Here is a 72,089-nt window from a genome sequence, read left to right as displayed (position 1 = left end):
TGGTGGAGGTGTTCCCAGCAGGGTCTAGGGTGGTGTTACCTGGGGAGGGTGTTATGAGGGGGCTGGTTGTGGAGGAGTTCCCAGCAGGGTCTAGGGTGGTGTTACCTGGGGTTGGGTGGGTTGGAAAAGGGCTGGTGGTGGAGGTAATGTTCTTGGGTGGAGAAGTAGAGGGCCCAGTAACGTCTGTGCTGTTTTCTATCGTATTGGTTGTGGGCGGGAAACTTGTCGGACCAGGGGTGGAGGTGTTCCCAGCGGGGTCTAGGGTGGTGTTACTTGGGTTGGATGTTGGGAGAGGGCTGGTTATGGAGTTATTCCCATCGGGGCCTAAGGTGGTGTTACCTAGGGTGGTGTTTCCTGGGGTGGATGTTGGGAGAGGGCTGGTGGTGGAGGTGTTCCCCTCTGGGCCTAGGGTGGTGTTACCTAGGGTGGTGTTTCCTGGGGTGGATGTTGGAAGAGGAATGGTTGTGGCGTTCAAATTCTCGGGTGGAGAAGTAGAGGGCCCAGTAACGTCTGTGCTGTTTTCTATCGTATTGGTTGTGGGCGGGAAACTTGTCGGACCAGGGGTGGAGGTGTTCCCAGCGGGGTCTAGGGTGGTGTTATCTGGGGTGGATGTTGGGAGAGGGCTGGTTGTGGAGGTGTTTCCAACTGGGCCTAGGGTGGTGTTACCTAGGGTGGTGTTTCCTGGGGTGGATGTTGGGAGTGGACTGGTTGTGGAGTCGTTCCCATCGGGGCCTAGGGTGGTGTTATCTGGGGTGGATGTTGGGAGAGGGCTGGTTATGGAGTTGTTCCCATCGGGGCCTAAGGTGGTGTTACCTAGGGTGGTGTTACCTGGGGAGGGTGTTATGAGGGGGCTGGTTGTGGAGGAGTTCCCAGCAGGGTCTAGGGTGGTGTTACCTGGGGTTGGGTGGGTCTGAAAAGAGCTGGTGGTGGAGGTAATGTTCTCGGGTGGAGAAGTAGAGGGCCCAGTAATGTCTGTGCTGTTTTCTATCGTATTGGTTGTGGGCGGGAAACTTGTCGGACCAGGGGTGGAGGTGTTCCCAGCGGGGTCTAGGGTGGTGTTACTTGGGTTGGATGTTGGGAGAGGGCTGGTTATGGAGTTGTTCCCATCGGGGCCTAAGGTGGTGTTACCTAGGGTGGTGTTTCCTGGGGGGGATGTTGGAAGAGGAATGGTTGTGGCGTTCAAATTCTCGGGTGGAGAAGTAGAGGGCCCAGTAACGTCTGTGCTGTTTTCTATCATATTGGTTGTGGGCGGGAAACTTGTCGGACCAGGGGTGGAGGTGTTCCCAGCGGGGTCTAGGGTGGTGTTACCTAGGGTGGTGTTTCCTGGGGTGGATGTTGGGAGAGGGCTGGTGGTGGAGGAGTTCCCAGCTGGGTCTAGGGTGGTGTTATCTGGGGTGGATGTTGGGAGAGGGCTGGTTGTGGAGGTGTTTCCAACTGGGCCTAGGGTGGTGTTACCTAGGGTGGTGTTACCTAGGGTGGTGTTTCCTGGGTTGGATGTTGGGAGTGGACTGGTTGGGGAGTCGTTCCCATCGGGGCCTAGGGTGGTGTTATCTGGGGTGGATGTTGGGAGAGGGCTGGTTGTGGAGGTGTTTCCAACGGGGCCTAAGGTGGTGTTACCTAGGGTGGTGTTACCTGGGGAGGGTGTTATGAGGGGGCTGGTTGTGGAGGAGTTCCCAGCAGGGTCTAGGGTGGTGTTACCTGGGGTTGGGTGGGTTGGAAAAGGGCTGGTGGTGGAGGTAATGTTCTCGGGTGGAGAAGTAGAGGGCCCAGTAACGTCTGTGCTGTTTTCTATCGTATTGGTTGTGGGCGGGAAACTTGTCGGACCAGGGGTGGAGGTGTTCCCAGCGGGGTCTAGGGTGGTGTTACTTGGGTTGGATGTTGGGAGAGGGCTGGTTATGGAGTTGTTCCCATCGGGGCCTAAGGTGGTGTTACCTAGGGTGGTGTTTCCTGGGGTGGATGTTGGGAGAGGGCTGGTTGTGGCGTTCAAATTCTCGGGTGGAGAAGTAGAGGGCCCAGTAACGTCTGTGCTGTTTTCTATCGTATTGGTTGTGGGCGGGAAACTTGTCGGACCAGGGGTGGAGGTGTTCCCAGCGGGGTCTAGGGTGGTGTTATCTGGGGTGGATGTTGGGAGAGGGCTGGTTGTGGAGTCGTTCCCATCGGGGCCTAGGGTGGTGTTACCTAGGGTGGTGTTATCTGGGGTGGATGTTGGGAGAGGGCTGGTTATGGAGTTGTTTCCAACTGGACCTAAGGTGGTGTTACCTAGGGTGGTGTTACCTGGGGAGGGTGTTATGAGGGGGCTGGTTGTGGAGGAGTTCCCAGCAGGGTCTAGGGTGGTGTTACCTGGGGTTGGGTGGGTTGGAAAAGGGCTGGTGGTGGAGGTAATGTTCTCGGGTGGAGAAGTAGAGGGCCCAGTAACGTCTGTGCTGTTTTCTATCGTATTGGTTGTGGGCGGGAAACTTGTCGGACCAGGGGTGGAGGTGTTCCCAGCGGGGTCTAGGGTGGTGTTATCTGGGTTGGATGTTGGGAGAGGGCTGGTTATGGAGTTATTCCCATCGGGGCCTAAGGTGGTGTTACCTAGGGTGGTGTTTCCTGGGGTGGATGTTGGGAGAGGGCTGGTGGTGGAGGTGTTCCCCTCTGGGCCTAGGGTGGTGTTACCTAGGGTGGTGTTACCTAGGGTGGTGTTTCCTGGGGTGGATGTTGGGAGAGGGCTGGTTGTGGAGTCGTTCCCATCGGGGCCTAGGGTGGTGTTACCTGTGGTGGATGTTGGGAGAGGGCTGGTTATGGAGTTGTTCCCATCGGGGCCTAAGGTGGTGTTACCTAGGGTGGTGTTTCCTGGGGTGGATGTTGGGAGAGGGCTGGTTGTGGCGTTCAAATTCTCGGGTGGAGAAGTAGAGGGCCCAGTAACGTCTGTGCTGTTTTCTATCGTATTGGTTGTGGGCGGGAAACTTGTCGGACCAGGGGTGGAGGTGTTCCCAGCGGGGTCTAGGGTGGTGTTATCTGGGGTGGATGTTGGGAGAGGGCTGGTTGTGGAGGTGTTTCCAACTGAGCCTAGGGTGGTGTTACCTGTGGTGGGTGTTGAGAGAGGAAAGGTGGTGGAGGTGTTCACAGCTGGGCCTTGGGTGGTGTTACCTGTGGTGGTGTTTCCTGGGGTGGATGTTGGGAGTGAACTGGTTGTGGAGTCGTTCCCATCGGGGCCTAAGGTGGTGTTATCTGGGGTGGATGTTGGGAGAGGGCTGGTTATGGAGTTGTTTCCAACTGGGCCTAAGGTGGTGTTACCTAGGGTGGTGTTACCTGGGGAGGGTGTTATGAGGGGGCTGGTTGTGGAGGAGTTCCCAGCAGGGTCTAGGGTGGTGTTACCTGGGGTTGGGTGGGTTGGAAAAGGGCTGGTGGTGGAGGTAATGTTCTCGGGTGGAGAAGTAGAGGGCCCAGTAACGTCTGTGCTGTTTTCTATCGTATTGGTTGTGGGCGGGAAACTTGTCGGACCAGGGGTGGAGGTGTTCCCAGCGGGGTCTAGGGTGGTGTTATCTGGGTTGGATGTTGGGAGAGGGCTGGTTATGGAGTTATTCCCATCGGGGCCTAAGGTGGTGTTACCTAGGGTGGTGTTTCCTGGGGTGGATGTTGGGAGAGGGCTGGTGGTGGAGGTGTTCCCCTCTGGGCCTAGGGTGGTGTTACCTAGGGTGGTGTTTCCTGGGGTGGATGTTGGAAGAGGAATGGTTGTGGCGTTCAAATTCTCGGGTGGAGAAGTAGAGGGCCCAGTAACGTCTGTGCTGTTTTCTATCGTATTGGTTGTGGGTGGGAAACTTGTCGGACCAGGGGTGGAGGTGTTCCCAGCGGGGTCTAGGGTGGTGTTATCTGGGGTGGATGTTGGGAGAGGGCTGGTTGTGGAGGTGTTTCCAACTGGGCCTAGGGTGTTGTTACCTAGGGTGGTGTTTCCTGGGGTGGATGTTGGGAGAGGGCTGGTGGTGGAGGAGTTCCCAGCTGGATCTAGGGTGGTGTTTCCTGGGGTGGATGTTGGGAGTGGACTGGTTGTGGAGTCGTTCCCATCGGGGCCTAGGGTGGTGTTATCTGGGGTGGATGTTGGGAGAGGGCTGGTTGTGGAGGTGTTTCCAACTGGGCCTAAGGTGGTGTTACCTGTGGTGGATGTTGGGAGAGGGATGGTTATGGAGGTGTTTCCAACTGGGTCTAGGGTGGTGTTTCCTGGGGTGGATGTTGTGAGAGGGATGATGGTGGAGGAGTTCCCAGCTGGGTCTAGGGTGGTGTTACCTAGGGTGGATGTTGGGAGTGGACTGGTTGTGAAGGTGTTCCCATCGGGACCTAGGGTGGTGTTACCTGGTGTGGATGTTGGAAGAGGGCTGGTTGTGGCGTTCAAATTTTCGGGTGGAGAAGTAGAGGGCCCAGTAACGTCTTCGTTGTTTTCTGTCGTATTGGTTGTGGCCGGTATGGTTGTTGGACCAGAGCTGGAGTGGTTCCCAGTGGGGTCTAAGGTGGTGTTACCTGGGATGGTGGGGGATGTGACAGGGCTGGTCGTCGAGTTAATATCCTCGGGTGGAGAAGGAGACATTGGGCCAGTGGTGTTTACCGTGTTAGACATGGTTGGAGTTGTGCTAGGAGCAAGGGTGGAGAAACCATCATTGGGGCCAGCGGTGCCGTTGGTATCTGGGCTCACTGAGGATGTGGTATTCCCAGGGATAGGTTCCGTTGTATTTGACGGTGTGATGGGTGTGGTGGAGTTCACCATGGAGGGGGTGAGAGGGCCTGGAGCTGTGCTCGTTGTGCCTGATGTGCCGGATGTGGTCAGTGAGCTGGGGAGAGCGGTGGTAGTGGAGCCATCAGTGGGGCTCGTCTCCAGAGAGGACCCTTGGGTAGTGCTGGATCCCGCTGTGATTCCTACAATGACACAAACAAAAACAAACCATGAACACAAACCCTGGAATGCTGTCTCAAAGAAGCCACCAGCGAACAAATGAAGCTAAACTGTGAAGGTAACAAACCCGTTTAATTCAAGCCTGTTTACAACGTCGCTCACATCCACACCATGGCAATAGAGCTAGCTCACTTAATCAACATTAGCATTGGCCAACAAACCTATATTTGAAGGTGTGGTTCTTAAAGGTGCCATGACATGCCACCAGGGGGGTATTCCATCAAAGTCGCTAACGAAAGCGGCGATTAGTTGATTAAGCCTGGTTAGAACTAGCGCCAACTTCCACTTGAGGCTAAAGCCGTTCCCTCAACGCAGTTCAGCCGCGCCTTGCTCAGGTTAGTTCAAACCAGGCTCACGTTATCGTGGATTACGCGCGTTCACGAGATATGTAACCAGCCCAGAACCGTGAATGTCGAATCATGGATCAAATGTCCGAAAAGGACAGAGCGGGATCTTTTCCGGTGGCGAACAGAAGCTGCTTGTGGAGGTCTATGAGGAGTACACGCATATAATAACTCAAAAAGGGAACACCGTAACCATTAATAGAAACAGGGAGGCTGCCTGGCACAAAAATCGGCGATCTGTTGAATGCATAAGTAGTATTAAGCGTAACATATTTTAATTTAATATTGACCATGGATTTAAAAGCAGGGAGATAGTCTCGAGTTAACGTGTCGGACTTGCACCTGGTCGTCCGGGGTTCTATCCCCACGTAAGTAATAGTAATATAGGAAGGATTAGGCTATTAGAGAAATCAAATTACTTTTCATGCCATTTATTTTCCATTTATTTGAATATTCTTAATTAGGGAATTAATAAAATTAATTACAAAATGAAGCCAACGTCAAGAATGAAACGCTTTAGTCTAGACGCGAACTCGGGTCGCACGTATCACAGGGCAAGTGCTAGACCCTTCACCCAGCCGCTGATTACTGATGACGCGATAATACATAGATTTGTGTAAAAATGTGTTGAACAAATAGCCACAGTAATAATACATAGCAATTCATTGAATTATTTCATTTGCGTCATTTAATCTCAGACCCTTAGTGAAAATATACGCTGTTTGTACTTCATATATGTACATTTATGACAAAATTGTGAGGACTAGGCTTGGCGGAACTGATGGTACAATTGTTGCTGACAGATGGATTTCTCTGAAACTCCGCTCAAGTTAGCCTGACAGTTAACCTGCTCCCGACCAGGTTAGTTTGGTCGGATAAATTGCCATGGTTACTTAGCGGAAATTCCCTTAAGTGACGTTCATGGAACGCAACTCTAGCTGAAAGAAGCCCGACTTTACGTTTAGCTTGATGGTTGTTTGGTCGGATAAGTTGCCATGGTTACTTAGCGGAGATTCCCTTAAGCCACATTAATGGAACGCAACTCTAGCTGAAAGAAGCCAGGCTAAGCAAAAAAAGCCCGGCTTTGGGTTTAACTTGGTTGATGGAATACCCCCCAGGTGTGGTGTGACAAGCCGTTTTGGCTTCCTGCCCCATATGACATCATATGGGGCAGGAAGTGGGCGTGTCCACCTAGACGTGTGCTGGATAGATCAATTGGAGTCTCCAATTGTATAAACACTGAAAGGTCATTGCGTTGCGTGACTGGGGAGATGAAATGCGAGCGATAGGGCTGTGAAATTAATCAAATTTTGATCACGATTTAGATTCTTGGGTCAAACGATCTTTAGATTTTGAACTTTTGATTCAATGATTTTTTTTTCTATTCTTTTTTTTTTTTTCAAGAGTTCAAGACAAGTTCATTTCAGTGAGTTCTGAGTATGATGGGCCAGGCCAGTCCTTCCAGCCTTAATCCATTACTGGATCAATTTACAGAATGCAATTTGTTGACATTAGATTAAAAATGTGTCAGTGCACTAAACGAAAGTTAATTTAAGTTAATTTAAGTTGTTCTGTCTTATTTGATTTTCTAGTATATTTATTTTATTCATTGAAAGTTTTATAGAAATTACAGAACAGCTGGATACATATTTATTTGTACATTATTTTCAATTTGAACATTTTGTGTAGTTTAAGAATTTTGAAAACGCTGAAATGCAGAATAAATGCATTTCATTTTCAAACTCTAAAAGAATCGTTTGAAGAATCGTGATTTCAATCTTGACCAAAAAAAATCGTGATTCTTATTTTTTCCAAAATCGAGCAGCCCTAGCGAGCGAGATGTATTTATGACTCAGGGATGGGTCAAGTCTCGGCATCTGTTCAGCATGACCGCCCGACTGTGGCCTGTATGGATTTGTCACTGGAGGCTCCCCTGTGTTGTGGTCACGGTCAAGGCACAGCTACCTCTGTACCGTTTCACGGATGACATTCACTCCCCTTCTTTAGAAATGAAGGGTGGGAAAGTGATATATTGAGCACGCCCTAACACAAACAGGTTCTGTACAATAGGGAGTCTCCAATGAGGAAGCTGTTATCAAATTGAGAAGGTATTTACAGTAAGCCCTATGCAATACGGTGTTGGCTGTGGTGCGTCTTATCGCCTAATTATCCAGATTAATTGGAAAAGCAAGCATTACACAAACACACTATGAAACTATGAACACACACTCATACAAACATACACATAAATACACACACACACACACACAGACACAGATACACACACAACTAGACACGCTCACAGACATACACGCATACACATACGTACATACACACACAAACACACACATACACACACACAAACACTGACACACACACACACACACACACACACACACACACACACACACACATACACGGACACATACACACACGCACACAATCACACATACATTTTAAACACATGCACACACACAGCCACAAACACACAAGGGGGATGCTTTTCAAGGCCATTAGCTGTGCCAGATACATGGAAGATGTTATCCATTTGCTAGGTGCTTACCTGTTAAATCAAAGTTCCTAATAGTTTCTTTTCCAGTATATTTGTCATTGGATCATTATCTCTTTACATGCTTATACACTCAGTTAAATACAATCATTTTATATTTATACATACCCATGTTTTTATTTCTGACTTCTTTGAGTGTCTGCTATAAAATGGCACTTGTATTGCTTCCTTTTTTGTTGTTATTTGTTGTTGCTTTCTCCTATTGTTGTTGTTGTTGATTTATCCTTTGAATGTGTATATTTCTTGGGGAGGTGCTTCTTATAAGCCCATGTAGGGTTTTTTAACCTCTCCTGCACTTACTATTCTTCTTTAATTATTTTTTTGTAATTGTCGTTTTTTTATGGTGCAAATAAATAAATACAAAAATACAAATACAAATATCAGTGTGTGTGTGTGTGTGTGTGTATGTGTGTATGTGTGGGTTTTTGTGTGTGGGTTGTTCTGAAACTGTTTAATTAAGCTCCGCCAATCCGCATCACCCCCGTCAAGGAGCACACTGGCTTTGGGTTTATCAACCTACTGTATAATGATGACCCCCACATACCACTCATTTCCCCCCCCCCCCACACACACACACACACACACACACACACAGAGACACGTACACACACAGAGACACTTACACACACACACATCGGGCATGCGCAAACCCACAGGCATGCATCAACACTCAGATCAACGCATTTATAAAACACACAGACTCACGCATGTCATTGTTCTCGTTATCTCCAGTATAAAAGGTACAAGGAAGCTCTAAACAATATGTCCGCTGTGCACTTGGGTAATAAATGTTAAAAACCACAAGATACATGTGTACACATTGGCCTCACTTTACTTCTTACCCCCCTCTCATTTCCATACTAATCTGTAAACAACACTATGTTGTTCCTTCTCCATTCTCATCACAGGCTGTATGGAAATGTCCCAGTGGTTACTGTAGAAAGGTCATTCTTTCCTCATTTTGAGCTTACACCCACTGGGCTCATTGGGGATAGTTCTGCATTTGAAAAACTTGATCACGAGATCACGAGAAGGGAGCATGGAAGTAAAAAACATGAAGAAAAACAGCAAAAAAGGAACGACAGAGTGAGGAGACTCGATGGAGTCTCTATCGGGACTCTATTGTTCTTCAAGAGAGCCTGGAGGAAGCGATTTGGATTTGGGCCTGCCAAGCGGGTGGGGCTTGAGCCACGATGGAGCGGATTGGTCGGAAGGGCGCGATGGAAGGCTCAATCGACCAATGGCTGGCTGCTGACATGGATCTAATGGCAAACGGAAGTGAGGGAGCTAAACCAGTACAAGCAAAGGCATTGTGGGTGGGACCAGAGAGTGGGGATACAGAGGGCAGGGTGGCCGTGAGGGGGAGCCCACCCTGGTCCGAGGTCTGCTCAGGGGATTAGGGCTACGGGGGGATAATCCCGCCCAGACACAAAGGAGATGACGGGGGGCGCCTGGGGTCACCAAGAGTTGCTAAATTCCCTAACGGACGGAGTGGAGAGAAGGGGAGTTGAGAACCACAAAGGTCCCTTCTCTGTAGCGTCACGCTGGAGGTGGTGGCTGGGAGACCCTGAGCCATCACTACTGATGGGGGGGGGCTTTGTGATAATGTTTAGAAAGCTAATGTTTAGAAACCATACACACCAGCTTTAAGGTCCGGTTTGGCCGGATACAGGCTGCCGCACTTCTCCGGGTTGTGTTTTCTGCCATGGTCTGTCTCTGACTTTACACACACACACACACACACACTCACACACACACACGTACACACTTACACACTTACACACACACACACTGACATACACGCACACACAAGCACAAAGGCTCGCACCCACACATGGGTGCGCACACACATACAACACATACACACATACACGCACACACACACACACACACACACACACACAGCGCAGGAAAGTGCACGGCGTTAAGCACAAGGGTTTCCGCTAACCAGTGCAGAGCTAGCATCAGAGCTAGCAGTAGAGTGGTTAGGAAGAGAGCATCTGTTACCATGGGAGACCCTGGCTACTAATTATCCATCCCCACCCCCGACCCCTCCCCCACTCCCAACACCCAGCCCTCCCCGGACTGGGCTCTAGGCTGGGTCGTTCGGCATTGCCCCCCCCCCCCCCCCCATGCCACCACAGCGGCTCCATCACGCCTGTGGTACAAACGCTCCCACCTCTGGTGCGCCTGCTCGTGCGGTACCCTACTGTCAGCTCCCCACCGCCCCCCCCCCAACCAACACCCTGACCCTCCGCTTCTCCGTAGGCTCGGAACGGAGAGGCGGGCGATCACGCCGTCCGTCCGCGCAACGCCGGCCCACCCGGCAGCACCGCTTACAGGCAGTGCTCCCGTTGAGGCCGAGGCATCCAAGAATTCCCAACAGTCGCCGGGACTGATGCCAGCGGACCCAGCGTTCGGTTTGGCTCCGAGCCGCCGTGGGCTACGTTCACCTTGGCTACGGGTTCGGGGCTGGCGGTGGAGGGGGGGGGGGTAGGCGAGGGAGTTGGCCGTGTTCCTGGCGTGGTTTTTCATGGCGTCCAGCGGCGCCGCGTGTGAGCGCCAGGCGTGATTAGAGCGAGGCGATAAAGGCCGGGTTGTGAACCCGGACCGGTGCGAGGCAGCAGGAAGGGCCCCGGGGGACGCCTGGGGGGGGGTTAATTAAAAGCAGGAGGAGTGGTTTTGTTTTATGGGTGGAGGGAGCTAACCCAAGGGGACGTGCGTCGGGTCGTTGTGTGCAGTGTGTGGCACGGTGCATACGCATGTAATAAGGGGGTTATCCCGTGTGGCCGTGTGGATGGAAGAGGAAAAATGTCCGCTGGTATGAACTCCTGCAGGATCATTCACCGCTCACTCTGCACCCCCTCCCATCTCCGCCTAATGAGACAACAACCCTGCATGGTCTCACGTCCTGATATAGGAGCTCCAGGTATTTAAAGACGGCCATTTGCATGTTACAGCACTCGTGGTATGCATACATTTGATAGTCAAAAGAACTGCTCTCACATGACGTCATATGCACTGATGTATATACACACAAACACAGACACACACACACACACGCACAGATGCACGCACACACACACCAGCCGCGCCCTGGTGTTCAGCCACCCGAGTGATGGTCAGTTCACGTTGATGCCGTCCGATAATCGGCAGCGTAGCATTCGAGCTGCGGACCCCCAAACTCAAAAACAGTGTCCCCCCTCCCAGGCCATAAGGCTCCTCAGCCAGCCACACCAATCCCATGGATCCCACTGATCACATGACCCCCTCTACACGCGTTCCGGTCACTCGTACATCCACATTACACACTGTTATCATCATCATGTGTTATCATGAGCCGACCACGATACCATGCCCACACGCAGCTATCGCGGTAGACCGTAACACGATAACATACACACACACACACACACACACACACACACACAGGCACACATACCAACACCCACCAAAACACACACTGACACACACACACACACACACACACATCATCATAATCAAACACACTCACACTGCTCTCATAAGGCGAATAAATCCTGTGGGCCAGAGGCGGGTCAGTCTGGGTAAACCAGCGCTGCTGTTTAAAGTGGAGCTGACGCCAGCCGACCAGGGGAGCCCCAAACGGGTGGAAATGATTAGCAGCCCCCCCCGCCCACCCACCCACCCCCCCCCCCCCCCCGCCCCTTACTGCTGGAGCCTCCTGCCCGCTCGCTGCTGGGGTCGCGGTGGTGGCAGACCGAGCCGTTTGGCAGCGAGCCGCGATGACTCACTGGCTGAGTTGTGGTTTAGCATTGTTCACGGCGGTGAGAGCCTTGACACCGCATCTGTACTACATCTCCCAGGGTTCCTCCTGTCGCTGGGGATAACGATGGGAATGAGAGAGAGAGGGACTAAGACAAAACAACCGAGGGTTGAGACGATCACAGGGGTCAAAGGTTAAAGTGAAACCAGCTGTTGTAGGTCGTCGGAGCTGTGTTTCACCTTTATGGGGCGTTTGTACTTCCTGTTAACTCTCCTTTTGCTCGAAAGGCAGGTCGATTTCAATCTTAATTTGGGAGACATGTGAGACGGTCATTTTAGTTTTATGGAGGTTTTAAAAACAGCATTGACCACTCCTGGGAGGAGAAGGGACGGATGTGTGTAAATAATGCCAGTGAAGTGGGATTGCAAAGGAAGGATTTGGAGAGTAGTCTGAGTAAAGCAGACAGTTCATTCAATATTTATTTTCCTGTTTGATGGATTACATTGTGTTACGTTTACTCGATAGACGCTTTTATCCAAAGCAAAGTGCATTCAACAATGAGGATTCACCCCAAAAAGTGCAAGAATCATCTAAGTGCAAACAACTTAAAAAGAATAAGCAACACAACTTAGTTAAAGTGCTATGATAGAGAAACGAGTGATAAAGACAGATGGAAAAATAGAGAAAATATTTATTCAATAGGACAATAACATACCTCAACACAAAAACGCAGCGAAACACATAAAGAGAGGCGTCTTTCTTTTGTCATTTTCTGTAACCCTGTCTGCCATCTTTGTCCATAATCTACGGAGATAACGTTATGCAAACAGCAGGTGCCGAAATTCCCTGGGCAATAAACACGTACACAAACATTCACCCATGCACACAGCCACACAGACACAGACACAGACACAGACACAGACACAGACACACACACACACACACACACAAACAAACACAGACACAGACACAGACACACACACACACACACAAACACAGACACACAAACATTCACCCATGCACACAGTCACACAGACACACACACGCACACACACAAACAAACACAGACACAGGCACAGACACACACACACACACACACACACACACACACACACACACACACACACACACACACACGCACGCACGCAGACAGAAACGTCAGCTAATGACAGAGAAGCTGGCCAGTGCTTGCGGCACAGGGAACAAAGTAGGTATCATTTCGTGACAGTTGTTTATTCAAACTTCACCCTGACGGTAATCTTCAAAGTTCCCCTTTCCCAGCTTTCTCTCTCCCGCTCGCTGTAATCTGACAGGGGCGGTAGCCGGGTACATGCGGATACAGAGGCTGCGCTTTATCTGAGCAAACAGAGGCCCCGGTAACTCGCTTGTTTAGCAGATGGCTCTGTCCTGCACAAGCCTGCATGCACACCCACACACACACACACGCACGCACACACACGCGCACACGCACACGCGCACGTAATGCTGCTCCCATAGTATCCTATTAAACGGTGGCCAGCACATGGTTTCCAATTAGAGGCAGATTTACTAGCCTAGAAGCCAGATTTACTAGCCCGGAGAGGAGCTAATCCAGGCAGGATACGACAAGGGGGGAGGGGGAGAGAGACAGAGACAGACAGACAGACAGACAGAATAAGAGCGAGAGAGAGAGAGAGAGAGAGAGAGAGAGAGAGAGAGAGAGAGAGAGAGAGAGAGAGAGAGAGAGAGAGAGAGAGAGAGAGATAGGTAGATAGACACATAGCTATATAGATGGATAGATGGATAAATAGAAGATAGATGGATAGACAGACAGACAGACAGAAAGAGACCAAGCGAGAGAGAGAGAGAAAGAGAGCAGAGGACGAAGTAAGAAAGCTTGTACGAATAAGATAGATACATTTCCCATAACATAATTCCAAAAAGTGCAGCCTTTGTTAATAGCTACAGTAAACAGTAGCTATTTTGTAGCAGCTAATTAGCTAATTTAGGGTGCTTGCAAAACGTCTTCTCTGCTGCTCTATCAAACTAATCTAAAACACCAGCACCGTTAGGACATTCTGATGAATACAAAGACACACAATGAGCTCGATGAGAAGGACAGAAACAGGTTATACTGGTGAGGCTGGGTATGATGCTGGGTATAAAGCAGAACAATAGAAATGGACGAATATGTGCTGTGCACTTTGATTTGATAATTAGCACAGTTGTGTTGTTGTTGGCAAGGGTTATGGCTGCAGCTGACCTTTGATTTAGTTAGTTAAAATGTTTTAAAGTGGTTATGATTAAATGTTACAAAGCAGTTTCAAACTCCATGGAGACCAAGTCATCCGAGACCGACCCAAACCATCCGTCTCGGATGGTTTAAAATTGTAATTCAAAGTCCAATTCAAAGCTACATCTCTGTGACACATGACAGAGCAGGAAATGAGGTTGTTTTGGATGTTAGTCAGATAGTGTTTCGGGGAATGTTACAATTTTTATTACACACTCGTACACCCAAATCTTACTCAAAGCTTTTTTTGACCACACACAAGAGCTGGTGCTAAAGGTTTTGTGTCTCTCTGGGCCTATTGAAGGGTTATAAAAGTATGTGAATAATATATGAAGTTCACAGCTAGAATAAACAACTGAACAGGTCAGACGAGGAAGTCTGAGTGTTTATGGTACTGGACTAGAACTTTACTAGTCTGTTTACTGTTATGAGGATGAGATGAGATGGAACTGATCAAGGATCTGTTACAACTGAAACCCAATCAACCCAGTGTTGGGTAGCACTCACTACTGTCTCATTACTAAAGACCACTGAGAATCGCTGGGCCAGGGTGTGTGTCATAAGCTGGTATTGTAATGTAGTAAAGTATTGAAGTATAGTTAAGTGTGTGTGTGTGTGTGTGTGTGTCTGTGTGCCATGCACGTTTGTATGTGTGTGTGTGTGTGTGTGTGTGTGTGTGTGTGTGTGTGTGTGTGCGTGCGTGTGCATGCTCGCGTGTGTGTGCGGGTGGTCTTTGCATTCCTGTCTGTGCAGGTATGACTATGACCACCAACATATGATTCAGAGGTTAGGAGAGCTCCGGCTCGTTCTCTCTCTCTGGGGGATCATAATACTGAATACAGTAGAGACAGTAGGGACCACCTGGGTCCAGGTAGAGACCACCTGGGTCCTGGTCCAGACCGAGACCTCGGTGAATGGAGGCAAGGCAAGTTGATAGACACAAAATGTCTATTGTTCACATCCACTGCCAAAAATTGAAAAAGGAAGGTTTTTAAAGGCATATTTTAATATGAGCACGTCATAAGGTTTCAATTTGCAATCATTTAACCAGACTTCGTTTAATTGGCAATCTGCAATATTTTAAGAAGCCAACGTAATTTCCAAAGATAGATGCCTATCAGCCTCTCTCAATATTTAAACATTCACAGCTTCTTGGAAGAGATTAAACGATTTAAGTAGTTCAATCAAAATGTTACTATGCAATTCCGAACACAACTTTGGTCTCTTTCCATAACGAGTCCTCCGAGACTAACTCACCCGAGACCGATTGAACACGGTCTTGGATGAATTACAAATTCAAATTTGAACTTTGAATACAATATAAGAATTCAAAGTCAAATTCAAATCAGAGTATAAGACAAGACCAAAACCTTTGAAACTTGGTAAGTGGGCAACGACAGCCCTGCTATACACATCTTCATATGTTTAGTTCAATCCAACACAGCATTGTCAACTCAATGACGAGGTATCTCCCAAAGTGTTCCTTATGTTTACTCTTTATAAAATCTTTAAGGTGCTATTTGGGGAGACAGGGATATAAAGGATGTACGTGCTATAGGGCTACATGTACCTCAGCTATGATTTCACACAGTACTGATTGTGTCATCATATTTAAACTGTGTATTTGAAACCCCATGTTAACTGTGATGGAGGATATCCAAAACATTTACATGCATCATCCCTCATCATTAATGAAAGATGAGAAAACATATCCAACCATATCAGCCATAGATTATTCAATGGTTTGTAAATACGTATTCAAAGAAAAAGAGAAATAGACACAAAACAAAACCAACAAAAACATAAGGCTTTATAAATAATATAGATAATATGTATATTAAGTCTAATGTTTTGCTAGTTTTGATTTATTAATATATGAACAACTTTAAATCCTTTTTTGGTTTGGTTTGTAAAATACATAGCAGACTTATTTTCTTCTACGTGTTTCCATGTGATGTTTTTTTTTTATGGAAAACGAAGGGGGAACATTTATTAACATGAACTCATTATTATTCCAATGAAGTCATTCCTGGCAAGCGATTAAAAAAAGGAGTTTAAAAGATTAATGAACACAACATTTTGTTGTTTACTCACCTTTAGCAGCAATGCCCAGTAGAAGCACAAAATGAAAATAACTAAACACCATCTCAACGCACTTTTATTCTACAACCAATGTATTAGAAAGGACTAGGAGGACTACACTTCCTTTATAACGGTACTGCTCTCAGACGCTTCTCTGTGCCTGCCACAGGTGGCTCAGTCTGCTGCTACTTAAAACCGTCAGCGTGTTAAGGGGCTCAGGCCCTCCCATAAACCGTACTGGCCCCATCTCTCATTGGCCGAGCTTCATGTCAGTCAGTAAGAACTGACACACAGCCCCGCCTCCTCCCGTAGCTACCCGTCATCTCGATGTTTTGACTTTTGTGTCAACAAAAAGTTATTCAATAGTTTACAATTTAAAAAGCATGACGAAATTCAAATAAATGTACTATAGCTATCTGGCTGGCCAGTTAAAATACTTACAAGCCATTTATCTCATGGCAGTTAGGCGTTAGGAAAGTATAAGTTCTTCATTAAACTAAATTAATTTAATTTAATTTAATTAAAAAAATTCTCCTGTACTTTGCAACAAAATGTAAAGACCTTATCATCAGTTCGTTTAACAATAAAGAAAGTAATTCATAATTAATTATGAATTCTCTTGTTGAATACATTTGTTCACTTAGTTAGATATTGAAGTCTTTTAAGACAAACAGAAATAAAACTCATGAATGTTTTACTATACGTGTTGTCCTATTTCTGAATCATATTTCTTGTCCTATTTTCCGATCATCAAGATGATCTGTGTGGGTTTCCTTGAAGGAAATGTTCTTGATTTTATTCATATTCCCCATTCAACCAATAAAAACTGTATTCAAATTATAGTCAGGGCTCCTTATAGAAAGCCACCTCTTTCTGTAAATAATATAAAGATATAAACACACCCAAAGCCAACCTCCTTGGTAAATATTTCAGGGTCAATGATCAATATAAGTCTTTTTAATCACGCAGAAGTCAATGATTTGAGTGCAATGTCGGGGAGGGGTCAAGGTAAGGTATTGTGCAAAAAGTAATTTTCCTTTCTCAAGAGTCATGTGTCAGCTTCGATGTTTCAAGTTCCTCCTCCCATTTTTATGGTGGCTTTATATCATACATACACTTGATGGACGTTTTGGACAGATGGCTGGACTGAGGGTGGGATATATTCTTGCCTTTTGTTTGTATAGCACCGTTGCTATACAACTCATTTTCCTTTTATCACCTCTGTGTACACACACACACACAGCACTCACTGCTTATACCAAACTCTGTTTACGAGTAGGCAAAACACATCTATATAAAGATACACAAATATAGATACATATATATATAGTGATGGGTGTTTACATGAGGGAAGAGTTCATTGTTTTACTAAGGAGAGGGTATAATTTGGAAGCATGTATTCATTAGTCATTTAACCAGTCAGAACTGTACACACATTCAGAGAGAGAGAGAGAGAGAGAGAGAGAAAACAGACTTCTTCTCTGGTTCAGAAGGCCAGCTCTGTCCTAGGATGCCCCCTCAATCTCACAGAGAGAACGAGAGAGAGAAAACAAGAGAAAGATTGAGAAACCGAATGAGAGAGAGAGAATGAGAGCAAAAACAGACGGCCTAGAAACAGACGTAAGGAGAATTATAGGGAAGCCATCATCCCTGCTGGAGAACATGTCCCACCCCATTCAAGAACCTCTGGCATCCCTGAACTGACTTTACAACCAACGCTGCTCCTAACAGAACACACACCAGCGCTGACTAATTCACTATCAAGATCAAGATATACCATTAGGTTCAATATGGTAATGGTTAATAACTAAAGAAAGATTCCCCAGAATGTGAGTGTTAGTCATAAATGGGGTTATTTAAACTGCAACCTTATCTAAGTAGGAAACTTTGGCTATTTGTAGAAGACTATTACACAACGACACTAAGAACATGAACATGCGCTATCAATTCAGGATCACAAGCGATTGGTTCAAGAATAGGCCACCTGTGACCATGTTTGAGTCATTGATGCCGAGCTCCAGATCTCAGAGTCCATTCTATATACGGGACACAATAATCAAACGTCATGTTGGCACACCGTTGATAATAATCCACCCCACCAAATAAGCATTGTCCTGCCAACAGTTTCGCACCCGCTTACTGCATTACGCAACTCACTGAACCATTGTACAAACAACGAGGAGAAACGCTTTGATAAAAGTATTTTTATTTTTTTTTCCCTAATCAATTTGAATTTCATTGGACAAATACAGCCGAGTGAAGCGGTCCACAGGAGCCCGAAAGAACATGGAAGAGGATGATAATATTCGCTACAAAATTGTGGTAAGAGAGGGAAGACAATGGAGGAAAATATTATTCATAATAGGGGTGGGGGGGGGGGGGGGGAAAGAGCATAAAAAATGTGTCCTTTACATTTTATGTCAAAATAAGAAAAAGAAAAATCAACAACCCTACAGCATGGAAACTAGACGGGCAGATGGGGGTAGGCCCGAGACACACAGGAGGGGGACTGAAGCTCCCGCCGCAGGCTTTAAGACATCCACAGAACCCGTTCAGAGGGACACGCCCCCGACCGGACAACATACATGTCATTTACACAAAAGTTTCAAGTAGTCTGTCCGTACAAAAAATCTGACCCTGAAAACCAAAGTATATCGAAGCCGGCGTGCCCCTTTGAGCACGATGCGCTACAGCACGGCCGTGTCCGCTTGACCCGTCCGTCGTCCCTGGGTTACAGTGAGATATGAGGTATATGGTTTGGAAAATAAGTATTTACTGCTCGAATCAAGCGGTCGGTGGCCATTGACAGCCCCCCCCACCCCCACCCCCCTCTGACAGCATCACGGTCTGTATTCAGCCGTGGTTGGGGATCGCTTTAAGTCAATGTGGCGCGACTGGCACATAGAGGACATGGAGATGATATCACCCGGAGTTGGTCCTAGAGAAAGGACGCGTACATTTCCAGACTTTTTTTTTTTTTCGTAAGGATTTGAAAGGTTGGGTTATTGGTTTACAATTCAAAATAGAAAAGAAATGCACGTGTATGTTGGCATTAAAATGACACTTTATACGTGTTTTTGGATGCAGTTCCGCACTGACAGATTGGGCGTTGACTCTGGGCACTAATTGAGTGATGGCAGCATCACGTGGCTTAGAATGAGTACAATTAGGTACATCGCCATTTCTTTCATACATGGCTACTACGAGTAAAAAGGAGAAGAAATAGTCACTATCAATTATCATAAAACGCAATTATAAAGCAAAAATGCTAAACTGGGTAACAATTTTAACTAAAACTATGGGCTGTGAATAACAATTACAATATCCCATTCAATTTTTTTTTAGAAACCCCCCCTCCCACCTTTTCCCCCTCCCCGTGTATAATAGACAATGTTAACCCCCCTCCCACCCCAACCCTGAATAAAACAAAAAACATGCCATCTAACTAGATCCCGACCGATATATCGGCTGGCCGATTTCATCGGTCGATATTGGCCAATCACAGATAGATCGGTATCGGCATATACGTTTGCCGAAATGCTGTTGATGTATGAATGTAATCGCCTCTTTAAAAATCCTCTGTCGTGGCTGAACCTCTAAATGCACATCTTCGTAAACACTCCCAACACTAACAGTTTTACATCCTGTTGTGTGAAGGTTAGTAGCTCCTCCCCATACTACGGCTAATTGGTTCATTTAGCTCATGATTTTATGTTGCTGGGGCCCGAAGCATTTCTGGAGGGAAAGCAGCAAATCCCAAAGGAGCTGCTCCACCCCAAGGATACAACGATATAAATATATTGAATAACGGCTGATAAATCAATATCGGTATTTTTTTTTTTTTTTTTTTTACATCGGTATCGGCCGGGCTCTATGATCCAACCGTAGGCTACTCCCTGCCCGCCCCAAACCGGAGCAGGCATCTCTGTGTAAGCCAGTAGGTAGACGTCTGAGCTCTTCTGATACGACAGGCGAGTTTACTCAATGCAATAAACGGCTCAAAGTGCTGATTGGATTATTTTTTCTAGAGAGATTTTGCGGAGGAAGGTGCGGGAGGGAGAACCATTCTCTTTTGCTGCGCAACGGCGACCCCTAGTGGCACGGAAAGTCACTGCCTTGATTTCGTTCTGCCCGGGGATAAAACACAACTACTACACATGCAAGTTGTCCGTCCTCCTCTCTTCCTCTAGTTCACCTGGCAACCGCCCAGAATGATTAAAACTGTATTTTTTTTTACATCATATATATTTTTTATAAATATATATATTCTATATATGGCCCTTGTGGAAGAGAACATGAGTTTCACATTGACAAGACAGTACCATAATCTCTATTTAGCCAAGTGGAAAGTGTTCTCAGTGTATGCGAGCTGGCAGAAGTCGGTTATTGTTGCACACATTCAAAATAAGGAAAGAAACATACACTGTATAAAACAAACGTCTCTGGAGTTCTGAACGCACACTTGCGTATGGCTGGGTGTCTCGCCCGACCAAACTCACTCATTCCCCACATTTTTTTTCCTGAGTAATACTTTAAAACCGTGTAACAGACAATAACTTTGTTTCTTTTTTGCTTGTTCAGTCCTAGGCTGATCCCTGCCATCGTTATCATTTGCCCTATTCTTTTTAAATCTTACACTTGTGAAGTTGATTGCTCAAATACGTGTTTCATTGCTATTATTTGCTTGTTTTTTATATATATATATATATATATATATATACATATATACATATACATATATACATATACATATACATATATATATATATGAATCATAAATGGATTAAATTAAAATGGAGTGAATAATAAGATTTATTTTCACATGCAAAAATGTGGATCCTACGATGATAATGACATTGCATTTGTAAGAGGCCTTGCAGCCGTGGTGGGGAAGAGGTGCGTTTGTGGCAGTACAAAAAACATAGTGTCTGAATAATTAAAATTACAATAATAATTAGAATAATAAAATAATAAAATAGATGCACGAAAAACGAGAAAAATTGGACATCCTTTTTTTTCTTCTCTCTCTCTCTCTCTCTCTCTCTCTCTCTCTCTCTCTCCTCTAGCTCTCCCTCAAAAACCAACCAAGTATATTGTTCTAAAACAAACAAAAAGCCCCGCCAAACATCTCATCTGTAGCTTTGGCTCGTCTGCGTTTTGGAAGCTGTACTTACTGGCTCATTGACATCGCTTAACAAACTGCTATACCCTGAGAACTCGGACACGGACGCGCTCCGTATCCGGTGGTCCACCTCTGCGCCCGAGTCCCCGCCGTACGACACCAGCCCGCAGCCGTCCGCCTTGTACTGGGCGCCGAACGCCTGGGCGAAGTTCTCCATGTGGTACGAGGAGGACGACGACTTGGCCTCCAGGGACTCCAGGTCCTGGGACGACGAGAGCCGGTAGGCGCCCTTGGTCGCCCGTGCCTCCTTCTGGCTGCTGCTGAGGTCCGAGGGGCTGATCTGGTAGGAGGAGGGCGGCGGCGGCGAGGACGACGAGGAGGAGCCGGCGTGCTGCTTGTCCGTCTGCTCGGTGAGCTCCTGAGAGGGGGTGAGCTGCTGGTGCGCCGAGGGCTCCAGGCCGCTCAGCTGGAAGCCGTGCTGCGGCGACGAGCCCGCCAGCATCGCAAAGTGAGACTTTGGCACGGAGGAGGAGGAGGTGGAGGAGGGCGAGGAGGAGGCCGGCATGGAGGGCGAGCCCACCGACTGGCCGAAGCCGCACTCCAGCGGGGACGTCGTAGTGTATATGTTCTTGTCGGCGTAGAGCGGGTTCCCCGGGATGGAGGCGGAGAAGGGGCCGGGGCTGTGGTGGAAGCCGGCGTAGTGGCTGGTGCGCTCCAGCGCCTGCAGCAGGAAGCGCGAGTACTCGTGCATGAGCACCGCCTTCTCCCCGGTGGGACTGGGGGCGTCGTGGGAGGGGTCCGCCGGGTCCGTGGGGATGGGGTGCAGCTGCCCCACGTGGTGGTCGCCCAGGTCAAAGTGCAGGTCGTGGGGCGAGCCGTCGGGCTTCTGGGTGTAGTGGTCCAGCAGGCTCTGCAGCACCTCGTCCGGGATGCCCGACCGGTCCAGCTTGTCCAGCCCCATGTGGGACGCGTCCAACAGGGCCAGGGGCGCCTCGCCGTCCATCGCCCCGGACACCAGGCCCTGGATGACCGAGGGCTGGGACGCCAGGTGCCCCGGGCCCATGTCGTACTCGTTGCCCGTCCCCCCCGGGGGCGGAGGCGGCGGCTGCGGCGGCGCGTTGTTGTTGTTGTTGTTCCCCGCGTTGAGGTAGCGGCGCTTCTTCAGGAACTGCATGGCGTCGTCGTAGGTGCTGCTGTTGCCGCACGCCTTGGTGCCGTTGCTCTGCATCATGGGGAAGCCCTCCATGCTGGCACTGGGCTCCAGGTGGCCCTGCTTGGCCTGCTCCTGGGCCTTGCGGTTGGCCTTCTTCAGGGCCATCTTCGGGGCCCCGCCCGGGTGGCCCTGGGGGTTCTGGTGCGAGGCGCTGGGGCCGTGGTTATCCAGCGGGTAGTGCTGGACGCCGTAGCCGGCCTGCTCCTGGACCGAGCCCAGTGCCAGACCCGCCCCCTTCTTCCTCTTACGCTCCCCGCCCTCCCCGTTGTTTTTTGATCGCCCCTTCTTGCGGCCGGTGGGCGCGGGGCCCCCCTGGGAGACCCCTCCGTAGGCCTGGTCCGGGTGTCCGCAGCCCAGGTCCAGCAGGTCAGAGTCCCTCCTCATCCCCCCTTCCCCGCAGGTGCGCTTGTGCTTCAGCAAACGGTCCGTCCGTGAAAAATACTGCGAGACAAGAGAAACCATGCCAACGGTGACGCCTACAAGCCAGGTAAATCACATGCAGGTACAACGACATGTGGTCTTGGGCCGTGCTAATGGCTGGAGGACAATATCAATACTGCAATAATTGGACCGTTACAGATTTAACCAGCTTAGCTCCCGATGTGTGTGTGTGCGCGTTTCAATTCATGTATGTGCGATTTACTATTTTGCAACTTAGCCGATGCTTTAAAAAGGTACACGTGTCTACTTTATAGATTATCTTAATGAGTAGGAATGGGTTAGCAGTCTTGTTCAAGAATGACTACAAGAAGACTTTGGGTCCAAACTCTGAACCTGAGATGGAAGTTGAACACCCTAACCCCTAGACTTCGAGTTTGCATGTGTATATGCATGTGTATTTTCTGTGTGGTGTATACCTGTTGGCAGGTCTCGCATCTGTAAGGCTTCTCTCCGCTGTGAGTCCTCTTGTGCCGCTCCATGTGGTACTTCTGGATAAATCGCATGTTGCACTGGTCACAACTGAATGGCTTCTCTCCTGGACATCAGGAGAAAGAAAAACACAATTCAGATCGATGCAGAAATGCCCTCCGTTGAACCAAAGAACATTCAACCTTTGCTGCATTCAACTGTATTCTCCCAATGAGGCATTGCATCATGGTGGCAGAATTCCACTTTTTCACAGGAGAAACATTTCATAGAATTAAAACACAGCACGTGTTTGAGAGAAAATCTCACTTTTATAATCCTTAAAATTGCTGCAATTCCTCTGAAATTATGCTGAAGGCTCTAACCTTTGAGATCAGAACGAGGATATAAACAACACACTGGTCCTCAAAAGGTGACCCCCCCCCACGCCCTGGAGACCGGGAAGGACTTACCACTGTGGATCTTCTCGTGCCGCTGGAGAAGGTACTTCTGTATGAAACTCATGTTACATTGACTGCATCTGAACGGCCTTTCACCTGCAAAGAGACCACAAGCAGAATGCATGTGCCATCAAAACCACACCTTTTTGATTAGTTCCAAATGTCCTGCCCAAAAAAGAAAGCAATATTGACAGACAGGTGCCATTCTTCAAGGAGGTGGGTCTGCACACAGAGTGCAGACTATGGTGTATTCTAAAATGGACTGCAGCAGTGGCCACTCAAAACACTTTACAATATTGCCTAACATTCACCCATTCATGCACACATTCACACACCGACGGCGGAATCAACCATGCAAGGTGACAGCCACCTCGTCGGGAGCAGTCAGGGTGAGGTGCCTTGCTCAGGGACACCTCAACACTCAGCCAGGAGGAGCTGGGGATCGGACTAGCAACCTTCCGGTAACCAGCCAACCTGCTCTAACTCCTGAGTCACATGCCGCCCTACACAGCAAAGAACAATTAAAAAAAAAAAAAAAAGAAAATCAGTGTCAGTGGAAATGGGGCGGTGCCGGTACCGGTGTGGATGAGGACGTGACGGCGCAGGTGATAGGAGCTCCGGAAGGATGCGCTGCAGTGCTCGCAGATGTGGGGCTTGGTGCCCGGCGACAGGCTGCAGCCATCTGCGTCCAGCATCATCGATTGCTGAGCAGGGGAACAAAACGAGGGAGAATAAAGCTATTAGGATGAGGTTACCATCGGACATACTGCATAGTACTGGGCCGGAAACAATGGCCAACTGTGTGGATCAATTCCACTGACGAGGATGCATATCAATTGTGTAATTATAATAAATGTGTCTTATTGCATTTTAATTACTTACAATGAAATACATTTACAAACAGACTATATTCTACACAGAGACTCATCCATTATTTAAGCACAGTTTAACTTAAGTATTTAACAATGACTATTGTTAAATAGTATTGATCAATGAAATCCAAGGACAGCATCTAACGGACATGGCGAGAACCACATGATGACCAACCTTGGCTTCGCCTCGCCTCTTCTTGGGCTTCCCCTCCTGTCCGTCACCATTTGACCTCCGACCTTTCCTCCCAGTGGCCTCCTTTCCTAACCGAACGGGCAGCTGTGAGGATGACAAAGGAGGGGGGAGCAGTGAGCCGGCTGGGCAGAGAAACTCAGTCTTGACGTCTTCGGCACCACTAGCATACATGTAGCATACTAGCCCCTTAGCATCTTAGGGTTGACACATGAGCCAGGACGTTAATATTGGACCAGGCCAACCAAAAAGTAATAGAAATTGTTAAATTTGTATACAATTCAAAATAATTCAGTAGACGTGAGAGCCCCATTTGAATGATCAGAAATACACACATTTGAGGACATAGTTCTGGTAGACTATGGCTTAGAGTCAATTTGTTACATTTTCTGAACAAAAATAATATTTATGTTTTTTTTGTTTACAAAATCCTGACAACAGCGAAGGCGGCATCATGTCTTGTGCAACGAGAGGCACCAGAACACAGCTACACTGGGCCATGTATGCTCCCTGGTCGCTGTTCCTTTTGTTTAGCCTCCCTGGAACATAAATTACACTTTATTACCGGACAGCCCCTCTCGGCCATGGGGAGCCGGACTGGGAGTGAATGAATCAGAGCCCATGACACAGTCAAGTGGGCAGATCCATCTAGCCAAAACAGACCTGATTTCCGCCGTTTAAGTGGAGCGATGCCAATGGCCGTGAAATGTATGTATTAGGATTCACTCAGTGTGCCTCCATGTGTGTGTGTGTTTAGATGAGGAGAACCCTTTTGCCAACCCAATACTGTGGGCTCAGATGAGCCATAGCCTTATGCTAATCGATCGACAAGAAATGTGTCTAATTAAATTTTGATAATCGATATAATCGTTGGTCGTTAAGTACAGATAACAAACAGTTGCTGCTTAATGTGATGACATTACAAAAGCCGCCTGCTTGTCAGATCAAGCACATTTAATCCCTTGGATGGAATTTGCTATAATTATTGATAATTTATAGACTTAATTGCACTATTAAAACATGCGTCCTTGGGTGCAGCCCTATCTTAATCAAAGTCTCACCTTGCTGTTCCACTTCCACACACGCACACACACACACAACAACTTTAAAAACACAGCCATTGTGCTAGAAAGGTGTGAAGGTGCGTGTGCCTGCGTGTGTGTACCCTCCAGAAGAACAAAAGCTGCGCTGCGTGCTCCAACAAGACAGCGATGACGTCACCATCACATTAGCATTCATGCTTTTGAAGCGGGCCAGATGACATCAGCCTCCTTATGGGGAGGACTGGGGGGGGGGGGGGGACGTGAGTAATCCTTTTGTTTAGCTCTCATCCCGAAGCCTTCAGAGCTTTGACTCATTTTAACTTGGAAAAACTGAATCCTGGTGCAGATTTTCCCCCTTTTCTCTTTTTCCATTGCAGATATTATCAAAATCAGATTTCCCATTATTAACCGTCTAAAAATGAGGCAAAGAGAGGACATTGAGCCAAGCGATATACAATATCCCGTAGCTTATGAGATCCTCTACGACGCTATTTCAACATTGCGACACTGAACGTTCTTATGTGTAAAATATTTTGTTATGTTTGTTGATGTTACATTACCACAAGTTAACTACATTGTTTCAAACATGTCAATAACCCACTGGTTATTGGTTCAATGCTAAATATTGACCAATACCTAACTAACTCATACATAAGAGACATTTATTCCAATCATCAAAGACATGTATTTAGACGGATGTCTAAATACATGTCATACATCTAAATACATTTAGACGGATGTCTAAATACATGATGAAGGCTTCTGCTCGGCTGGGTAGTAATTTGGTTTGATGTTGGTTGCACTGGCTGAGAATAGCCCCAGAGAAACGCACACTCTGCAATCATTAACACTAGATGTTTCGTAAGTGCTTCATAACTTTGTCTGGAACTACTCCAAAAACGGGATGCATTTTATATTAACTGCTCTGACCTCTGAGTGGCTTTGCGTTTAAAATTAAATCCCAAAACCATCCATTGTGCATTAATTAGTCGACAACGCAAGCATAGCATTAGGACAGAGAGGGAGAGAATTGGTCTGCGTTTGCTGGCGGCTGTGATGGGTCACGTGTTGTCATGATTAACCAGAGCCGCTGAATGAGAAACTAAAATGACATTTACGTCCAGATAAGAATCTCAGCTGATCCTGTCCGTTACACGTTCAACACAACACGAGTGACTCCTCCCTCAATGCTCGTCTTGAGTAACGTGGATGGATGGCTGAGCCAGTGTGAGATGCATGTGACCACAGGCCTTTCCAGACAGGAATTTCATGGAGGCCTTGTTACTAGTGAAAACCACAAGTAAACACCAAAATCACTTTTTCAGTTTAACACAGTTCGGTTCAGGTCTCACAAAGTGCAATCGCCATTTCTGTGTTATTTAGGACAAAAATGTATCACGTTCCCAAACGGGAGGATGTTCTCTGTACATTAAGAGGGGTCTGCCACTTCTAGCAACTCTTTTCCCAGAGTGGACGTTTTCTATTGGCGAGCGTGTGACGGGTTTTCGCCAACGCCCCTCACACCTGTTCCTACGAAACCCAATCTGTCCCGTTTTTTAATAAAACCTTTCCGACTGTTTTTTCCCTCGCATCGCATTTTTTAATCGTCTGGGCGGAGGTTCTTCTGCTAAAACGTGGTTTACTCCCTTTAAGGATTTGCAGATTTGCCTACAAAAAAGCAAGTCAACACTCCTGCTCATAAGCAAGGCGAGGGTGGTGCAACACCTGGGGTTTGTGGCCGGGCCGGCCCTATGAGGCAGGCAGCCCACCGCTCCACTGCTCAGCATTCGATGGGTAAAAGAGAATGAATTTCTCCATGTGGATTAATAAAATCACATAAATATCATTATTGCTTGGCAGCAGACGCAAACAAGCATCACTTTATCCCAGACCTGTAGTTCTATTTCTCCTACACTCCGCATTATTCCTCAAACAACGCGTTCATTGCGTTTCATTTTATCGACGCCATGTAGAACTGCCCAACCAGGGAGGGCCGTAGCGACCAGCTGTACTTTAAGTTGTGTAACGTCTCGAAATGAGGCCTCAGATCACATGCCCACGCCTCTCTAGTCATCCACTGGACAAGGTGAGGGTGACTCACCTGGTTGGCCATGCTGAGGTCCTGCACCTGGAGACTCTGGTGGTGGTTGCCCAGGGTCACCTCCAGCAGCTCCGTGCTCCTGCCCTGGCCCCCAGGGTACAGCGGCAGGCGGTAGTCGTGCTCCGTCAGCTTCTCCTGCTTGATGCCCATGGTGTGCACATAGTCCCCCACCTGGCCACAGACCAGACTCCCGCCGCCGCCGCCGCCACCGCCACCGCCCAGGCCCTCTCCACCGCCACCGCCACCACTGGGCGAGTCCCGCTCCTTCTTGAAGATCATCTCCTGTGGCGGGAGGTCCTGCATGACGGACTGGGCGGCCAGGCGGGTGAAGGTGGTCACCGGCGGCAGGTGGCTGAACATGATCATGCCCGAGCCGAAGCCGGAGTCCATGCCACCGTTGGTGCGTAGGAATTCGTTCCCTAGTTTGTCTTGGATGATGTTCATGGTGAGTGTGGGCTGGCCGGGGTAGGAGAGCTACACGGTGCCAATCCGATTCATCCTGAGAGAAAGAGAGAGAAACCGATGATTGTTTGAAGGCTGATGAGACTACAATAAGCAGGGGACTACTATACACAATGATTATCCATCTTTCAGCATATGGTTAAAATCTGTTTTTTTGTTTTTCCTTTGAATAATGTTATAAACCCCTAAAACCATTAATATACAATATTATTGTACATAGGTTCTGCTCAAATATTTTTTAGCGCTACAGCACAGGACACAAACTGATTCTGGGAGATTGAAAATCTCTACGGTTTAGTATTCAGGTGGATGAGCCTTGGTCTGAATGGGCTACAGTTATAGAAATACATCAAGAAAAAGTGCTCTATAGATCTAAATGTGCTTGTCCACAATTTATCCCGCATTATTACCAAATTGGCTAAAAGACCAGAGTTCAATTCCGGGGGTGAAAAGAACAAGGTCGTAGCAGTGCACATATTTGAACAAATGTGTAATAAAAACTCATTATTCTATTCGTATCTAAAATGAACTTTAAGGGTTTTCAATGTTTCCTTCAATTAAAGCTCATCGACACATTACAACTCACATCACACTGCATATGCTTAATATGAACGGCCATGCCATCATCATTTGATCTCGCTAATGCGTATAATGTGATGCCAAATACCGACAGTGCGCTCGCAAAGGGTTAAGCAAACTTTTACAGATATGAAGACGAAAGGTCGGCTCCGACACCTCTCTGGCTCTGCTCCCAACACACGTTAACCCACTCTGCGAACTCGCAAAATTAAAAATGATAAACAATAGTGCTCGGAAAAGCTAAGACATTAGCCGTGCAATTAGCTTGCCTAGCGAGCTCCTCGGCTAACCCAGTGTTGCGGGGGCCTTCTTTGTGATGCAGGATCATGCAATTATTAATACGGCCATGCATCGGGACGGGTCCCCGCACCGGGGAAAACAGACGTTAACCTCCACGTTCAAGCTCCAAAGTCCCCCTCAGGAAGAAACCCCGACATACCTTCACAGGGGGGCGACCGAGCTGATCGTTAAAGGCCAAGTTTACCAATTCAGATTGAGTTATAAAAGTGCAAAACAGCACTGCAACGCGAACGTTACACAAGCGCAAGGCGAGCAGTGCGCATCGTCCCGGAGGGATACACATGAACTCTGGAGGTGTATCTCCATGTGTCGGGTTTCTGCAGGACAGATTGTGTACAATGTATTTCAATATTTATCATTTTAAATGCATTTGTCTGTACAGGACGGTTAACCGTGAGTGCGACAACACACGCAGCGCTATGTTGACCCTCATCACAGAATGCCCATGCAACCCGGGCGAACAATGATGCTCGTCTGCTGGGCTAGCCGAGACGGCTAGCTAGCGAGCTAACTAGCGGCAGTGGCGCTGCACGGCCGCTAGTTAGCCTGCTAGCAGAGACGGCTAGGTGGCTAGTGGCGCTGTGCAGTGGCGCTGCACCGCCGCTAGTTAGCCAGCTAGCAGAGACGGCTAGGTGGCTAGTGGCGCTGTGCAGTGGCGCTGCACCGCCGCTAGTTAGCCAGCTAGCAGAGACGGCTAGGTGGCTAGCGGCGCTGTGCAGTGGCGCTGCACCGCCGCTAGTTAGCAGGCTAGCAGAGAAGGCTAGGTGGCTATGGCGCTGCACCGCCGCTAGTTAGCAGGCTAGCCAGCTCCCTGCTAGCTGGCTAACTAGCGGCGGTGCATCGCCACTGCGCAGCGCTTTGTTGTCTGTCCCACGCGTGTATGCGTAACAATGTCGCCATAAGTCTCGCAAAAAACGCTTTTCGTCCTTTCTCCTTACCAGTGCATGACCCCGACTTGCTGATTCGGCGTATCTAATTCACACTTAGGTTCCCGTTTCGATTTTTTAGAACCAAAATATTGTTCTTCTCCCGCTGCTGCCGCAGCTGCCGTGTTCTTCCATCTTGCCCGAGCGCAGAGCATTGTGGGCTTTAATCTGGCGGCTCGGGAGCGGAGCTGCAGCCGGGCTGTTTGATGTGCCTCCACGGGACGGGCTGCTTGATGTGCCTCCACGGGCCGTGGGGAGCAGCGCAACAACAAGGAGTGCATGCATGGGGATGCAGGGGTGGACGACTGGTTTCTGTCAGTCACAATTATAGGGTGCTCTTTTTGCGATAAAATATTAAAATAATGAACATGTGAAAAATGCGAACGTTTCAACAAGGAGTAGCCTAAATGCATGGTGATGCAGCCGGGGTGGACGACTGGTTTGTAACACAGTTATAATCCTCATAGCTTTGTTTATGTTATTTATTGTGTTCTATAGGGTGCTCTTGTTGCTCTAAAACATTAACAGATTGTGAATGTGAATGTAAACGTTTCTGACAGTTATAATCCTCACAGCTTTATGTGTATTTTTTATTTTTGTTTTATCGGGTGATCTTGTTGCAATAAATATTAAAATAATGAAAATGGGAATGTGAATTTTACAACAAAGAGTACATGCATGGTGATGCAGGGGTGAACGACTCTCACAGTTATAATCCTCAGCTTTGTTAATATTATTTATTGTGTTTTATAGGGTGTTCTTGTTGCTACTGATAAAACATTTTAATAATGACCTTGTGAATTTCAATGTTGAGAAAGCATCCCTTAAAATGACCTGCGAGTTGAATATTAATTAATAACAACAATAATAGGCATTTGTGTCTATCAATGTATCCTTATGGATTGTGTATCTGTGTGTGTTTATGGATACTCGGCACATGATGCAACAGCACAATAATACATGTTTCTTTACTCAGTGGGAAACACTCCATGGTCGCAGTTGTTTGATCTCTTTAGACATTCCCACAAGAGCAGTGGTCTGGAGAATGCTCAGACAAAGAAGATTATCAGCCTCTGATTCCCTGAGAGCAGATGTAGAGGCCTGTATATTATATGTAACACTTGATCTGGTGGCTGAGCAGGGGCGTATAATTGTAAATGCACATTATAATGAGTCTGGACCGTTTGGACCGTGCCCATCACGCTGCATGTGCTAATGACCTAATTAATTCGGAGCGAGCGGCGTAGGCTCCTGTTTGAAATGCAGCCATCGGTTACTTTCAAGAAGGTCAGTGGATTGCATCTTTCATGAGGTTCGTCCCCTCAACACTTGATGGAAAGTGATGACATAGTGTTTAAACACATTTAAGCTACACAACACTGGTCAAACTGTGTGACATTGCATATGTGGTAAAATACTAATTTGAAAACGGAATTATTAAAATATACATTTTTACTCAGTCAGTTTTGAGTTTTTCGCTGGCTTACACATATTTTTAAATGTATTCCCTTTAATTATCCGCTGAAATTAAAACCATATCCTTGACCATTCAGGTCAACATACTGCATCCTTTGTTGTAGAATCTCCACCAACATGGGCGACTGGTCTTAAAATGTATCATTTGTGTATGTGTATGCATATTGCATATTCATTATTTTGTTAATATCTGTGGGGTGGGAGGTTGAGGTAGAGTGTGTGCTCTATCCTGCAATAAAGTTTTAGAAGGAAATTTCTAGAGGTCAAATTCATAAAAAATACAACATTGTTAAGAGTTAAAGAGCCTTATCAGTCAAATCATATATCCTACGTTCACTTCGTTACGGTATGCTCTGAATATTTTTCTAATCAAAATAACTCAAAACTTAATTAATTATAAATTAATGCAATTAAACAATTAAAATATCATACCCAATGTAGAATTTTCTGTGTACAAATAGAATGGTGATACACAAATAGGAATAAAATATGGAAAATGATAATGACCATTTCAAGGACATATAAAGCTTTGGTAAATGTGTTTTTTGAATAATTGGATCCAAAATAATAAGCAACACTGACGTTATCAGACCACTGATCCATTCTGTGATCGCTATCACTCAATTTCAGGGTCTGCTTAACATTTTAATATATTCTGAAAACAATTATTCAGGTCAGTTTGCCGAGTCGTTCAGGCAGTGATTCATTTTTAAGCATATAGTAGAGCACCTTATTGAAGAGATTTTATATCAAATCCAATCTTAATATATTCTAAGGGGATTTGTATACAGTAATAAATACTAAATTATACAAGACTGATTTCAGATTAACTTTTTTCAACCTCAAGTCGAAAAATTTAAATGGTCTTAATGTTTTAGTTATGTTGGTGTGTGACTATATTACCAAGTCAACGTTGAAACTATGTTAGCAAATGGAAGGCTCTATAAAAACGATGCTACACAGGGGAAAACATATAACACATCCAAGGGATTGTGTGTTACACATACTGTTGGACTCAACAGAATGATTTTTTTCCTAAAAGATTTTCCTAAAATTAGCTAAAATCACAACCCAGTACCTCCCTCAAAGTACACGCTGATCCTAGCCTGACAGAGCCAGACTAATTGCAAATGTGTATAAGTCTGAAACCTCCTAATGTTTTTAGAATCTCCAAGGGTAGTCATCAACAGACCAAAATGCCCCTGGACCCAATTGGATACAACCAACAACCAATCAGATCAACGAAACGTGTGACACATCAGAGGCAGCCATCTTTGTAGTTTATGACAATGCTTTAACTCTTCCTCTATAGTCATCGTATTAAACCTGTCCAATAATAGATAAATGGATGTGATTGGCCCTATACCGAGGCCCTGTCTGCTGGAAATCTGACTGAACGACAGGGGGGCGAGATGCTAAAGCCAGAGCAAATAAAACATAAGCTTGCAGATTCGTCAGGTCCCCAGGCTAGACTGATCCTCTCTATGCACATTGCCTGAGGTTTAGTTGTGTTGTTGTATTTTGTTTACAAATTGCCTGGAACGATCTGCCCCATATAATTATTTTTCATTCTCTCTCACTCTAATTTATGCTTTTCTCTCTATATATCTCTCTTCACACACACACACACACACACACACACACACACACACACACACACACACACACACACACACACACACACACACACACACACACACACACAGTTGTATCCCGACGCAAGTCCTCTTTTCATCCGGTAGATGGTACTGTTGCTCAAAATTAAACTGCCGTTTTGTCCTCTCCATCTCTATTTATTTATCCTTCCACGGCTGTGATTTACCCATCCGAGCATGGTAGGCTTCAGATTAGAAATCAAAATATACAACGATTTTTTTTTTCTGACTTACTAATTAAAACATCTATCGAATAATTACCAAGTTAAACAAAAACAAACATATTTTTGTGAGTTAACATTATTTAACTCATACCAGATACTCTCTCTCGCCCTGTCTTTCTCCCCCTCTTCCTCTCTACCTCCTCATCCTCCCCTTACACACTCTCTCTCTCTCTCTCTCTCTCTCTCTCTCTCTCTCTCTCTCTCTCTCTCTCTCTCTCTCTCTCTCTCTCTCTCTCTCTCTCTGAAAGGTGCACAACTCCTCGTGTTTTCCTTATCCACTCTCTTAGTGAGAGCGCAGCGTCATCAATTCGGCAACAACTGATTTTTTTTATTTTCTTTCTTTTCCCCCAAGACACGTCACTGTAATACCTGAACATGTCGGGAGGGCTGAATACATTGACCTAGGGGCACCTGACCGCACATTTCGATGAAGAGAATGTACATCCATGCGCGCTGATGTGCCATATGGCACGCTTTACGCACGGCAGATAACCAACATTGTGGACTAAAAATCCAACAGAAGATGGATTAAACAAGGACGTTTATTTTTCTTTTATCTTCATTTTGGGAGGATTCGGCGATGGCTGCACTACGGAGGAAATTCGGCGAGGACTACCAGGTGGTGAACACGAGTCAGGCGACCACTTTCACAGCCCCGGTCAAAAAGAAGCGCCAGCGCTTCGTGGAGAAGAACGGCCGATGCAACGTCCAGCATGGGAACCTAGGCGGGGAGAGCAGCCGGTACCTCACAGACCTCTTCACCACTCTGGTCGACCTGAAATGGCGATGGAACATGCTGATCTTCATCCTGACCTACACCATCGCGTGGCTGGTGATGGCGTCCATGTGGTGGATAATCGCCTACATCAGGGGAGACCTGAACCACGGCCACGACGCGTCGTACACTCCGTGCGTGGCCAACGTGTACAACTTTCCCTCCGCTTTTCTGTTCTTCATCGAGACCGAGGCCACCATCGGGTACGGCTACCGGTACATCACGGAGAAGTGCCCAGAAGGGATCATCCTGTTCTTGTTTCAATCGCTGTTGGGTTCCATCGTGGACGCCTTTCTCATCGGCTGCATGTTCATCAAGATGTCCCAGCCCAAGAAGCGCGCCGAGACGCTGATGTTCAGCCAGGAGGCGGTCATCTCCCAGCGCGACGGGAGGCTGTGCCTCATGTTCCGCGTGGGCAACCTGCGAAACAGCCATATGGTGTCCGCGCAGATCAGGTGCAAAGTCATCAAGGTAAGAGGAATGCGCTCCTCCCGGCCACGGAAGCGTTGCATTGACCTCCACGACCCCTCTCCCGACTCACTCGAAGTGTTTAAAGTGGAATTAAACATACATAACAAAGATATATGATGTGTAACTTTCGCGGGTGGACTCATATCGTTTAAATGAAACAAAACATGAAAAGAAAAGTGAGGGATTGGTAACCTGCGTAACGATACAACTATGTTTTAAAGGCATGTGTCTCATATGTTGAAATGTCTGGATTATTTTTAAATTGAATTAATTTAATACCTCTGTATTCTGTTTTGGAGTGACGGATCATATGGTATGGTGATCATTTGTGTTCCCCTGTTCTATAATCTGAGATCATAAGAACAGAACAGGTGTTGATCTCAAACGGAATTAATCTTCTTTCCGACCCAAAGACAAACTGTAAGCAGTCTTGCCTTCAAAGGCATTGTGTGGAGGACAGAGGAACCAAAGCCTTCAAAATAAAAGCCTTGTCATAACGTTACCATGAACTGGCCGGCTGGTGCAGGTGACATAGTAAGGGAGAGTCTTGTGTATTGGGATAATAATTGGGTAAATTCTTAGGATTTTTACTTATGGCATAATAACAGCCACCTCTGAAAGAGATGTTCATTTAGCTGAATATGAAATAAAAAGGCGCTATAATGTGATCGATCAATGGCCAGAACAGCGTTATGGTGAGTGTCAATACTCCCGGATGGAAGGTTCCTGGTTTGATTTCTGCAAGGTCCTTGAGCCAAGACACCCAAGCCCTCTGCCTCTCCTCCCTGCGTCTCCTCCCTGCCTCTCCTCCCTGAATCTCCTCCCTGCCTCTCCTCTCTGCGTCTCCTCCTTGCCTCTCCTCCCTACCTCTCCTCCTTGCCTCTCCTCCCTGCCTCTCCTCCCTACGCCTCCTACCTGCCTCTCCTCCCTGCCTCTCCTCCTTGCCTCTCCTCCTTGCCCGTCCTCTCTGCTCTCTCATGCTGCTTCGGCTAAAAGCGTTTCCTAAACAGCTGAGCTGAAATGGACCTCAGTCCTCCATCTCACTATAGAGACATCCCCCTTCTCTCTGGTTGTCCCCTCCACAGTGAGAGGGGAGGGAGGGGGAGGGGTGGGAGGGGTCAGGGGGGGACACCAAAATGGTTTACAAGCATCATAAAGGAGGGTCCCTGCTTCCCTTCATTTGCAAGGGTTATGTAACCCTGCCACCGGGGTCTCTCCCCTTAGGCCTCCACAACGAAGCATTAAGCTTTCTAATGTCGGATGGGCTGCGTTAATCACGTACCCACACACACACACAGATTTAAAACAGAACAAATGACCATTTGGTTGTAACTGGCTGGAACACTGCTTCACAAGGCTGTGTCCCACCCCCGTGAGAATAGATACCTCTCCATTAGTTTCAAAAGCAAACCGTTACACGCTTCGTGATACTGGCCGATAGATAGAAGAGAATCACATGTACGAAAAGGTAGAGCTTTGCGGAATAACACACTTATGTGGAACATGACACACTCAGTGACACGTTCACACTGATGTGCGTTATTAAATAGATTCATCGCCAGCAGCAGTTGCTCCTGCACCCCGGGCTGTGATCTGCGAGGAAAGGCTGTGGTGGAGAAGCTTTTTGTGTTGTTTTGTGTTTATTGCCTGTGTTCTCCTGAGCGTCCATGTTAGCAGTCCATTAGTGGCACTGTGCCACGGAACTGCAGGACAGTTTAATGACCCGTACAGAGGAGAGGAGAGGAGAGGAGAGGAGAGGAGAGGAGAGGAGAGGAGAGTTGAGTTCTGCAGTCCGGAGGAAGATGGGGAGAGCACAGCCTTTTGGGCATGAGGCACAAACATATGAGGCACGCACATGATGCACATATGCACAAACACACACATGCACACACACATGCATATGCCTGCACACACACAAAAAAAACATACAAACATACACACACACACGGACGAACAAACATGCACACACAAATATTCACACACGGACAGACGTACACAAACACACAAACAAACATGGACACATACAAAAATGCCACACACACACACACACACACACACACACACACACACACACACACACACACATACACACACACACACACACACGTGTACAGGTACATGTAAAGGCTATTCTAATCACACTAATCTCCGTAGTGTAACCAGGTAGGAAACCGGAGCCTCTTTAAGATTCTGTCCCTCAACAAGCAGCAGCAGTCCTCTCCTTTTATATTACACACATTTCCATACATGTACAGCCTTTTACAGATCACACACTGACGTGCTTTGATGTGAAGGACGAGCAGCCCAGGTTTGACAGGCAGCTCAGGAGACACTCTGACGTCCTTTCTCCCCCGCGCTTCTTATGACTTCCAAAGAGAGAAAGATAAACACGTCGTATGAATGGATGCGAAGGAATTCCTGACAACCTCATTAGAGAGGAACCACACAGACAGGCACAGGCACAGGCACACACACACACACACACACACACACACACAAACATGGGAACAAACACACACACACACACACAAACAGGTACAGGCACACACACACAAACATGCACACACACACATGGACACACACACGATGACACATACATCCAAACACATATATGCACATATGGACACACGCACACACACCAGTGCACACACACACACACACACACAGCTCCGAGGATCGCGGGTTCCTCCCTGCTCTTCCCTTGATGTGTTACATCATCGTGTTTCAAAAGGCCGTGACATCATGCACTGGAGCAGAGGAAATTTGATAAAAAACACATCATTCAGAGAAATGTTGGCGGTACGCCAAATTGGCAACGCTAGACGCAGACCTTTAGTGCTGGCTTGCGATGGTTAGCCTTTCCACAAGGAAAACGCACAATATTGACTCACTTCAAAACCCAAGATGAGATGCAGGAGTGTTTCAGGGTTGAATTCTGCGCTTTCATCTATTTGTAATTACGTGCCCTTCCTGGAGTCTGATGGCTGTCAAAAACATTTTTTTATTTTTTTTTTCCCATTTTCGACCTTTCATTTCCATCCATGTCTTTTAATCAGACAGACATATTCTGATGGGTCTGAGCACACCAAACTGAGACAGAAACAAGATGTGTCACTGAGTGGTGAACTGACATATACAAATGAGGACGTCTGTCGATGGAACGTTTATAAACCTGTCTAGACTTTACTCGCTGGCTAGACATGTCATGGTTTACTGAAAACAGTCCCAGGTTCTTTAAAAAAACAGCCACAGCTACACACACACTATAAATACTGGTTGTATTGTTTAAATATTGATTGTCGCTCATCAATAAAGTTAAACCTTTAAACGTGTCCTGTCATTGGCTAAACCACCTGTCACACACGGTGTGACCTGCCACCCAGTGAGGGGGGCAGCCCCCATTGGAGGAATAGCTTCTGTTATTTAATGTCCCGGTTTTATTTTGTAGCACATGGTTCCATCACTTCCTAAATGTATTGGGAGACGCACATAATATTAGGATTGATTTCAACATTTGCCTCACAGCCAACATATCTCTCCTATCAGCTGAGCTCGAACTGTCAGGGAGAGAGAGAGAGAGAGAGAGAGAGAGAGAGAGAGAGAGAGAGAGAGAGAGACGGAGAGGCAGAGATATGGATAGACTGAGAGAGAGAAACTGAGAGACTGAGATATTGAGAGACTGTAATACAGAGAGACAGAGAGACAGAGGAACAGAAAGATGGAGAGACAGTACAGAGAGACAGAGAGATGAAAAAACCAGAAAGAGAAATTGAGAGGCCGTACAGAGATGGAGAGACCAGAAAGACAGGTTCATGGAAAGACCAGACAGAGAAATGAAGGAGAGAGAGAGATGGAGAGACTATACAGAGAGACAAAGAGAGCTACATGGAGAGAAGGAGTGACAGAGAGAGAGGGACCACCACCACCACCAGCATCCAGACACCACCAGGGGGGACTTCATCTCTCGGCAGACTTCATGGATCCATCGTTGGCATGAAAATTTTAGTTTGATGGTGTCTTATCCCTAAATGTGTTGGGGTAGTGGTTATTTTTAATACAAGTCTCTCCTCATTAAAATACAATTCCAAACACCAAACGGGTTTGATAAAAACAGACCAAACACCTCAGGGGGAAAAGCTCCCTAAGTGTGCACTTGTGTGTGTGTACGCGTGTGTGGGCGTGTGTGGGCGTGTGTGTGTGTGCTTGATGTAGGTACAAAGACCTGAGGGAATTTCTAAAAATTTGCCTAGTCTCCTTGTTTAGGGTAACAGATGTGTTGCATTGTAATATGACACACACATACGCATACAAAGACAATCACACACACTCACACTCACAGACACGCATACGCATACACACATACACACACACACACACACACACACACACACACACACAAACTCACAGAAGCACACACGTATACATACGAACACAAACACATTTGCATGCAAACACACACTGACACACACGCAAACACATACAAGCACACACGCATTCAAGCACACACGCACACAAACAAACACACATACACACACACAGACGGCCCTTTTATCTCCTCATCTGTGTGCGTGGGGAGTGCAGGAAGCAGCGCTGCGGGGGGGCCGGTGTGTGAGGAGCTTTGCCTGATGACGCGTGGACACACTCATTCCTCTCTTTAATCCCGGCCGACAATGAGAGAGAGAGGGAGAGGCACCGAATCTCCAGGCGCTAGTGGGGCGGTACGGCGGAAAAAAACACTCCTCAGAACACCTCACACACACACACACACCCCCGCCCGCCCGCCACATCTCCTTAAACACACACACGACACACTCAGAAGGACGTACACACCACCGCACACAATGACTTGTTTACATGAGTCCCGTCCCGTTCCTCTCGGCGGTCGGGATGTAAACACATGGTTTTGTGATTAGCCGGGACCCCCGTGGAGATCTGGCGTTAGTTACCGGGACTGCAGCCGGGCGCCACGGGGCGGTCGCCGTAGGGGGGCTACGAGCAGTCGAGCAGTGGCGGTTTTAGGTACGGGCGATGTGGGCAGTACAGGGGGGGGGGGGGGGGGGGGCGGCACGAGCACACAAAGAAAAAAATTATCGATCATACCCCCCCCCCTCCCCCCCCCATGAACAATTCCGCCAGACCGCAATCCCCCCCCCCCCCCCCCGTCAACAACTCCGCCAGACCAGGGGGGGGGGGGGGCGCACGGAGGGGGTCTCCCTACGAGTGCTGGGGGTCAGGAGGGAGGAGGAGGAGGAGGAGGAGATGGAGATGGAGGAGGTAGTGGAGTAAGAGGAGAAGGAGGAGGATATGGATGAGGAGGAGGAGCAGGAGGAGATGAATGAGATGGAGGAGGAGATGGATGAGGAGGAAGAGGGGGAGGAGGAGGAAGAGGAGGAGGAGGAGGAAGAAGAGGTGGCCCTCTGGGCGCTCGTTTGGGTTGAATGGTGTCCAGACTCATTTTGGAGTGGTGTGAGTGTGGGGTCAGAGTGGGCAGTGCAGGGCCGTGATGGAAGAGACTGGTGTGAGATTGCTGGTGAGTGCCGTGCTCAAATTGGTCCACTGGTTCCCTGTACAGCCTATTTCAGGGGGGTCACCATTTTGCCGTGCAATCTAAAATGTGAGTGTATAAATGTGGTTCCCTATACTACTTCAAAGTCCCACAAGGCACCGCAAAAGAAGCGCTGAACTGATGTGCACTTATTTCCGGAACAAGGGAGCTAAATTGAATACTGGCAATGAATGAAGGTGAAGGTGAAGGTGAAGGTGGTTATGGGTAGGGGAGGTCGTAGTCTTGGGAAAAAAGATAGGTTTTTAGACTGGATTTGAATGTGGGAAGTGAGGGAGAGTCGCGGACAGGTTGGGGAAGAGAGTTCCATAGTCGAGGGGCTGTTCTGGAGAAGGCTCTGTCACCGAATGTTTTTAGTTTGGAGGGTGGTGCGGTTAAAGTGAGAGTGGAGGAGGATATATCCAACCTATCGTGCGCCAATGAGCAAGTTGAGACAGGTAGAGCCGTGGAAAGTTTTCAAGGGATGAACAAGATGGCGGGAGGCGAGGAAGTTGGCATCCAGACATCCCACTCCCCCACCTCGCCGTGCGGTCATCTGGCCAATTAAAATCTTCCACGCCAGTGAGCTCTCGGTAGGCAGCGGCAGAACCTGTGCAGACACGATTCGCACACCGGTGCCTCACGGCAAACCCACCACGGAGCGACCCACACCGGCAGCTACACCACATGTCGGGGGGGGGGGGGGGGGGTCTGTACCTCAAGCCACAACATCCTAGATCAACCAAATTGGTTCTCAAACTGTGTAGTAACTGTTGGTACCTGTGTGCTATTTAATGGTACGCAGAGTAATCTCCAAAGAAATGAAAAGTAATAGAATGAATTTTAAAACATAATATCAAAATACTAGTACGAATGGATGTACATTAACCATGAGATCATTAAAACAGTGTTTAAAATAAGCTTTGCCTTTCCTGTAATATGTTTGTGTACAAAGCAAACACACCAAATGGTGGTAGGAGAGGAACTTCCAGGACTACACCAAGAACATTGTATTTTGTTATACTTCATACCGTCGGTCACAATGGTGGTACTTGGGGTGATAAATATTTTCTGAGGTGGTACGCGATATAAAAGGTTTGAGAACCTAGAGTCCTAGATAGTTCCAGGGCAGCTCCTTCCACTTCTTTCCATCATACGAGCCGGTTATTATAGAGGATGCCACGCCAATGACAGAGTAAGCGTTGGTTTTGCTCTTTTCTTTGTTGTTCTTCAAGATTCCTCAGTTCTCTGATTCCTTTTTAATTGTTTCCCCGTCGGGGATTAGTAAAGCAATATTACAGGCGATGGTGTGCTTTAGCGGCACAACGGTGATTTGGCTGTGAACGAGTCTGAAGGCGAGCATCCACCCGCACACAAGCTCACCCTCAAGTGTAATACTGAGATTATACAGCTACCTACAAAGAAATATAGAGTCATATTGCTGGGCACCTCGCTCTCAAGATGAATCACTTTTTATTTGTTTCTATGTTAGTGTCCCTGGGAATACGTCTGACTAATACCTGAAAAAACAATCAGTGACGTCCCTGTCTCCTACGCAATGCACGTCCTGTTCACAATCATATGTCAAAGAATCCTGACTTGCTGTCTGTTTTAGTACCTGCTGTACTTGGTTATATTGGATAGCAATAGACTGTGTTAAAATAAAGTCAAAATGAATGACAGAAGCTATAAAGATGGAACGGTAACTCTCTCCTCTCGCACTGCTCTGTCCAATGATATGTCTCGTACATCTCAAGACAATAAGTCACTTTCTGATAGGATGACCTTTGGTTCATCACCAATCTACACTTTCACACCTCCATGTTGGACCTGAATGTCTTTTGCGACTGGATGACAGGGTGAGGGGGCGGTGTGGAAAGGAAAATTAATTCTGGGGTTCTATACTGGCCCTCTATGGCCTCTCTCTCGTGTCTTTGTATTTCTGCAGTCTCTCTCTTGTCTATCGTTCTCTCTCTCTCTATCTCTGATCCACTCCAAGATGTAATCTACTGTAGCAAATGCTTCCCTTTCGTTACACTTCTGATCACTGTCAATACTAACAAAGTCTCTCTCTCTCTCTCTCGCCCTGTCTTTCTCCCCCTCTTCCTCTCTACCTCCTCATCCTCCTCTTACACTCTCTCCCCCCACACTCTCCCCCACCTCTCTCTCTCTCTCTCTCTCTCTCTCTCTCTCTCTCTCTCTCTCTCTCTCTCTCTCCTCTCTCTCTCTCTCTCTCTCCCACACCCTCCCTATCCCTCTCTTCCCCACACTCTCTCCCCACACACACACTCTCTCTCTCTCTCCCTCTCTCCCCCTCTCCCCCCCTACTCTCTCCCTCCCTCCCCCCACACCCTCCCTCTTCCTCTCTTCCCCACACTCTCTCACCCCCACACCCTCCCCCTCTCTCTCTCTCCCTCGCCCCCAGTCTCGTCAGACCCCCGAGGGGGAGTTCCTGCCCCTGGACCAGTGTGAGCTGGACGTGGGCTTCGGGACGGGGGCCGACCAGCTCTTCCTGGTGTCCCCGCTCACCATCTGCCACGAGATCAACCCAAAGAGCCCCTTCTTCGACCTGTCCCAGCGCTCGCTGAAGAACGACCAGTTTGAGATCGTGGTGATCCTGGAGGGCATCGTGGAGACCACAGGTGAGGACCACGGAGACCCCGTCCCCCCCCTTAGCTCCCCCTCACCGCCGCCTTCTCATCCCTTACTCTCCTAAAAACACCCCTCATATGCACCTGTTGTATGTTTGTACGTCCTGGCACTTAATGTAGGCACTTATTGTATGTTGTGCGTCCTTGCACTAGTATTTAGCGTTGTGTAGTGTCCTATCCTAGCTGTCTTTGTTGTGTACGGGGAATGGGTTAAGTGATTGTTAGTGCTCGGCACTTACCTTTACTTACTGTACTGACAGCGATATATTGTTGTTTCTCTTTCTTCTGACAAATGTACTTATTGTAAGTTGCGTTGGATGAAAGCGTCTGCTAGAGGCCCTAAGGGTAAAAGCGTTGTTTTTCATGAACTGTGGCGGAGACAGTTCAGTCAAGCCATGAAGGCGTAAGACGTCTCAAGAGACTTTGAATACTGTTGGCATAAAATGTTTAATAAAAAAAACCACTGGAAAGACAAAGAAATGCTTTTAAACGGTAATAGACGATTCGATCGAGCACAAACGCATTGTCTTCCTATCCAACGGACACAGCCAGTCTCGACCCCTTAAAACACACAGGACCCCCCCGCCCACCCTCTTTGCTCTGGTAATCCTGCCTTTGAGCTGGAGGTGACAACCCCTCCTCCGTACACCCCTGCGTCTCCCCGTGGGGGTTGGATTCAGTGATAACGACGGCCTCCCTGTGCATTATCCCTCACGTATGCGAAGGCACGCGCCGGGCTTCCGACCGAATGAGCCGAGAGTCTCTGTGGCGGTTCCACTCCGTTTGTCTCGCTGTGAGACGGCGGGAGTGCTACCGTCGCTAAGGAAGAGAGCCAGACGGCAGACACGCCGGCTCTCCACCGCTGCCCCTCGGTCAAACGACACAAAGCTGGACTCCATCGTGCTTTATCATTCCCTCGCACTCAAGTGTTCCAGTTCTTTTGTAATTTTTGATCCAAAACCCCGTCTCCCTTTCCCCCCATTGTCCCAGCGGCACCAATGCGTCGAGTGGATCCGAGTAGCCAAAATGGAAAGCGGGGGGGGGGTGAGGGCGGGGTGGTGGGAGTTGGGGCAGGTTGAGGAATTGCAGCGTTTGCTCATTGGCGCTGGCAGCCGTATATATACGGATGGTCCCGGCCGCCGTCTGTGTGTAGTTGATAACGTTATTAAATCCTGGCGGTTGCCGTCGGAGACCGTTGTTGGAGCGCTGTGGCTGTCGTCGGCGGTTGGAGCAACAGGAAGTGATGGCGGTGTCCCCCTCAGCCAACGGAAATCATTCACAGTCAAACACTCCTTACAGCAACACCCAGCCCATTAACCCAAACTCATTAAAGCGGGAGGAGAGGGAAGGGATTTCTGGAAAAATCTGTCAAACACCTTTTGACAGACAAATTGTAGGGCGAGGTCGGGGCAATTATGTTGCTGAGTGATGGACGGTGGTCGACCTAGCCAGCAAAGAGGTAGAACGTAGCCCCCAGAACCGAACCGAACCGAGTCCCACGTCTGCCCACTATTCACCAGCTCACACCTTTGGTGTTTCCTAGAAATAGAAATCCCTCAAGTTTGCTGTGTGCTTAATACCTACTGGCACAATGAAGATAAACTGCCATGTGTATTTTACTGCAATAATTAATCGATTTCCCTTATTTTCATCTATTTATAAACAACACGTATGAATTCATCACACAGGAGCTCTGTGGCTCGGCCTACATTTCAAACTGGTATCTTGAGATGGATGGGTGTTTGTATTTTGATGAACTAAACCGATTAGCATCTGTTTTACACAGCATGCATCATACGTTGAAACCTAATAATGTAATGCTATCGAACCACTGAACTGCCATCCATCAACATGACGATGGCTCGCATAGCAACAGTTGCATTGTATGCAAAATAAGTAGATTAGCAAGGCAGAGGACAGATTACATCTTGATTTATGCTGATTTCAAGAATGCGCACACACACACACACACACACACACACACACACACACACACACACACACTAAGAACACCTCCACATCCACACAGAATCCCCTTGAAAAAGAAAATGGATGACAGGGGTTCTGAAAAATATAAATATAGAAATATTTGCGTAAATTCCCTTGCGCATCAAGGTGTGCTTGACATGAGCAGAACACATCAACGCAAGCCGTATTTTACAGTGTTATTCTCCTCCTAGTGTATATATATAACAGTACACATTATGGATATATTGTTACCAAGCTTTATCACCTGCCATTTCATCTGGCTCCACCATTGTAATAGGTACTAAAGAAATCACCATGCATATTGTTATAACATATACAACCAGGACATGCTCAGGTTCTGCAGTGATGTAAAATGATAGTTTCTTCACTGCCAGAATGGAAAAGACCTGCTTTCAGTAACCTACTTACAGCACCATCAGAGGCATTTCTTATTATTTCTTATTATTATATAACAAGCTTGTCTGGTTGGATGCTATTTCTTTTTTAAGACAAATTAGGTTAAAGAAGTTCCCAGGTTGATACTTTACAACTTTAGAAAAGCTGAAAAGATCCTTATAATCTGGTTTTTGTGTGTGTGTGTGTGTGTGTGTGTGTGTGTGTGTGTGTGTGTGTGTGTGTGGGTGTGTGTGTGTGTGTGTGTGTGTGTGTGTGTGTGTGGGTAAAGATGGGTCAGAGTGTTCGAGATTAAGTGTGTGAGTGTGTGCATGTGCATGGTGTTAGCCTGCTTGCAAGTGTGTGTGTGTGTGTGTGTGTGTGTGTGTGTGTGTGTGTGTGTGTGTGTGTGTGTGTGCGTGTGTGTGCGTGCCGTGCCTGCGTGTGTGTTCATGCAAGTTTGTGCGCATGTGTGTGCATGCATTCACATGTGTGTGCGTGCACGCGTGTGCATCCGTGTAATTCTGCATTTTCCATTAAAACTCCTTCCCCTTTCCCTTGCTCTGCATGAGGCTGGTATTTGTGTCACTCTCCCAGAGCCTGATGGACTCAGAAGGACCAGACATTAGCTGCCTCCTGGAAAGACTCATAAGATGGCTGCCTGAGATGATGATGAGCCACACGGGGATCACCATGTCCTCGTGGAGCTCTGTTACCAGGTTACCGTACTCTGGGAGGGAACAGCCAATATGGGCCGACCTGGTGGATATTACTGTGGCTTACGTCTCGGCAGACACATCAAAATGAAAAATACTGTACATATTCTCATGATTTTGTACTCCAGTGTTCGCAAAGTTATGATGGATTCACACCGATGTTGTTCCAAGTGCGCAGTAGAAGAATATGAGAAAAAATAAACGGCACACATAACGTGGGAAAATGACAGGAGCGAAATGAACAGGTTCCTTCCTGGAAACTATAATTAAGTAAATCCATAATCCTTCCAGATGTTGAACAACCACACAAAACATCCTAACGTCAAACGAGTTAATTGCGACCTTTCGTTTCCGTAAGAGCGGCAGTTTTGTGACTCATTCTCAGCAGAGGAACAGTTGAAAGGTTTCCTGAGAGAGGATTGGCTGCCTGCTGATCATGTGACCCGTGGAGCAGCCCAGCCTCAAACAGAGGCCAGAGGGTTCGACACAAACTCTGCAGTGCGGTCTCCCAGAGGGCGCTGAGATGCAGACGTAAATGCCACAGTATTGTTTTGTTGTTGTTGTCGTTTATAAAAGGGCCGGGGTCAACCCTCAAAGGCGAGCCCCCATTGGCCGGACCGCGGGTGGAGCTCCGCCTCGGTTAGGCTGTCCGTCAGCTCTTGACGGACATGTCTATCCACGCCCGATAACTAGCATCCACCACCTAAACTGTCTCAGACGGTACAGCCGGCAGAGGAACGATTACACACTGACCAGCAACATGCTGAGTGAGATTTGAGCTCTAAACAAGAATTACAATGGCAGTCGCACACACACACACACACACACACACACACACACACACACACACACACACACACACACACACACACAGGGGCCATGACGAAACAAAGATTAACAGCCTTGGCGTATGTTATTGATGAAGGAACAGAGCAGCAGCAGGAACCATTAATGAGATTGATCAGATATGAATCGATTGGCACCGCAGTCATCCATCGAAAGGCCCTGCTCACCTCTAGAAGACAGCTTTAATGAGCTCGCCCCCACTTCCTCTGTGTGTGTGTGTGTGTGTGTTTCGTGTGTTGGCTGATTCCTTCTTTGTTGCCAATGTTTCTTTTTGCTTGTCTTCAGTTCTTCCCTTTTTTTTGAGTAATTTCAAGACATTGCATCTCTCTCTCTCTCTCTCTCTCTCTCTCTCTCTCTCTCGCTCTCTCTCTCTCATTGATTCACACAACCTTATTAGCCTCTGCTAACCAGCCTTAGGGGAGCCTCATTGTTGAGAAATGCTAGCAGTTGCTTTCATGTACCATTTAATTAATTAGCTACGCTTTCGACCCCACTCATCCGCTCTTTTTCTCCATACATTTTCCATCTGTTCAGCATTCATTCAATTTATTTGTCTTCCCCGTAAATCTTACGAGAGCCGCTTCACTTCCCTGTCCCTGCTTTTTGCCACTTCATTTCTGACTTTTTATTAATGCTTGTTTGGTTAGAACTCCTGTATTTTATGCCTCTGCAAAGTGTCTTTTAGAGTCTGGAAAAGTGCAGCATAAACAAAATGTATGATGATCATTATTGTTGTGATGAACAGCAATTCTGTCTCTTGCCCTGCCTCTCTCACTCCCTCTTTGGCTCTTTTTCTCTCCATTACTTACTCCCTCTTTGGCTCTCTCTTTCTCTCTCACTCTGTCTTTGGCTCTATCACTCCCTCGCCAGGGACCACAATGGAAATAAGCCTGCGGGCTTCATAGTGTCATCCCTGAATATTTATGTGTATTAATGTATGACACAGAGTGCTGTTTCATATTTTATGTAAGAAAATTGTCAAATAAAATACTTTGGCTCTCTCTCCCCACATCTCTCTCTCTCTCTCTCTCTCTCTCTCTCTCTCTCTCTCTCTCTCTCTCTCAGGCATGACGTGCCAGGCCCGCACGTCCTACACGGAGGACGAGGTGCTGTGGGGCCACCGCTTCCTGCCCGTCATGTCCCTGGAGGAGGGCTTCTTCCGCGTCGACTACTCCCAGTTCCACAGCAACTTCGAGGTGCCCACGCCGCCCTTCAGCGTCAAGGAGCACGAGGAGCGCAGCGCCCTGCCCTCGCCGCTCTCCGTGGACACGCCCCCGCCCAGCCGGGGCCAGCGCCGCGAGCGCGTCTTCTCCGTCGACTGCATCCGCAGCGTGGAGGAAGGGGTGGGCCCCCGGGGGGGCCCGCTGGGGGGCCGGCTGCCCAGCAAGCTGCACCGCATGAGCTCGTCGGGCCGCGAGGACCTCCAGAGGAAGGTGCTGCTGCTGAGCTCGCAGCACGCCGAGAAGGCCTGCAGCACGGGGGACCTCCCGCTCAAGCTGCAGCGCCTCAGCGCCGGCTCCTCCACGCCGCCCAGCCCCGAGGCGCCGCGCCTGCAGCTCAGCGCCGGGCTCAAGGTGGGCTTCGAACCCATGACCCAGTCCACGGTGGAGCTGTACCGGCCGGGCACCACGGCGGCAGTGGCGGCGACGGCGGCGGCGGCTGCGGCGGCGTTGGCGCCCGGGGGGTCCCCGCGCGCCTGCAGCCCCGTGCTGAACTCCGCCTCGGGGAGGACAGCAGAGGACAATCTGCCCCTGAAGCTGCGCAGGATGAACGCCGATCGCTGACACTGATACAACAACCCCCCCACCCCACCCCCCCGAGCCCCTGCCCCTGCCCTCGTCTTCACCCCACCAGCCCCGGCCCGCCCGCCCGCCCGCCCGCCCACCCTCCCCTCTCTCCCCCCCCCCGCCCCGAACCAGACCAGACACTGCCTGCAGACATTCACTGCCCCCCCCGACAGAAGGCTCCCCCAGGCCTGGTTCAGAGTCTCTCTGCTTCAGCACGGGTCTCTGAAGGGGATAAATATGAAAAAAGGGATGGATTATAGATTATTTTCTTGATTAGGAGCGACCTACTGGAATGACTGTGATATATTTAATGTTTTTAATGGCAAAATGCATTCATTCTGTTTCATTCGGTCGGGCACAAAGTGCTGAGGTACATTCATACATGCATGCATGCATGCAGACAAGTATGCACACACACACACACACACAGGTACACACACACACTGACAGGTACACACACACCTACATTAGAAGATGACTTGTGCATGTATACACTTAATCATTATGTGAGCACCACTGCACTGGTTAGTTAATCTCTTTGTTTCAAGTCGATATAAATTCAATTAAGAAGATGAAAATAAATGATTGTCAAGCTTTTCACTTTTCTTGTCTTTATTATTTTCATTACTCCGCCAACTGCCTCCAGAGAAATACATCTCCATGATTAATTTCTCTTGAGACAAACTGCGATTGGAAGGCGATGGTTTTTCATGTTTTTCATTTGAGCTTTCGGCAAGTAGTGCTATTCACAAGAACCATTACGTTCCGAAAACCCATCAACGCCGCGGAGACCATGTCTGAAAGAAGTGTTCGATTAAAGACGCTGAAGACAATCGAGAGCAAAGAACAGACAAATGGAGAGAGGCAGAGTGAAAGCAAGCAAGTATCGCCCCGTCAATATTAATCCTGTAGCCTGTAGCAACTGTCACCGCCACACCTGGTTCTACAAGCCTGCATGGTTTGGCAGTCTTGTAGAAGTTAGTAGTTCCTATTGGTAGCTTTCAACTTTTAAAACTGTAGCACAAAATGCTACATGTCATAATTAACTATAATTATTAGTAACACATGGGCAGAACTGGACCTAAGCATACTCTCTCTCTCTCTCTCTATATATATATATCTATGGTTTTATTTCAGGAAATAAAGGGTTTTCAGGATGTTGGTTTAATGTTGCATCGGTCAAAGAGGTACAACAAAGTTGTTATTGAGATGTTTTAACTGTCCCACGTTAAACTAAGTAGTTATATTTAAGTAAATTCATAGTTATGGAACCAGCAACGAAAGAAAATGCCAAGTCATGGCAACTACGATTTTTGAATCTTATTTGGAAAGAGTTGAGGTCTGCTTTTTGAGAATTAGACGTGAATAATATTTTATTCAGTAGTTATGGTACTTATTTCAATGTTAATGTGATGTCACATAATGTATTACATTACCATATGCAGTGCTGGTCTATGTTACCTTGTTCTAATTCATATTCATCACATAGTGCATGAGCACAGAGCATCCAAGACTGGAAAATCAATTACTGGAGAGCTTTTTCTCCCAACTTCATTGACCCACTTGATTGGAGACATCCTGCATCTCATTAACAAGGCCTTGCTTTGATCGTCCAATCCGGTCAAGAGTGTGTGTGTGTGTGTGTGTGTGAGTGTGTGTGTGTGTGTGTGTGTGTAAAGATGGGTTTGAGATTAAGTGTGTGAGTGTGTGTGTGTGTGTGTGTCGATGCATCTATTCATGCACTGTACTGTACACAGAAAGGTTCAAACAACCATTTGAGCAGATCAAACAAAACACCCAATTATCGGACTTCCAAAATCCAAAATCCCTGTCTGTGAAAACGATAATCCTAAATAAATAGCCTGTCTGCCATTAGATGTGTGTGTGTGTGTGTGTGTGTGTGTGTGTGTGTGTGTGTGTGTGTGTGTGTGTGTGTGTGTGTAAAGATGGGTTTGAGATTAAGTGTGTGTGTGTGTGTGTGTGTGTGTGTGTGTGTGTAAAGATGGGTTTGAGATTAAGTGTGTGAGTGTGTGTGTGTGTGTGTGTCGATGCATCTATTCATGCACTGTACTGTACACAGAAAGGTTCAAACAACCATTTGAGCAGATCAAACAAAACACCCAATTATCGGACTTCCAAAATCCAAAATCCCTGTCTGTGAAAACGATAATCCTAAAGAAATAGCCTGTCTGCCATTAGATGCAGAAGCACCTTACAAAGTCCTTAACTTGTCACGCAAACGAGTCGTAAGACTTTGAAACTTTGAAACTTCTCCAAAAAAAAAATTTCTTCAATCACAGAAAAATTAATCCCGATGGCTGTCGTCCGTCTGTCTGAGGGGGATTGGATTCTGTGAAGCCGGTGTGACCCTGATGGCCCGCTGGTAAAAATACCGGCGACATGAATAGTTGATGAGCCGTCTCTTCAGAGAGAGGTGTGCCTGTCCTCATTAACCACCCCGTCCCCCCTCGTCTCCTCTCCCCTTCCCCCTCGTCTCCTCTCCCTGTCCCCACCAGTCAGGAGTCAGACTGGGTCACGACCGGTGTCAGGTGGAAGAGTCTGGACGGAGATCAATGACGTTTGTGGATATTATGGGATAGGTTACAGGTCACATCACTGTCACACGCCGACGGATAAGCATGCCTATGGATATTATACGCGCGCGCGCACGCGCACAAGCACACACACGCGCACATGCACGCACACTCATGCACACTATGTACATCGAAAGAAAGTTTTACGGTTTTAGTCCTATTAAACAAGAAGGAAGTAAAAAAGGAAATTACAAAAAGGAAATCTGCACGAGTTAAAACCACGCGATAATATAAAATATAATGTATATATTAATATTATTATTCTTTCTTAATTCGTCAATAAGGAATGGCTGAATCATGGGAAAGATTGTCGGATTACGTGGGCTGCTTGTTTATCTCCCATCTGTATCAAACAACCAACAACATCAACCCACAATGTCAAAGCTTTATCGACAGGAGCCTCAGATACAGAGCGTAACCTAGCAGCTGGCTCTTTGTTTACAGTGCTGCCGCTCACACAATCTGACCTCGCACTGACCTGCGCTATAAAAGGTATCGAATTGTTTCGTTTTCATTGATTGAACGTCCTTAAAGCAGCATCCACCATGTGATGCTATCCTGTGGAGACCAGGACATTTATCAATACTTTGAACTGATACTCATGGCACGCGTTTTTGCATTCAAAACTGCAGCCAAACACATGTGTGTGGATGTATGTGACGCATGTATGTGTGGATGCGTGAGAGAGCGAGAGACAGAGAGACAGAGAGAAAGACAGAGACAGATAAAGAGAGAGAGAGCAAGAGCAAGAGACAGAGACAGACAAAGAGAGAGAGAGAAAGAGAGAGAGAGAGAGAGAGAGACAGCATGATTTCATCTGGAAATGTGTATAAAGGACCTCATAAAAAGAGTGTAAAAAGACAAGACCGCAGTAGAATAAGAACCAGATCTGGATCCCGATCCCTACAAAGAAAGGCCGGCTGGATTCATTCCACAATGAAGCCCCTATCAGAATAACACAGTTTATGAAACGGCTCTTCTCAATGCTGTGGAACGCGACGTTCACTCGCATGGGCCTTCCCGACTTCTGGTGGTGAATTATTTTTCAATAATGACCGTTGCTTAGCATATAATGACCGCTGTCAAGGAAAGTGGGTTCTTTCACGTCTTTCGTATCACTCCGCAAGTAGTCCGGTAACTTATCAACCCCAGCGTACTCGGTTGCTAAGCGACGTCAACGTCTTTGGCGGACTATTTCTCTGCTGATCAACACTACGAATTCTGTCAACAAATAAATAGCAAAAAGACACAGTTATGTTTTTTTTATTTTTTTTTTATCGTTTTGGCAACGCCCCTGAAGGATAATGTATAGAACGCCGGTCATTATCGGGGCTTATTTCCCCGATAATGACCGGCGTTCTATACATTATCCTTTACTTAACACGCATCAACCTTTGTTCATCATGGGTACAGAACGGCTGTTAGCGATTGGCCGATGATAGGGTCCATCATCAACACCAACGAATCACACACTGCGTCGCCCGGCAAATCTATAGCTGTCTCGCTGCGCACACCTCTTTCCCCTTCCCCCCCCTCCCCCTCGTGACCTCAAACACGATCTCCCGAGACATCCGGGTCGAATCCCGAATGAATCCCAAACCGTCTCTCTCCCGTAGCGCGCCCTTCTGTCGACCTTTGAACCCGCCCCTTTGTCAGAGGGGTCGATGAGCTGGGGTCTCCAGCACCTCATCGTGGCCCCTGACACTCTGGAGGAAGACCAGGCCTTTGCTTTCGGACGTGTTTGCGAGGTCGCAAAGCGGGATTAATATTCATTACTACTATCTGACCTCTGACCCCTGTCACTAGAAATCCATGGATGGGAAATATGACACTTCATAGTCCAACACTGACACACACACACAGCAAGGTGAATTCAACCCTTTTATAACGTTCTAGACGCTCTGTTCTTGGGTGTCAGTGTATAGGAATAGCGTGTGTGCACACAAGCGGTGCATTCAATGCATTCAGGCTGTAGAATCTCAACCAATATGATGAACAAAATGCTTCTAAAATAAATGGCCTGTCCTGGTTTTAAACCCTGATACGAGGAAACTAAGAAGAGTGACGAGGAGTAATGGCCCCGCGTTACGCTGCGTTTATCTCCTCACAGCTCCTCGTTCCCTGATCTATTCCCCCCTCTGACTTCGGATCCCGTCCCCGGCCTCGGATGTTGTGAGCAGCGTTTTGCTCGATAAGCATTTTCCCCTCCGCCGTCAAATCGTCCGTCACAGACTCCCGGGTGAAAATTGTGCTGATCCCACCCACGCGGTTGACAAGAACGCCGTGATGTAGTGTGTGTATGTGTGTGTGTGTGTGTGTGTGTGTGTGTGTGTGTGTGTGTGTGTGTGTGTGTGTGTATGTATAAATTAGTGTGCACGTGTCACACACACACACACACACAGACACACACACACACACACACACACACAATAATTGTGTCTCCTTTCTTTGTGTGAATAAGGCACAAAAAAATTGAAAAGAAAAACAAATACAAAAAATGTTGGCTTTGGTTTTCTTATTAACCTGAAAGCAAAGCCTTAGTCTGGCGCGAGTATCCCCACAACTCATAGTGACTGGGGAAGTCCTGATATATGAGTAGGCAGGCTGCGTAAACACCGATAAGACCACAGCCAGCAGGGTGAGTTAGCCTTTATTCATTTTCCACCTCAGTCTACTCATATTTCATATCATTCTATCCATTTCTGTATTTAGTGTCTAGTCTCAGCTCCTTCTTACTCCCCCTCCTTCTTATTCCCCATTTCTCTTAGTTCCCTTTTTCCTTGTTCCTATTCCCTTGTCTTATTCTTTAGCCTCTAGTCCTAAGCCACTATGCTCTACTCCCTAGCCCCTAGCCTCTAGTCTTTAGCCTCTAGTCCTTATCCCCTACCCTCTAGTCCCTAGCCTCTAGTCCCTACCCTCTAGTCCTTATCCCCTACCCTCTAGTCTTTAGCCTCTAGTCCTTATCCCCTACCCTCTAGTCCCTAGCCTCTAGTCCCTAGCCTCTAGTCCTTATCCCCTACCCTCTAGTCCTTAGCCCCTACCCTCTAGTCTTTAGCCTCTAGTCCTACGTGAATAGGTCTGCTCTGTCCTCTTCTCTAGCCGGTAATACAGTAATAAGGACCGCAGTCTGTATACTGATGTACTTGTCCCTCCCCCTACCCCCTGGGCTTTGATATGTTAAATATGTTCCTGCCCGGCCGGCCCTCGTGACACACCACACACGCTTCTAATCTCCATGCCGCCATATTTGCTTTGTGGAAAGCAGGCAAACACTTCAGACCGGGCCTCCAAATGAGACAGCAGAGTGGCACTGTTTGAACATCTGTCTGGCTGTCAGCAGGCCAACACGCCCGTCAAAAGAGAGCACACACACACACATGCAGAGACACACACACAGACACACGCAGAGAGAGACACACACACACACACACACACATACACATAAACACACACACACACCACCCTAGAGCGCTTCACGTGATTGGATTAGACCTATGATGAAGGAGGAGCTGCTGCCTGCGGGGGCGGAGCTCCACAGCTGGTGGACGCGTGTCAGTAAACACACGGCACATGCCACATGCCACACCCCCCAGGGGGGATACAGCCCCACCCCCGCACCACCCACCTACTTCTTACACAGCTCATTCCATCATTGATCTACAATGGCCTGTCAATCATTGACCTAACACTCATGTCACAACATTTTTATTTTTAGTTGAGTTTGTTAAAGACTGACAGACTGTGGTGCTGTATAACATTCAGGGCATTTATCAGACGCTTTTATCCTAAGCGACTTACAATAAGTACATTTGTCAGAAGAAGGTGAAACAATACATCGCTGTCGGTACAGTAAGGATGCTCATGGAACCAAGTGCCAAGCACTAACAATTGCTAGGTTAACCCATTCCTGTATACAACAAAGATAGCTAGGAGTCTAGGTGAACAAATGAGTCATGAGTCTTTTGCGAAAGCGTATCTGACTGTCTCTTTAAGGCTGTGTTTCACAGACCGGTAGTACGGTACACTGAGCATATCCGCTGACTCCTGTGTCAAACGCAGCCTAGTAATACCAGGCTTAGAAACAGAGATGTACGTTAAATCATTCAAGTTTTACACACCCAAAAAAGCCAGCAACAACAACAAATGCTGTGCTATTCCTGTTGTAATTGCCATGCTCAGCCTATGCTAATTATTCCATCAGTGGCAGGAGCACAACAGAGACAGCGAGTTCTAACAACAAACCCTTTTCATCTCACTACACCGAATCCCTTTTCAATGTGTCGAGTGTGTCTGAATGGAGTTCCCTTTTGAAGTCGTGGTAGAATCACACAGGGGAAAAAATATTTGTGAGTGTATGTCATACCAGTTCTCAGTATTGCCCGTGCACGCACACACATGCACACCCGCATGCATCCAACGCACGCACACGCTACACACGCACACACACAAATGCACGCACCACACACACACACAAATGCACGCACCCCACACACACACATGCAAGCCTGCACTCTACACACCCCACACACACACACACACACACACTAAATCACTTCACATGTGACAGCCTTTTTTTGCCTTCAACACAAGTATGTTTCCTCCACATAGATTATATATAATCCTCCATCTTGGGCACTGACCCCTGGTCTTTGGGTCAGTCTGGCGCCGGTACGGTCCAGCGTCTCCGCCCCTCCGCCGCGGCTCAGCTGAGGCCACGCAGCAGCACTCTGGGCTGATTGGAGAGCGGCTCTCATGGGGCTGAAGGGGTCTTGACAGAAGGGCTCCTGTGGTTAACGGCAGCTCACAGCACTACCCTCAGCACCACCACCACCTCAGCGCCTCCGTCAGTCCGGAGCCGTCCACAGCTCCTTGAGGTGGGGTCGGTAATCAGCCGAGTGCGATTTGCATTTGATTCAAAATAGGCGGATGAGCTGCGTTCTTCTGATAGTGTGGATTTGATTTGTCTTTTGTTTTTCTTTTCCTTTGAGTAAGTCTGATTAAAAAAAAGCTTCAAATATTTTTTAAGCTTTGAACAGTGAGATTTTTTATTTTTTTTTGTTGTTGATTTGTGAATTATTAATGTATTTAAATAATGATTCACTCTGTGAAAGGGCAGTTTCCCCATCAGCTAGCACAGCTCAATGTCTTAAAACTCCTCACTGAAATACAATGCAAATCAATTAATTGATTACTCAATTAATCATTCAAGTGGCAGCAAATCTGGACTATTTCATTATTTTAAAAGCCTCAGAGTGGAACACTCCTCACTAAACAGATTGATTTAATTAAAAGACTCAACTTGGACGTTTCTTCCACCAGTCTTAAATGTACTAGGTAGGCCTACTCAATTATTTCCCCTGTTCATTCCTGTAGACCCCAATTGTAGCCAGGACTCAGTTCACGTACTGCTTGCCTTTAGAAAACATTTGTAACCCGTTCCTTGGGGAGTTTAAGCCAAACACAGCCGTCTGAGTTGCTGACCACCGTCTTTACAGTGCAGAGCTAGACATTGGCTTCCTAAAGCCTCTTGACAGCTCTATGTGGAGCGAGGCAAAGCCCTTATCGGCTGTGCTGCTGAGTGTTGCAGAAAGCAGCCCCCTCGTCACAAGAGCCCACCACTATGTTGTTTATCAGGGGGTCGATGTCGGCTGGCGACCGGCAGCAGGAGTTCCAATTACAGACGAACACAACGCAGAATAAACAACGACAGCGCTGTTTATTCAGTTCGTTATTTTTTTTGAGGTATCCTTCAATAGTGTTTATAGAAGCATTCAGCGGATCTGTGAACGAGGCCCTGGGGGCGCCGACTAATGGAAACTCTGATAACGGCGATAACCCGTGGCCTCTTTGTGTAGGCTGGTGTTGTGAGGAAGGTGTTTGGATGTCGTGTCGGCTGAGCGTACGTGTCAGACGACAGGAGAGCACCGCGGGGCAGCAGGGATACAGAGAGGGCGGTCAGAGGAGGGGAGAGGAGGAGATGGGAGAGGAAATCATAAATATCCTTCATATGCAAGTTATCTGTGTCACTTCAAATGTTTTATTATAGACTAAAGCATCCCTATCACATTCCCCACTCCACTAAAGTGGAGCACGCACGCACGCACACACACACACACACACACACACACGCACACACACACACACACACACACATACACACACACACACACACACACACACACACACACACAGCTGTTACCATGTCAACCCCTGAGGTCTGGACTCAATACTGGCCCAAAAATCTCAGAATTGCTGTTGATTCATTTGAACGCTTTTATCCAAAATGACCTACAGTGAGTCACATAGGCAGGTAGGACAGTCTTGGCCTACCTGGGTTAAGTGCAGAGTAAGGGGGAACATGATAGGGCTAAAGAGTGGCAGAGGCAGCTGACACAGGTAAGTGTTTTTGCTGAACTAACTACATGGAATTAACCCGCAGTTCGTAACGCCATTATCTTGTCAAATAAAACACTTCTAAGGAGTTAGTAATTAGCACTCTCCCAAGTTCTTCCGATGCTAGGCTGCATTGTAGCGAGCGGTTAGCTTTGACGATTGATCGAGCAACAGGGCTGTTGTATTTGTCAGGAAGGCCTGGTAGAGTTGGACGTTTGGAGGATTCATTCGAGGTGTGGAGTGCGAGAGTCTCAAAGCCCCCCGTGTCTTTAAGTATTTGTCAACTGCGCTGTTATTTTGACACTTCTGGCTCCTCTGAGACCTGTCCAACCAACTGTCGTCCGAGCAACAGACCGCTGTTGAAACTCACACATTTCAACCATGTTTCTGGACGCTTTTAATGGTTGAACTTCGCAGGTTCCCTCCTATTTCATGTTCTATCTAGAGTACTTGGAACCACTGCTGCGAATTCACCAAATGAAAAAATAAAAACCATCGCCAAAATAAAATTGGGGATGCAACAGTTTTTAGAAAATGATGAAATTTTCTAAAATGATGAAACACCAACTGTTAGAGCAAACTGTTAGAGAAGCAGAATATATTAAGCCTGTCTGGAAAACACTTCTTTTATTTTGGCATTTACTAAGCCTCCAACTAATAATTAATGGATCTGTTTTTTCATTTTATGATTTAGTTTTGTCTGATGTTATTTTTTCTACTGATCTCCAACCATTATTGATGAACATTGTTCTCCATTTGTACTTTCTTGATCAAGGAGTGTAGTTGGAAGGCATGTTGAAGGGCATTTCTGAAGCTTCCAGACTTTTTCCTTTATTTACTTACTTGATGTAGATGCTTTTTTCTTCTGCTGACAGAACACTTGAAATTGTCACGACTACAAGTTCTAAAAATTGTGTTCCCTGCCTTCAAATCATGAATACATGAATCCAGAACACTTTTAATATTGCCATCCTCAGCGCTAAATATTTTTGCATAGTTAACAACCAGATATAAATCATAGAATAGAAGGAAGACTAGCACAAACAAATACCTTAAAATAAATCATTAGCAAAGCAATAAAGGCTTTTAGTATTCAATACAGGCGTCGTAATTGCATTCAGTATACATGGTTAGTTGTGGCCTGGAAAAACAAAAGACTTAATAACCATTAATGAAAACAAATAGTTTCAGTGCCCCCAGAAGCCATTTAAGAGTCCCTTCCTGTTGCACAAAGAAATGACCAGGTTTATTCTTTTACCAGCGAGCTCGGTTCACATGCAGAGGAACAGACACTACATCCTGAGTGCATCCATCTTTCTTGGTTCTCACTGATGAATAGGACAGTGGTGGTGGAGAAATATTCAGCGCAGTACTAAAGTAGCGGTTTGGTTGAGTGTGTGGTCCCCATTAGTAGGTGTTTTTGAAGCGTTGTTTGTGCGTTTTGGAGTGTATACAGGGGCTGTTTACAGGGACTCTAGAGTCGGCTGGTCGGCTTTTCAATTCACAACTCGGAATGAAGTGAAAAAAACCGTTAATGGGAAGACTTCGCTTCAATGACACCTGGGTGCCCGAGAGGGAGAGAGGGAGGGAGGGAGGGGGCGGTGTGTGTGTGTGTGTGAGAAAGTGATAGAGTGAGTGAGTCTGTCTCCTGTCACTTTGTCGGACACCCGTAGAGGGTCTCCCGAGTGGTTAGCACCCTTGGGTGTGAGTGTACCCCCACCCCCTCTCTCCCACACAGCCTCATGCCTCACAGCTAAAGGTCCTGTGCTGAATCAAGGTCATAATGGTGAAGCAGGGAGAGAGAGAGAGAGAGAGAGAGGGAGAGAGAGAGAGAGAGAGAGAGAGAGAGAGGTGCTCTCCTCACCCATCAGTGGGGGGGCCTGAGAACGCTACAATCCAAGCTCTCTCTCTCTCTCTCTCTCTCTCTCTCTCTCTCTCTCTCTCTCTCTCTCTCCTCCCCCCCCCCCCCCCCCCCCCTCCCTCCCTCCTCCGGGCAGTGGGCCGAGGAGCACATCTGGCAGCGGCCGCGCACAAGAAGGTCAGGGCGAGCACATCGTGGTGTGTCAGCGCGGCGGGGGGGCGGGGCCACGCGGCCGTGGTATTAACGGGCTGCCAGGCGCCGTGTGAGAGCGGGGCCAGAGAGCCTCAGGGTGCCGTGGCGGCGAAAGGTTAGCGGCCGTGAGGGTTGGTGGGGGGGGTGGGGTGGGGGGGGGGGGGGGGGTGTGGGGTGGGGGGGGGGGGGTGGGCGTGGGGAACGGCGGGGAAATATAAAGTAGCCGGGAGGACGGCTCACCTCTAGGGTGGAGGGTGGGGGGGGGCTGACGGAGGCACCGGGAGTTGTGTAGTGAGTATTCGGTGTGACAAGGGTGGTTGTGTTTTTTTTTGCGGCCAGTGCACCGGGGGGGGGGTTTCCACCACCTCCTGGTTACCACAGCAACGCCGTGGACTCCGTTAAGGCAGAGACGTCATTTTCCACTGGCCAGCTTTTTTTCTACTGGTTCTGGTTTTCTACTCCAGTCCAGTGGTTTGCTTTCTGCTCTCGTCCCGGCTCGTTCTGCCTCGCCTCCTTCTCCTCTCTCTCTCTCTTTGTTGTTGTTGTTTTTCTTTCCTCCGCCCGTATACGCCGTCCTTCTCTTACTCCATCTCCCTCTCTCCGGCAGCTCTGTCCCTGGCTGGTTCTTTTTCTTTGTGTGTGCGTCTGTGTCTCCATCTCCCTGTCACACTCCCATTCTCTCAGTCTCAGTCTCTCATTCCCACGATCCCTCTCTCTCTCTCTCCCCCCATCTCTCCCACACTCTCTTCCAGTCCCTCTCCCCAATCTCCCTCTCTCTCCCCATCTCTCTCCCTCCCTTCCTCCCTCTCTCTCTATTCCTGTCTCTCCCCCAATCTCCCCATCTCTCCCACTCTCTCTACCATCTCATCGCCTCACCACAGGCCCCGGTGGGAGGAATCTGGGCCACAAAATCAATTTTCTCTGTCGGCTGTCCAGTTCCGCGGGCCCCCCACCGCCGTCCTCCACCCCCGTTATTCCATCCCTCCATGCCCCCCCCCCCCCCCCCCCCCCCTCCCTCGATTAGGGAGAGCACCCCTCCCTCCTCCCCAATATGACTCTCGTCACCCTGCCCTCCCCCCTCCCAGGAGATCATTAGTCACGGAAATGACTTCTTTCACCAATCACAAAAAACAGAGGAGGGAGAGGAATCAAACGTCACCCACACACAGTGATACCGTCCATCCACATGTGAGCTGTGAGGACCGGTGCAACATAGAGGTGAACTGTGCTTAATACAATTTAACAATATTAATAAGAAGTGGTTGCTGGTACTTTATGTCAAATATTTTGTTTTGAAAACCCACGTCCTCTCATAAGCAAACTAAAGTGTGTTTAGTCACGACAGCCAGGGCTGCCCACTCCTCATTAAAAAGGTTTTGTGGTGTTTGTTTTTGATTCGCTAAATATTGCATTTTAGTTTATAATGAAAAAACACGCCCTTGGGAATATTTACATGCAAATATCGGACAACGCCGGGCAGAGATGATGAAACAAAAAACAAATGCAAAAAGACCCACAGAGAAAAACAAGCATCCTGTCAAACACGTTTAATTCCGTACTACACCAGATGAAAAAAAAACGTTTTAAAAAACCAGCGCTGGTCCAAGCGGCAGCGCGTTTCCCCGGGCTAACACAACACAGCTGATGAGCAGGGTGCTGAGGTTACACAGAGATGCTAGCAGTGAAGCAGTATAACGGCATATCTAACACCCAGAGCATGGCATGACTGTTGGTTGACCCTTGACGACAGCTGAACCCGGGTACGGCCGACCCCGCTATGGCATCGGGGGGGGGTATCGTAGCAACGCCTTATTTACCGAGCAAAGGAGGGAAATGATTGAAGGTTATATGTGAGAAGTGGAAGGAAAGCTGTCATTACGGGTGAGTAATGAACGGGTGAGGCGCCGAAAAGCGAAGAGAAATCACGACACAGCATTATCCTCCAGACCACCACTACACTATGAATGTATTAGGTGTGTGTTATTAGGTGTGTGTGTTTTTTTACGTGTGTGTTATTCTGCGTCTGACTGGCTTTGCTTCAACATCCACAGCTGGGGAAACCAAGACTTTTTCGGAATTGCTCAAACCCAAAATTCCCCCGGACCTCCAAAGTCACGACATGACGGTGGTTTTCCTTCTAAGACCTGATTCATCATCCACCAACGGGATCCAGTGTTCGGACTCCCGCTGAACCGGAGCTCTGGGGGCCCCAGGAGCTGTGTGGGGCCCCGCCGCCCCCCTTCTCGAACCCCACACACATCCTGCTGTTCAAACAGCCTCCCCACCCTCCCCACCCTCCTCCCCCCCCCCCCCCCCGACCGCCTCTGCTAAATGTTGCCATTAGCATTTTGGCATTTCCACTGTTTGTTCTTTTTTGTGTTCGATCCGTTGTAAGACCCAGCCAGGGGGAGAAGGAGGGGAGGGTTTTTTCAGAACTGTAAAACTTTGAGTTTGTCATTTCTCCCCCAGAAATAGTACCTGGGCAAAGACGGAGGAGAATAGAGGAGCTGATCCGATAGCACACGATGCAGAATGTTACAGTTCAGCCAAACACCGTCACGGCATTCTCTCAACACACGGCTCATCCTGGTGCTTACAGGAGGAGGAGGAGGAGGAGGAGGAGGAGGAGGAGGGGCAGGAGGGGGAGGAGGAAGAGGAGGAGGAGGGGGAGGAAGAGGAAGTGGCGGAAGAAGAGGAAGTCGAGGAGGAGGGGGAAGAGGAAGAGGAGAAAGTGGAGGAGTGGCAGGAAGATGGGGAAGAGGAGGAGAAGGAAGAGGAGGAGGTGGAAGGGTAAGAAGAAGGGTAGGAGGACGAGGAGTAGAAAGAGGAGGAGGAGGAGAGGGAGGAGGGGTCAGAACCTCACTTTTCACTGATCTCATTACAGGCTGTGGCATTTCATTAAACAAGGGCCGTCCTCTGCATCATTATCTCCCCCCTCCCTCCTCCCCCCACCCTTCACCAGGAGCGCAGCCTCCCCGGCCGGCTATAAAGGAGAGCTAATCTAATCCTGCCCCGCCGAGAGTCCCGGGAGTGTGTGTGTGTGTGTGTGTGTGTGTGTGTGTGTGTGTGTGTGTGTGTGTGTGTATATGCGCGTGTGTGTGTGCGTGTGTGTGTGTGTGTGTGTGTGTGTGAGAGAGAGCGCTTGTGAAAAGAGTTTACAGTCTTCCAGGAATTTTGCGCATACATATTGCCCAGCGTCTTAATTGGCTTTAAAATTCCCAGACTTGTCCAATCAGGTTAAAGGAGCCCTTTTTCAGCAGCGAGTGTGAGTCTGCGTGTGATCCGCCATTACAAGCCCTGTGACCCGGTGACATCACAAAGTGGGCGTGTCCACCTAAATGTATGGATGGAATGGAAAAGCTGAACAGTTGCTACAGTTGGTGGACAGATCAATCTCTCAAACTGTGTCCATTAGTGGTGGATTTCATGATTCGTTTGAATGAATCAGTTTGCGTCGGTCAGTTCGCCAAGAAGAGTCGTTCGTTCGTTCGCATTTCCGGTAGCGGTGAATCATGATTCTCAGTCACTGAGTCGGTCAGACTCGGCTCCTCCCTCATTCTCGTTCAAACGAATCGCGAATGCACGTTCGCGAATGCCAAGTAGGTCAGACTCGGCTCCTCCCTCGTTCTCGTTCAAACGAATCGCGAATGCACGTTCTCAGCCGAGTCGGTCAGACTCAGCTCCTCCCTCGTTCTCATTCTCAAACGAATCACGATCGTGCAATGGTGCAAACGGTCATCAATCAACACAACATTAACATTAAGTTCCTTTTAGCTGAGGAGTGCTTCATGTTCGGAATCGGGATGTTGTTGCCCGGCTGACTCTCGTGACTTCTCAGTCCTCGAGTCTTCACCGCTAAACACAGTCAGTGAATGAACGGCGACTCGCGAGTCAGCGCGACTCGGCGACTAGTGGGTGGAGCTGGGAGTCGAGTCTCGGAGAATGAACGAGACGAACAACGACGAACAAGAGCGGCGAATCAGGTCGGTTCGTTCGTTTTAAAGAGTCGTTCGTTCAAACTGATTCGTTCGCGAACGAGCCACCACTAGTGTCCATCGGGGTGGACACTCCCACTTGTGATGTCACCATGTCACAGGGCGGGGCGCATTTTTTGAAACTCCTCGTAATGGCTGATCGCACTCACTCCCGGTGGTGAAAATAGGGCCCATTCACTGTGATTTGTGTGTTAAATATGCTGCTGCACGGAAGCCAGGCTCAGAATGGAGGATTCACTCCCACGGGGGGGGGGGGGGGGGGGGGCTGAGTGTATGCGGTACGAAGGAAGGAAAAACCACTCAAACCACTCCTCCGACCCGGATCCCCACTTCTGTCCTGTGCTAAAAGCACTCCTGACTGGGAGCGAAGAACCGTGTCCCACGCAGGTGAATCAGCCATACCCACTCCAGAGAGAGAGAGAGAGAGAGAGAGATAGAGAGAGAGAGAGAAAGAAAGAAAGAAAGAAAGAAAAAAGAAAGAAAGAAAGAAAGAAAGAAAGAAAAAGAGAGAGAGAGAGGAGAGGGTGAGGGAGACAGAGAGAGAGAACGAGAAAGAGAACGAGAGAGAGTACGAGACAGAACGAGAGTGAGAGAGCGAGACAGAGAGAACGAGAGAACTAGAGAGAGCGACAGAGAGAGATCCATGTTGTGGAGTGTGTGTGATCAGAGCGTGGGCGGTGGGGGGGGGGAGGGGTTCAGTTATAATTAACTCAATTACACCGCGTTGCGTGGCGTTAATGAGGGGCTCAAAGATGAGCCCCGAGTGTTCTCAAAGAGAACGAGGAGAGGACCCCTCACATAACGTAACCATAAACCCCTGCGTCACAGCACGTACCCGCACTAAACACCGGGTCACCTCTATGAATACGGGGGAACACGCCAAATGTCACCTGGCAGATTGCTCGTTTCAAGTCAAAGTGCCGGGACGTGTTTTCTGCCCCGATCAGCGGGCTAACCTTGGCTCCGTGCTATCACGAACTGAGGTTAATTATTATTATAATTATTCTCCCGCGGAGAATAATGAGCGCTGCGTTCCACCGGTGGCTTTGATGTTCACGCTCCCCCGGTCGGCTCCCATCACGCCGTCGCTCTGCGCTCGGCTCCGCTCCCTGCTCGCTTTGGGAGACGGATAGCATGTTTTCAATGTGGAGGGGGCTGTCTGTCTATCACTGTGTGTGTGTGTGTGTGTGTGTGTGTGTGTGTGTGTGTGTGTGTGTGTGTGTGTGTGTGTGTGTGTGTGTGTGTGTGTGTGTGTGTGTGAATACGTACGTGTCCATGTACGTGTGTCTGCATACGCATGTGTCCATGTGTGTGCGTTTCCATGTGTGTGTGTGTGTCCGTTTATGCGTGTGTGTGCATACTTGTGTGCACGTATGCGTGTGCGTGCATGCGTGCATGTGTGTTTGTGCGTGCATGTGCGTACTTGTGTGCCCCCCCCCCCCCCCCCCATAGCATACCCTTGTGCATACGTGTGTGCGTGCTTGTGCATACATGTGTGCCTGTGTGCCTGCGTGACCCATAAATGCGCCAGCACTTTCACTCTATTTCCCTCTCGTAAAGTGGTTCAAACGGAAGCGTCCTACGGAGCCACTGAGCTAACATGAATAGTGCCTCATATCTCATAAGCAGGTCACGCCGCCTCCAACCACGCTAACTACCGCTGATGACCCCAGTGGTTGACGCCGCGCACTCTCCGGCCTCCCACCCGCTGTCTGTGGCGCCGTCTCCCACTACCAGGACATGCACATTCATCTCTCCACGCCATTAGCGCCTCCTCAGAACAGCGTACACAATGTCCACCCCCCCCCCCCCAACACCCCCAGAACTTCATTACCAATGCAGGGAGATGTGCGAGCCAATGAGCTCTTCTCGTCTACTTCACTCTGCAGATCGCCAGGTCCATGGGTCCAGCGGCACAGTGAGCTAATGCCTTGTGAGACCAGCCAGATGTTGAAGTTTGCGTTCCGCAAACCACTTGGCAAGGCAGGCAAGCTTCCAACTTCCGCGTGCCTTGCCAAGCCATTGATTGTGTTCGTTCCATTTGATTACTCTTATCATTCTTTCGAATTACTGTGACAAACTATTTCCTTCGGGATCAATAAACTCAACTGTAACCGTATTCAACATGGTGCCTGAATCCGCATTCAACACTGTCTGAATCCGTATCCAACACGGTGCCTGAATCCGTATTCATCGGAGAGCGAGCTGAATCGGGGGCTGATCTGGGGGCTGCTAATGAAGCTCCCAGATGGTCTGATGGCGGCGTCGAGGGCGACGTCTGATAAGAGAGGCAGAACGGCCCCCTGTCCTATCTGTGGGCTGAGCTCTGCCACCAGCGAATAACCGTCAACAACCCCTGATATTTACAATTGACTCATTCTGAATTAATTGAATAAATTCTTCCTGGGTCTTTGTTGTGTGGAAACATTTTGCAAGCGAGGTCTCTCTGAGTCATCAAGGATGGGCTGCGGGCACTATAGCCTCTGAATGACACACACACACACACACACAGACACACACCTGAGAGCAGAAAAGAAACCTATTTGTGAGAATTCAGCAGTGGGCTTCAAAGCGGACACAGGAGGCTTCTGTACGCTGAAGACTCTCCACACACACACACACACACACACACTCACACACACACTCCACTCTGAGTGATTCATTTCCTGTGTGGTCACCAGCAGGATTGTACCATTTCCTTTTGTAGAGTCTCCACCATTTACTCCAGAAATGCTCATTGCTGATTTTCAATTAGGGAATGCTGGTGGCTGTCATGGTAACCATCCGAGCCAGGTGATAATGGAACCGAGTTCCCGGGGTTCAGCCACGCCCCTATGGCTCATAAGTGATTAGCCTGCGTCATCTTGTGGTATTTGGGAGAATAGATTAAATAAAAATCGACCTATACATTTGTATAGGCTGAAGGCTCTGTGGTGCTGCCTGATCAGGCTCCTTTGATCGACCCATCGGGTTTGAGCTATAGACCACAGTGTGTGTGTGTGTGTATCACATTGGACACACACACACGCAAACTGAAATACCGAAACCTCATTAGAGAGAGACAGCCTTGATCACAGTTTAGTCGTTAAGCGGAGGCTTTTAACCAAACACACTCACGGGGAATTAGGGGCTAGGTGCTGTGCTCGGAGAGGCCTGCCCCTCGACTCCACATGCGCAACGAGACGCCAAACAGAGGGTTCATTCGCGTACTCTCCTGTTTCAAACATCCCACTTCACATTAAAAAGTTATTATTCACAACTAATCACGCTAATTCTATGCAAAATAAACGTCAATCAGCTATTCAGGCGCATGCCTCACACCGCAAAGACAGAGCGAAGCAGGCAAACTGCCTGATGGCCTGCCATTTTACAAATGGAATACGTCAGGGTAGAGGGAAACCACAGACTAATCTACAATTCAGTGTTTGGGAAAGGGAAGCAGATTCAAATGGTCGTGGTTAATATGCAGCGCTCATGCCGCTACAGTCTCATATTCCAGCACTGTTGAATTGGAGAGTGAGCCAGACGAGAGCCAATCAGAGTAGAGGACCGGAGGTGATTACACACAGGGATGGTGGTGGCGGGGGGGAAATCTGTGTTCTCTGTGAAGAATAAACCAGCTCTTATCCATTCATTGCACGGATCACTGTTGTTACACAAGTAAGGGCTAGGCTTCTGATTCTGTCAGGCAATTTCAGGCAAATATCTAATGGAGGGATTTTATTCATTCATATTCATTCAGAAAGTTATTCATCTGGGATCGGTTCAAGCTAAAGAGCTATCATGGCATTAAGGACTTCTTCTCAAAAGTTGTTGACACCCTGTCTCTCTCTCTCTGGAGAGAACCAACACTGAAGACAGAAATTAATGGAAGTCACACAGGAAGAGTATCCATCCAGCATTCAGCTATCCACACACACACACACACACACACACACACACACACCCCCACCCACACACACACACACACACACACGACCATCCCAGCCAGGGGTAAAACTCCCCCCAGTAATGGCCGTCATCACGATCATCATTTCCAGTCTGACCGCCCTGCCCTGACCGCCTGGTGCTGACCGCCCTGCCCTGACCTCCTGGTGCTGACCGCCCTGCCCTGACGGCCTGGTGCTGACCGCCCTGCCCTGACCGCCTGGTGCTGACGGCCTGGTGCTGACGGCCTGGTGCTGACCGCCCTGCCCTGACGGCCTGGTGCTGACGGCCTGGTGCTGACGGCCTGGTGCTGACGGCCTGGTGCTGACGGCCTGGTGCTGACGGCCTGGTGCTGACGGCCTGGTGCTGACGGCCTGGTGCTGACCGCCCTGCCCTGACGGCCTGGTGCTGACCGCCTGGTGCTGACGGCCTGGTGCTGACGGCCTGGTGCTGACGGCCTGGTGCTGACGGCCTGGTGCTGACGGCCTGGTGCTGACGGCCTGGTGCTGACCGCCCTGCCCTGACGGCCTGGTGCTGACCGCCTGGTGCTGACGGCCTGGTGCTGACGGCCTGGTGCTGACGGCCTGGTGCTGACGGCCTGGTGCTGACGGCCTGGTGCTGACGGCCTGGTGCTGACGGCCTGGTGCTGACGGCCTGGTGCTGACGGCCTGGTGCTGACGGCCTGGTGCTGACGGCCTGGTGCTGACGGCCTGGTGCAGCGGTGCACCGGATGCTCCTGCTCTCCAGGGAGGGTATGCAGATGAAGACCGAGGCGCAGCGACAGAGCCTCGTGGAGGAGGACGCAGCGGCAGCACTCAGGCTTTGTTTAGACGCTTCTGTGGATAAACCACCAGCTGGGTCGCCACGGCAGCGCCTTACAACAAACACATGTGCGCAAATGAGACACGTCTTATAATGAAAACACAAGACGGGAAAAGCGGGTGGGTGGGTGGGTGGGTGGGTGGGTGGGGGTCGGGGGTGGGGGGGGGGTTGTTGACGAAGAAGGAGAGACAAAGGAGATAGAGGATGGGTGGGAGGGAATACGCAGGCCGTGAGGGAGAGGACGCATTGCTTTTGTATCAGAGTACATAATGGCTCTCTGTTGAGTCAGGGTCACGCGTCACCCAGTCATTGAATAATAAGTGTTATTGCGTCCACTGAAACGTCTTAATCCACCTGGCCGTTGCTGATCGGATGCAACGACGGCCCTGGACTACGGTAAGGCCTGAGCGAACTTTAAGGCCGTATACACGCACGTCTACCGTCACATTCAGGCTACTTTTTGTGGCGTCTAGGCTGTATCTGTAGTCTACGGTATGTCTTTGAATGTGGTATGGAGGCACATGACAGAGGATGCACATTGTGGTTGTGCATTGTCTTCTTTGTGTGGCCGCCCCTCTGAAATATCAAAGGGGTTTGAGTTGAGAGAGAACGAGAGAGAGATAGAGATAGAGAGAGAACGAGAACGAGAGAGAGAGAGAGAACGAGAGAGAGAACGAACAAAGAAACGAACAAACGAGAGAGAGAGCGAGAGCGAGAGAGAGAAAGAGAGAGAGAAAGAGAGAGAGAGAACGAGAGAGAAAGAGAGAGAGAAAGAGAGAGAGAGAACGAGAGAACGAGAGAGAGAACGAGAGAGAGAACGAACAAAGAAACAAACAAACGAGAGCGAGAGCGAGAGAGAGCGAGATTAAGGGAGAGCATGAGAGAGAGTGAGCGAGAGAGAGAATGGAAAGCAAGAGAATGGAGAACGAGAGAGAGAGCGAGAGAGCGAGAGGGAGAGCGATGACTCGGAGGCGTGGGAATGAGAGGCATTTGCAGAGATAGAGAGTGACAATGTAATAAGTGGACAACACTGGGAGCCAAGGGGCCCCGGGGTCAGGGCCCCGAGGGGACAGACGTGTGAACTGCTGTCGGTCAGATGATTAGTTGAACTACCACACACCCCCCCAGGAACACACTGTATCTGACACACACACACACACACGGTATCTGACACACACACACACACACACACACCCACAAACACCCCCCCCCACACACACACACACACACACACACACATACACAGGTGGTGACAGACAGGAAACAGTCTTCTCTAAAAAGGTCCATACGAAGTGAAGTAATTATAACCTGCAGTGTATTTTCTTCTTTCAAACATGCACATTTACATATGTTTATATGTTATATATTTACATACTGTGCATGGACACATGTGTTTGTGCCCATGGTGCAGAAAACCACCATTTCATCACGCCTCCACAACCATGATGAAATGGAGCGTTGAAAAAAAAAACTCACACACACACACACACACACACACACACACACACACACACACACACACACACACACACACACACACACAGTGTGTAAACAGATACACAATGCGCTTGAGCAATTGATTTGCGTGTTACATGCAAATGCTGGCATGATATAGAAATAAAGCTGACTATCGATGAGAACCCCTTCCTGGTACGGCTGCCACGCATTTAGTGTAAGCCAATCAGGATGGTGCATCAGGAAGGTGGGGGAGGGTAGCCTGGAAATCCAGACCTACATCTAGAAAGCTGTAGGGTCTGGCAATGAGTAATGAAAATGGCCCAACTCGAGGGGCGGCACCAAGCATGCATTTAAAAATATCAATGCACGCAATTGAATAACACTACGACCAATCAGAAGAATACAAGGGGTGACGTATCCAGACCAGCGGCGCTAACCAATAGATAAGACTCTTGCCGTACCCGGACGGTAAAACAGCAACGCTTTTGGCCCGCCTGTATCAGATACACCGAGGTGATTGGTTAATTTTCTGGGTTTGGCCAATCAGGGAGTGAGTATATTGCTCGTTCCCAGAGGGACTCGCTGAGCAAATTCAAATTGTGCTCTCGCGAGAACTCTGGATTTCCAGGATAGGGGAGGGGTATAATCCATAAGTATATAACCCAGAGCGAGTCATTACTTTCTCCCTGAGAGGGTTATTTAAATGCCTCTGTAATCACAGACACGCACCGATAAGTGTGACCAAAATCAAAAACCTTCATGCATGCATCCTCATTCTCACACTCTCTCACACACACACACACACACACACACACACACACACACACACACACACACACACACACACACACACACACAATTGATTCTCCATCATTTCAGTTTGGCTGATGTATGAAGAGCAGCAGAATAAATCCAATTAGCTCTCATGAAAGAGGAATAGATCCTAGATTCATTTTAATTACTGCTTTGAGTGTCGCAGCCCACCGGCCCGCTCTGCGCTCATAAAGCAGTCCGACGGAGCGCGCGGCGACAGGGCGCGTCTAATTGAATTTGTGTTTCTGTGTTTGGAGTAATGGATCTTGATGGAGCGAGCGCGTCACGGACGCCTCGTCGCTGGCGTCACCATGTTGGTTCACACACGCGACCGCCACGAAGCAGGCGACTTAAAGGAACCGCCATCGCTGGGGGGTGGTCGCCACCAGCAGAGAGAACGGTCCGTGTTTTGCACGTTGAGGGTGTGGATTACATTGATGGCTGTCTCACGGTACAATAATCTACTACTCAACACACAATAATATTAAAGGTTGACACATGTGCCGCTTCTGACATCACAGGTGGGCGTGTCCACCTAGATGTGCGCTGGGATAGATCAGTCCACCGGCCGACCCAGTGGCCTGTAGCAAACGTTGCTCATCTATCCGTCGTACATCTAGGTGGACACGCCCACCCGTGATGTCAGCAGCGGCACATTTTCAAAACTAAACTAAACTGGCTAATCACACTCACGCCTGGTGGTATAACATGTCCCCTTTAAATCCTTAATAACTTTTGACTGAAATAAAAAACGCGTTTGATTTAAAAAGACAGAATATGGAGATGAACCCACCGCTGAGATCCTAGTCTGACCACCTGCCATTAGTCAGAACAACACCGGTGTGCTCTTCAAACCATGGTCCTCTGTTTTACAGTTGCTTTTAAGATTCTCTTTTCTGATCATTGGAGCAAATGAGCCCAAATGAGACAGCCAGGATCCAGATAATCAGGGCTCTCAAACAAACAAGCTATAAAAGGTGCTAATGACTTCGCACAGCCTTCTTCAGGGAGCGGTGTGTTCTGCATTCAAATGACTCTCAAAAGCACTGGGAACCAAACACCCTGTATTCAATTATACCTCAAAACAACAACCCAATTAGGCTTCAATGAATACAGAAAAACAATATCCCACATCCCTATTTAACGCCAGACCGTGTGTATGGGTTCTGACGGCTCTATGCATCTATGTATGTGTGGGAATCTAGGTGATTGGTGCACAGACACTCAGTCACATGATATAGTCTCATGGCCAGCAGGGCAGGAAGCGACAAAAGTTTAGCGGTAGCCCTTTTTGTCTTTGTTACACACACCTCGTTGTGCTGGAATCTTCCTCTCATGCAGGGTGAGAGCCAGATGTATCGAGGGAACCGGATAAAACTGGAGATTTCTAACTGACGTGACCACCATCAAAGTTCTGAGAACCTGGAGATGAAGTTATAGCACTACTATTTTCCCTCCAATGACAATGGCTGTGTCTCA

The 72,089-nt window shown here is 48.1% G+C and overlaps 2 protein-coding genes across 2 annotated transcripts; one reads left to right on the top strand and one right to left on the bottom strand.

Annotated features, from left to right (window-relative positions):
- Positions 1–19,289: 19,289 nt before the first annotated feature.
- znf281a (zinc finger protein 281a) lies at positions 19,290–30,192 on the bottom strand. Its single transcript, XM_084472171.1, has 7 exons — positions 30,064–30,192; positions 27,785–28,283; positions 24,626–24,727; positions 24,156–24,282; positions 23,591–23,674; positions 23,129–23,247; positions 19,290–22,712 (listed from the first exon to the last, which is right to left on the bottom strand). Exons 2-7 carry the CDS (start codon positions 28,226–28,228, stop codon positions 21,066–21,068), a joined length of 2,523 nt encoding a protein of 840 aa, XP_084328297.1. The 5' UTR covers positions 28,229–28,283; positions 30,064–30,192; the 3' UTR covers positions 19,290–21,065.
- Positions 30,193–33,986: 3,794 nt separating this feature from the next.
- Positions 33,987–48,552, top strand: kcnj19a (potassium inwardly rectifying channel subfamily J member 19a; the record flags this gene model as incomplete). Its single annotated transcript, XM_084488639.1, has 3 exons — positions 33,987–34,652; positions 42,620–42,836; positions 47,834–48,552. The coding sequence occupies 3 exons, from the start codon at positions 33,987–33,989 to the stop codon at positions 48,550–48,552; spliced, it is 1,602 nt and encodes a 533-aa protein (XP_084344765.1).
- Between the last annotated feature and the right edge of the window lie 23,537 nt (positions 48,553–72,089).

Source organism: Micromesistius poutassou, assembly GCF_964030765.1.
Source record: "Micromesistius poutassou genome assembly, chromosome: 1".
NCBI classification, from domain to species: Eukaryota; Metazoa; Chordata; class Actinopteri; order Gadiformes; family Gadidae; genus Micromesistius; species Micromesistius poutassou.
The sequence above is the reverse complement of the archived record's forward strand: the minus strand, read 5'-3'. Positions and strand labels throughout refer to the sequence as shown.

Excerpts from the sequence above, each read along its gene's own strand:
- znf281a (XM_084472171.1), bottom strand. The coding sequence starts at position 28,228 with ATGAACATCATCCAAGACAAACTAGGGAACGAATTCCTACGCACCAAC. Across the intron at positions 24,728-27,784 it reads ACCTCAGCATGGCCAACCAG|CTGCCCGTTCGGTTAGGAAA; the intron begins GTGAGTCACCCT and ends TCATCCTCACAG. Across the intron at positions 23,248-23,590 it reads GCACGAGAAGATCCACAGTG|GAGAGAAGCCATTCAGTTGT; the intron begins GTAAGTCCTTCC and ends CCTGATGTCCAG.